The sequence below is a fragment of the Cupressus sempervirens genome, chromosome 11 (assembly GCF_028749045.1).
Source record: "Cupressus sempervirens isolate cs-2001-9-10 chromosome 11, ASM2874904v1, whole genome shotgun sequence".
Classification (NCBI taxonomy): Eukaryota; Viridiplantae; Streptophyta; class Pinopsida; order Cupressales; family Cupressaceae; genus Cupressus; species Cupressus sempervirens.
In genome coordinates, this window is record NC_143128.1 from 18810541 (window position 1) to 18882629 (window position 72089).

The following is a 72089-nucleotide window of genomic DNA, read 5'->3' on the forward strand; positions in this document are numbered from 1 at the left end:
TCATCTAGCCTTAGATGGCAAGACTCCTTTTGAGGCATGGTGCAGCAGAAAACCTATTGTGACACACTTCAGAGTCTTTGGTTGTCCTACATGGGCAAAGATATCTTCTAGGGGATGCAAGGCATAGTCATCTTGGCCTTGTACTTTCTTTGGTTATGAAGATGGTGTGAAGGCATATAGACTATTGGATTTTGAGACACATCATATTTTTTGTGGAGAAGGATGTACTCTTTGGGGAAAGTTCACCAAGCTTGTCCTCCAATCCTCTCCACACATCATATTGTGTGGGAATTGATAGTGACACTAGTGATAGTGCTTCAATAGATTTAGACACATGGGGTTCTATTGATAGTTGTAGTGAGAGGTCACCACATTAGTTCAATCCACATGCATACATAGCAATAATGATAGGTCCAACACAATAGGGTACATCTAGTCTTCTAGATCCAACTTCAATGACAAATTTGGGGGATAGTATTGATGATCTGCCTCTTCTTCTTGATGCAACAACACCTTCTTTAGTTGTCATGAGGGCTCCATCCGACCCTCTTGTTCATTCTCTACATGATCGATCCTCACAGGTTGAAGTGGTTGTGGATACTTATGATTAGTAGTTGTAGAAGGGTTCTTCATTAGTTAAGGAGATAGACAGTTCTTTGAGATAGGTTCTTCAGCCAATTGAGCAAGTTTCAAAGACATCACATATGCATGGGATTCTTTCCACACATAGCAGAAGTGTCTCATTTGTACCTTTGGCATTGTTTCTTCCTAAGGGGATGAACACCATTCTGCAATCTTGGATCAACTTCTTCATTGGAGTAATCACTAGTCAACATTCTTCTTTGTTAGGGGGGGGGAGGAACCTATCCTATCTCTCTTCCTCTTCTTATCATTCTCTTATGTATATATTGAATGTATGTCATAATGGGGGGGGGGGGTCTTGATTACTCCATCCATCCATACATCATTTTATCTCTCTTTTTGGGGGAGGGTTTTTCCCATGAGGTTTTCCCTCTTTCTCTGCTTTATGAGAGATTGCATTTTCATTATGTACATGGGTACCTAACATGGCCTAGTAGCTAGGAACCATCATGCATTGCATCCTAGATTTCAGAAGCTTAAGGGCATTACCCTAAGTTGCACTTAAGGCGGGGGGGGGTGTTGGTGTAAATAAGTATTTACTATTTACACTTAAGTTTACTTAGGTTAATGCATTATTTTATTATTTTTCATTATTTTATTACTTTATTTTGTGAGACTCTTAGGAGTTTGTGCACCTTTTTGAGTTGTCATGTTGACAACATAGAAGTACACAACTCTATTTCAGCACATGGTGTCTACAACACTGGAGTTTGCATTATTCACTGAGTTGTCATGTAGACAACACAATTATTTGCACTTCTAATTTAGCACATGTTGTCTACACCACTAATTTGCATGCTACACCATTGTAGGCTTATCCTCACATCATCGCACTTACATCCACGCTTAATGAAGGATAACCCATATCTAGTGGACATGTGCCTAGTTGTATGACTTATCATGATGCTAGCTTCTATGCATTCTAGAAGCTCTCTAGATGCCTTTATATACAGACACTCCTAGTGTACTCTTGACATGGCTAATATGGATGATATAGCATATTGAATGAATATATTGTCATTCTAATCATACTCTCTCTCTTGGTCTACTATTGTGCTTGTGTTTGAGTTCCTTGGTCTTGGGTGAATTCTTGCCTAAACCAAATTCTTACAAACATATCTAATTGAAAAATAAATTGTGCATTTTAGAGCACTGACCCACCTAGTGTTCTTTGTACTCCAACGATTAGAACAAGAACCATCCTTTACATATGATTCATTCTTCTATTTTTTCATTGCATGTACTTTTCCAATGCACTAAGAAAACTATTTTCCACCATAGGAAAATGCATTTCTCTTTAATATTTTTTATTTTTTTGGTATTTTTTATCTTTTGAAAAGTGTATACTCACATGGATTAGGAAAAAAAGGTCTAAAAATATTATATGTTAAGGGGATCATTAAGGGTTTCCATTATGGAGTCAATAACTGTTAGGCTCTTGAATCATACTTAGTAGTGACAATATGCAGGCTATTGTACTTAGGCTCAAAGTTTCTTTTCTTAATCTCAATCATGTTGATTTTTTTCAATTATATAAATATCAAATGACCAAATCACATACTTAAAAATTATGAGGACGAACCTTATCTTGATACTAATTCAACCTATTTTGATAAATATGAATTTTTTTTATAAACATGTTGACATTGTATAAGTGAGCCTTGCTATATGGTAATCTTCATTGCAAATGACGTCCTTTAGAGAGACTTGTACATATGGTAATTCCACCTCAAATGAAAATATATACTCAGTACAATAAATAAGTATGGGGTGGCATTAGTTAGGTATAGATATTGTTATGGCAAGTAGATGGGACAAGTTGAAGGTATAGGTGCTAGTAACAACTAGTTTCATTGAGAACTTTTTAATGATACGCATAACAATTTTGTTGGTTCCTCAACTTGGTTATTTCCTTGTTGGTAACATTTGGTGGATCAAAAATGTTGGACAGTAAATGTATCACATAGATCTTGTATGTGAATTATTTTTAAAGGAATTTAAGTGTCAGTACTAATGGTGGATAGGAATCCATAGTGAAAAATGATGTGGTATAGGATACATTCAATGACTTGGACTCCAATGGTAAGAGTGAGTATAATGGCTTAGTGACAAAAATAATTAATTTATGGTCGTTAAAGGATGGGAGATATATCTTCCAAATAAGGTTGAGGCCTCATGTGGAAAAGGGCCATGGTGTATTAATAGACTATAGATCTTGTACATGTGTGTGAATCAACTCTCCATATTGCTAACAAGACATGAATTTCTTAACAAAATCACAACAATAATGTTCTATAATGAGTCAATAATAATCCTCTTAATAGTTTATTTTCCAAGACATATTCACTTTTGTGAATGTTGTAAGACTTGACATGTACTTATTTCATTACAAGACTAGCCTTAGTGAAATATATACATTCAACAAGGACATCATGATAGCTATACAATATAGATTTCTTCAATAATGGTGTATTAGGAGAAATGATGTATGAAGTTTTTGAAATCATTGCAAGAAAGGTTAGGTAGAAGGGTACCATATTTACGATATGTATAAGTATTTTGCTATGACAAAGATTAAAGGCCAACAATATTGTACATCATCTTATTGTGTGATGTCTTGAAAGTGGGTTGACCTAACTACTCAACTAGAAATTCATTATGTGGATTATCAACATGAATATTAAGGAGGGACCTTTTTGTTTATATTTCATAATTCCTAGGAATCAACGAAAGGAAATGGAGTTGAAATTTCTTTAAGATCATATATCATTCTCTTTTAATACAATAACTTATCATCCTTAGTGTAACAATAATCATTAGATTATCTCATGATAAGTTGATATTCACCAGAGAATTGAAGTAAATATTGAGTCACATGACAAGACCATAATATTTAAAAAGGTTATTGATACATACAAAGGTTATCTTAATAGACATAGGAATGAAATCCCCTTGGGGGTGACAAGAAGGAATACATACCGCTGAACTATTTTGAGTGTAAGAACCATCAGAATATAACTTCCATGGGGATTTATATTGAATTGTATGTAACATAAAAATTAAGATGTTTGATGAATGTATTTGATTTGTGTATTTTGATAAATTATCCTTTAATTCTTGCTTGACATTGAAGAAACTTGAAGGGCCTTTAAGCATAACCCTTCAAAGGATCTCAAACTAGACCAACATAGCCATAAGAAGATGCAAGGGGTTACAATGACAATTTTAAGTCCATTATTAATATTATACTTGAAGGAATACTTTATATCAATGTTCATTCCTTTGATTTTTTTGTTGAAGAATTATTTTAATTAAGTGATTACTAAGTGCAAGTAAATTGACCAAATGAGGCATAGATAATAAATGAACATGTATAAAAAATATAAACATGAAAAAATAAGATATTAAACTAAGTGATAAATGTTATGATATGATAAAATGAAGCACACAACTTACCTTGCAAGCCAATAAAGAGAAAAAAAATCAAATCTACAAAGTTGTTGTAAAAAATTGTCAAAATATAAAATTGTTCTTGATGTAGGACTTGAACTATTATTTCCATATTTTGAGAAATTTGAGGCCTCTATATAGGGATGACTCAGAAGTCAAGGATGACATGGGTAAGGGATGAGGTCATCCCTTACTTTCTCTGTATCCTAAGATTTAGAGTCAAATATGTAACCTAAAACCCTAGTTTTAAATTCTAAATATTGATGCTTCAAAAACCTACAAATAAACACCTAAAAGCAAGGAAATATATTTATTGATTTTTTTGGGGGAGGGGGAGGGTCTAACCTTGGTAAAGAACTATTTAATGAATCAACCTTAAAATATTAAAGTATAAATAAGTGAGACAAATGCAAATATTTGTTAGCAAGAATGTTGATAGTAATCCTATGGGGGAGTATCCTAGCATTGTTAAAGACATGATTTAGAGGTTGTGTTTTGCATTCATAATATATATCTTTCATTAATTTTGATGGGGGAGATATGCATGAAAACATCTTTATATATTGATGTCAATGGGGCAAATAGTATCACATGGAAAACATCCTTGTATATTGACTAATGCTAATGGGGCAGAGATTGATATCCTTTGGGGGAGAAATGTTCCAAAGGGAGAGAGATTTGATTGATGAAGATGATTTGAAAATATTGATGAAGAGAATTTTAAAATATGTTGATGTATTAGGGAGATTAACACCTTTCTTATACATGATGGTTATAATATAGATGACATTCGTGGGCAACATGAATGGGTCAATAGTTGCAACAGAGAGTTTTGTTATTTATGGAACTTATATTTTTTTAATCTATGTTGCCATTAATTCCAAAGGGAGAGATTGCTATCATGAATATTGATGGTATTCCTATAGGGTACTATCCTAGCATTTCCAAAGACATGATTTAGAAGTTATGTGTTGCATTCATGACAGAGTTTGTCAATAATATCAACATATTGGTTATTCTATGAAAGAATAACAAACCAATAGATAGAGTTTGGCTTCATGAGGGTCAATGATAGATCCATAAATATTATGATGTATCCATAAATATTATGATGTATCATGTCTCCAAACATTCAACTAGGTCCAATAATAACAAATATTATATCCATGAATTAAGAATTGCTTTTAAATTCTTCGATGATATAACTTTTGAATGGTCCTTGAAAACTTGTTTGAATGGATGATGCCTTGAATGATTCTTTCTCTCAAATTGATGCTTAAGTATGATAATGGATGCATGTAGATATATTTCACACATAATGGATTACAAAATGAGAAGAGAAGGCCTTCTTTTAAAGCAATTTTGAAATAACATTTGAGAAGGCTCAACTTAGGAAGGAGGTAAATAATTTAAAAACCAAAATGGTCCCATAATCTGGGATAAATGCCTTAGGTAAGGGATGACCTCATCTCTTACCAAGGGTGAGGATGATTTCATCTCTTAATTGGGAATCAACGACCCTTACCCTAAGGAATATGAACCTCATGTGTGTACTAATATTTTAGAGATGGAAAGATAATGACCCAAAAAGGGGCAAAAATTCTAGAACATGAGCAATTATAGCATAAGTGAATTCATAGACCTAGAAGATAACAAAAGAGAGAGATAAAAGGTATTACAATGGAATTTCTTCCATTTTATAAATAGTATATATAGCCCTCACTTTAGTGGTAGTATGATCTAAACCCAAACTCATGGTAAAGTAGATCAAAAGTATAATATGATCTTGTCAAGACTAAGGAGACAAGGAAATAATCAATCCTGCAATAGACTTGAGTTCTCATCGAGTCCAAAATAGAGACAAAAGAGATATTGCTGACAAAAAAAGCCTAATTAAATCATCTAGTAAGATTTGTATCTCTCATTCTAAATCACACCAAAGGCATGTTGCAAAAAAAATGGAATCGACAGTCTAGCAATAATGTGTGGAGTTATAGTCAACCCATAAAGGATTATCCCTTAGAGACTCACATCATCAAAACTTAAATTCCAAAGATGATCAAGGCATAAGGATGTGTGTATCCTTAAGGGACGAAAAAATACATATGTAGGGGACCAAGCCTCAAGGATTTTCAGTAATCCAAGGAGGCACCTAAAAAGTGCAATGATAAGGATTTACAAGCTATCATTAATCCAATATGCATGGAGATTTTTCCTTATGGACTATTTAGTCTAATAAGGCATCCAACATATAAAATATCATAGTGTGAGTGTCAAAAATGTGAGCAGAGTGTACCCCCCCATGTTAAAACGATTATTATTTTCTCATTGAGAGAAATAACTTTAAAAGAGTTTACATGTGCATCTACTATATATGTTTCCACTATAAAATGCACCTAGTAAAGGACACATCAAGGGAAGTAAGCACATGAAAATAAGAGAGTACAAGAGGAATCTACCGACTATCAAGAGTATGAACATATGATAATAAATGAAAGATTGTGTCAAATATGGAACATCATCATTCCCAAAAGGAAGTATAACTAAAATACAATGGAGAAAAGACATGTAAGAGTTAAAAAGAAGAGTCCTTTTGGGCCAACACCATGGAGACCAAAATAAATGCAATGCTACCATGTTGAGATATCCCAAGAGGGCTACACAAGACACATTTAAAAACACTAACACATGTAACAAAATATATAAGAAAGTAGATACAAATAGAATAATTATCACAATATTTTTTATTCTTGTATCACTTTGCACCAATAGAGCGATAAGTATTGTCTATAGCAATCTAGACAAAACATCTAGAACAAGAAGCACATCACCAAGGAGGCACATTACAATAGGAAAATACATGAAGACCACTACACAAGAAGAGCTAATCAAGTGTATTTCCTACTACCCCTCTATTGTTCTATAAAATTTAGGAAGGTAGGAAAATCACAAGAGGAGTAACATCAAGCACAATGGAAGGAACAATAGCTAGGTCCAAATAAGGACCTTGTTGTGAACCTCAATCATTGTATTTGATACCTATGAGTGATTGATAATTATTGAGAAAAAATCCATGGTAAATCATTATCAAGATTAGTAACCTCAAATAAACCATTAGAATTACTAACATGCATATTATTATTAGTATCAATATTATCATCAATAATACCTTCTTCATCTAGACTTATCATAATAGAATCCAAGATAAGAATTTTATTATTATTATTAACAATTGTTTAATATATTTTTTGGAAGTAGAGTTAATATTATAATATTATAAAGTTTAAATCATGGTTCACCCATTTATATTGATTTACCTCCCCCTCTCATTATTACTTTATACCAACAACTAGTATCAAAGGCTAGGTCCTCAAGGAGATAAGCTAAACCACTCAAGACAAAGATATGTGAAACTAGTATGGACAAATTTAGGCATGAGAAATAACTTCAAAAATAGTCTAATATGATCCATAAATTGAAAGAGAAGTTGATAAAATCAATTTCCATAAGAAGAGATCTTAATGTAAAGATAAATGAAAGTAAGGACTACATGGACTAGTTTTTTTAAGGATCCATGTATGAAGAATCTAAGGAATCCATTGCAGAACTGGTGGATAAAAACTAGAAGCTGAAAGAAGAAGATAAAAAATCAAAGAGAGAACTTGAAGGACAAGAAATAAATGTGTGTGAATTCCTTGAAGAAAAAGAGTTGAAAAAAATGCAAGGAAAATGATTAAAGAAGTATTGAAGGAAAAAGAGGAAGAACTCAACAAGACAAGATAAGAGATGACATCCATACGAAGGTAAATGCAAGATGTTGTTGATCAAAACTAATAATATGTAAGCGAGAATGAAACACTAATGGAAGAAACTGATAAGATAAAGAATGAATTTAGACTAAATAGGCAAAATGAAAGTTCACAAAGGCTTATGAATAAATAAATAAATAGGGGAGACATAAGGTAGCAATAGGCATTGGGTATACTACACAAAACACATTTGAAGCTAGTGAATTATCAAAGTCTAAGGAAACCCAATAGGATCTGAAGGTATAATAAAAAAATACTGGTAAGAAACCATGAAAACCTACCTATTTTAATTGTGGTAAGGTTGTTCATATTGCCAATATTTGTAGGAGTAGATTAATAATTACTAAGCCTCAAATATTAAATGGTCATTTCTATAATTGTGGCAAGTTTAGTCATATCACTTATGAATATAGATCTAGTACAAGAAGTAGATCTAGAGGAAGTATATATTTGATGGTCATTATTATACATGCAAAAAGTATTATTATAAAGCTAAAGATTGAAGGTCTAAAGCATAGGTTCTGTAGTCCACGATCAAACTAGTGAATACATTTGGAAGGTGTTGGTGTAAATAAGTATTTACTTATTACACTTAAGTTTTACTTAGGTTAATGTATTATTTAATTATTTTGCATTATTTTATTATTATTTTAGGTGAGACACTTAGAAGTTTGTGAACTCTCATTGAGTTAAATGCAACTCTAATTATGCACATGGTGTCTACAACACAGGAGTATGCATCATTCACTGAGTTGTCATGATGACAACACAGTTTTCCGCACTCCTTATTTAGCACATGTTGTCTACTCCACAGATTTGTGTGCTACACCATTGTAGTCTTATCCTCACATCATCGCACTTAATTCTGTGCTTAATGGAGGATAATCCATATCTGGAGGACATGTGCCTGGTTGTATGACATGTCATGGTGCTGACTTCTATGCATTCTAAAAGCTCTCTTGAGGCCTTTATAATTAGGCACTCCTAGTGTACTCTTGTATCCAATTATTGAATGAATATCATCATTTTGATCATACTCTTCCTATTTTGGTCTACTGTGTGCTTGTGTTGAGTTCTTTTGTTCTTGGGTGAATTTTCGCCTAAGCCAAATTCTTACATGGTATCAGAGCTGAGGAGGATTCTCATCACGTAGCCGTTCGAGACCATTCATGTTTCAACACCTTGATTTCGAAAGATCCACAAAAATTGGGAGCATCTAGAGCTAGATTTGACCTCTTCGTTGCATCTGGAGTGCTGAATCGATGAAGATTAACTATAAACTCGCCTATATTGGGTGAAAGTTGATCGTGAGGCAAAAATTTTTTGAAAACTGGCACCTGAAGGCACTGATTTGCAATTTGGTATGACCATTTCAGATCTGTACATTTAATTCTCAGATCTATTTTTTTTCATCTGCATCTTTGCTATTTTTTTTTGGATCGCCATCATTTTCCAGAAATTTTTTGGCCATAGGGCCATAGGGGAGATTTTTTGCAGGTGAAGATTGAAGCTTGTTGGTGCAAATTTGATATTTGCATCACATTTCGAAGGTCCAAAAACCCCCAGATCAGATTTTGTTTCATCCAAATCAGACATTTGAGGCAAAATCTAGAGCCATTTGTTTTTTGGAGGTGTGACGGCGATTCAAAAAAAAAAAAATAGTAGCAACGATTTTCAAACAGCAATATCTTCCTCATACGAACTCCTTTTTGCAAGAAATTTTGTTTTGTTTTGGGGTAGGATCTCATGGTCTACACATTGGTGTAGGTGGTTTGAGATCTTTGTTTCAGAATTTTTCTGCAACTCCAAAATCTCAAATTTTGCCACTTAAAATGCTTGGTACGGACTCATCTGGACTCCAAATCAGGTTCCATTTTTTTTGAAAGTTCTTTTTTTTTTGTCTACTTTCCAGATCTGGCATCAGATTGTAGTGTTGTGTGGACAAAATTGTCACTTTCAGCATAGGGCCTTTCTTTTCTTTGTAATGCTTCAGTATTTTAGCACATTGTAAAGTTCCAAATTTGTACTCTATCTAGAGGTTGTAACAAGCAAAATCAGAAGTCCACAAAGGCCAAACTTGGCAAGTGGCCCATTGTAATCGCACTACTAATAAAGTTCCCACAACATCTATTTTGGGGGGATTTCTTGATTTAGTGAAAAAGGGGGGTGTTCTTGGTGTTGTGTTCTCTTTTTTTTGCATATTTCTTTTATTTTCTGCATTATGGGCAACTTTAAGTTTGCTAAATTAACTCCTCATAACTATGCTTCGTGGTCTATAAAATTTTGTATCACTTAATGCATAATGGAGTTTCACAATATGTAGATGGTACTCTTCCTAGACTAGCAGGTGATAATGTATTTACAAGTGAAATTTCAAATTGGGTAGCCATGGATAGGAAAGCCCTAGGTGATATATGTTTGGGGGTAGATGATAAAATCATGTATCAAATCAAGAAATGTACTACATCCAAGGAAGCTTGGGATACTCTCGAAAGCCTTTATGGTAAAGTGTCTGAAGAAGATGTGTTCAAAATAGAAGATGAGCTAGTTTCCTTAGATCCTAAGTCGTATGACTTAATACAAGACTTCATCATTAAGGTGAATGAATTAAGGACAAAGCTTACTAATTGTGGGAGTTCTATAAAAGATGACAGACTAATCTATCTCATCCATAAAAAAGCTGCCATCTGAACATTCCACATTTGTATCTTTTTTTAACACCTCAAAGACTACCTTAGGGTCTGCCTACAAGAAAGTCACTTTTGATGAATATGCAAAACTATTGGATGATGAAGAAAAGAAGTTGAAAACAATGGGGATTCTCAATTCACCTAAGTCCAAAGCATTGGTGGCCAATGAGGGTTCTCAACATTCAGGCCAACAATCTTCAAATAAAGGAAAGGGTAAGAAGAAATGGAAGAGTAAATCTGAGGATACAGAAAAGACAACAGCTCAATCCAATCAACAAGGCAAGTCCTGAAATTCCAACAAGAAAGGGGACAATAATAAGGAGAAGAAGAAGTGTGCTTATTGCAAGAAAACTAGTCATGAAGAGCATGAGTATTATCTTAAATAGATTGATGAATTGACCAACATCATGAAGAAACATAATGTTCCATTGCCTAATGCTTACAAGGAGAAGGGATCTTCTTTAGATTCAAAGGGCAAAGGGAAAACACTCATGGCTAATGCGAACTCTTCTAAGGAATGCATATTTGACTCAGGTGCCTCATATCACATGGGTTCTTCAAAGGAGGATTTTTCTTCATTGAATCACTCAAAGGTACCACACATCTTCGTGGGGAATGATAGAAAAATGGAAGTTGAAGGAAAAGGAAATGTGGAAATGGAAAATGGAGAGTTTCAAGAGGTTCTCTATGTTCCAAACCTAAGTTCAAATCTCCTATCAATCTACCAAATCACTCACCTTGGAGATGGACATAGAGTTGAGTTCCTTCCAGACTCAGTAAAAGTGCACAGTCTTAAAGATGATTCCTTGGTCGCAGTAGGGAAAGTGAATGATCACAAGAGGTTGTACTCTTTCTCACATTTTGTACCCAATTCTCCTTCAAAGGCCTTGTTAACTCAATCACATTCAAACATGTAATTATGGCATGAGTGGTATGGTCATCTTGACTATCGCTATCTTCGGCAACTTTGCACATACCATATGGTCAAAGGTCTACCTCAAATCAACTTTTCTAAGTGTAAATGTTCATCAAATTTAGTGGATATGCATCTAGAGGGGAAGTTACAAAGAGAGAAGTCTTCTAGAGCAACAAGTATTCTTCAAATGGTTCACATGGTATTAGTAGGTCCTTTTGCATTCAGCCAGGGTCGCTATATACTTACCTTAGTTGATGACTTTTCAAGGTTCACTTGGGTCTACTTTCTGCATAGTAAGGGTGAAGTTTTGGATGCATTTCTAGACTTCAAGGCTCATGTAGAACAGAAAACCAGAAAGGCCATCAAAGTACTCCGAATGCACAATGGAAACATGGATGTGAACAGAAGACTTGAGGATTTTTGCAGACATGAGGGAATTGATCTTCAGACTTCTTCAACATTTAGTCTGCATAAGACAGATGTTGCAGCATTGAGGATTCGAACTCTTAAGTCTATGGCAAGTTGCATGATTCAAGCCAAGTCTCTAGATCCATCATTAAAAGTCGAAGCAATCTCCAGTGCCATTCACATTCTTAATCATTCTCCTCATCTAGCCTTAGATGGAAAAACTCCTTTTGAGGCATGGTGCGGCAAAAAACCTATTGTGACACACTTCAGAGTCTTTGGTTGTCCAGTATGGGCAAATAGATCTTCCAGGGGTTGCAAGGCACAGTCATCTCGACCTTGTACCTTCATTAGTTATGAAGATGGTGTAAAGGAATATAGACTTCTAGATCTTGAGACACATCAAATTTTTCTAGAGAAGGATGTACATTTTGAGGAAAGTTCTCCAAGCTTATCCTCTACTCCTCTTCACAAATCATACAATGTGGATACTAATAGTGACACCAATTGTTCAAAGATCATAAATATCTTACAATTTTGTGCTTGTTATTTCAAATATATGTCCAATATCCATTGTCAATGAAATATATATAATTTGAATGTTTTCAATTAAGGAAAAAAATGGTTTTGAAGGGACCCCAAAACCGTTTACAACTTCATAAGAAGAAGATTTTCAACTAAGCATAAATAGCCATACTAACTGCCAAGAGATATACAACAACTTGAGAGAGGGGCCAAAAAGGAGCCCTACAAAATTGGACCAAAAGAGACTAGCAAAATAAAATAAAATGAGTGAACACTTAATTTACCCTGAGGGAAAGAAAACCCTCAACCAACTAAAACAAGGGAAACACTAGGATTTTCCTTTACCTCTCTTCTCACAGGAGTGAAGCTTCATGTCAAAATGAGGAGAGAACTTCTTATGATGTTTTCCAATATCTGGGATCCATCCCTTGTCAACCAATGAAAATGTCTCCCACAATTCCAAAATAAGAAAATCTATTGCAAAAGATCCACAAATAGAAACCTAGATGGAGCCAACAACAACATATCTAGCAGAAGAGGGATCAATAGTTGCTAAACCAACATTGGCAGAAAACCCATTTGATGTAGTAGATCCAACAATAGAAACGTGGACAAAACCAACAACTATAGGTCTAGCATAAGAGGGATCAGTGACAACATAACCAACACTGGAAGAAAACCCACATGACTTGCCTCTACCAACATAGGGAAACCCATAGGAGTAGTAGGGAAATTGGAGGAATCATCTGAAGACTAAACACTAGCAGTGACAATAAGACATCTAGGAGAATTTCAAGTAAACTTTGTAGGAACAGAACCAACACCAGTGCTAGCAGCAAAAAAAAACCACATCATTACCCACAATAACACAAGTAGCGTCAATCAAAACAAGATTACTAGGAGAAACATGCTCGACATTGGGACAAACATGTATTATCTTTTTAGAAATAGTATAATTTTTAGAACAAACCCCCTTCCACCAAGAATACAACTTTTTAGTCTTAGCCCTCTATAAACCATAGTGAGTTGCTAAATTCTTAGTGTTGCAACATTTTCTACATCTAAAGGGAGTCCCTTCATAGTCCAAAGTCTGAATCCAACTCCCACTAGGAAGCTCTACTTTGAACTTATTTGACAATCCCTTTAAAATATCCACCTCAAAAAGGATTCTTGCATATGTAGAATGTAAAGTATTTGATGAATCTTCATCAACCATCAAGAAATCATCAATAGCTTCACCAATAGCTTCTAATAGAGAATCAACCCAAAGATAAAGAGGAAGCTAAAGAAGCCTAACCCAAATTAGAAACTTGATAAAAAATTTAGACATGGGAAAAATTAGGATGCCATGGTTTCACCATCAACGAGTGATGTTGAGTCACCCAAGAAAAAAGAAGACCACAAAGGATCTTCTTTCAATCCTTGGTATCATGAAACTTAGCAATAAAAACCCTCTTGGTGATGGAAAGAATGTGGACAATAACTGGTAAAATGGGTTCCCACTTTGTGGAAATCCATGGATACAAATATGAAAGGCTTAGCCATAGGCCTTAAAAGTGACAAATCACAACATGATCTAAAAGAATGTTAGAAGCATCCACGATGTCATTCACTACGACCTCCTCTAAAAAAAAGAAAGAAAAGATTATAGACAGGAAAGTGATCCTTAACCTTTGAACCCGATCCACCCCTAGGAAGAGGAATCAAAGACTTTGCCGCAACCTTAGTAGCATATGACAAAGATCCACCTGGAACCCTAGTACCAACACTCACACCAGCCTCAACACTCATGCCAACACTTGACCTAGATGCACCAACGCCAACAAAGGTGCCAATAGTTAGAAAAACCCTAGTGTCATCACCTATGCCAATACCAATACCCGTACCAACACCTAAAATACCACACACCTAAAACACCACACTAGAGCCAACAACAACACTAGCAGACGGTTGAACCCTAGCCTCAATGCATGTGCTAGCACTAGCACCAATGCTAACACTGTACCAACACCCAAAAAAATTCCCTGATGCCAATAATGGCACCGAGAGTGGGAAAAACCCTAGTATTAGTGCCAACAACCACACTAATGCCAACCCCAAAACCTATGCTAGCCCCCAAATCAGCCACAGTAATGTCAACAATGTCACTAATAGAAAAAAAAACCCTAGCGCCAGTACCAATGCCAACACCAACACAAACACCAACTCTAGAACCCATCCTTCTAGAGTGTTAAAAAAATTACCAAAAACGAATTCAAAACTCACAAATCAAAAGTTTGTTACTTGTGCAAAAAATGTTTGGCAAAATGTCAAGCCATAAAAATATATATTAAGGATAAATAAATGATGATCTTACATGAATACTCAAAAACTTTATCAACCAACAAGATTACAAAATAACAATATAGACTACAAGAATGAATTAGGACACTACACAGATTGTCAATGAGATGAACCAATTCAATACAAAAACCCCTAAACATAATTGTCATTGCAATCACAACAATGGAAATGCATGAAGAAATATATGATATAATGGACTCTGTAAAGCATGACCATGACCGTCAATATATGATATGACATGAGTACCCTCATGTGTGCTAATGCATGCCAAAACTAATTGCAACAATTGATCAAAGCTTGCACAAAGTATATCGATGAAGAATGATTGTTGACCATGTGCAAATAATATTACTCTATGAATGAATACTAATTTGAATGTAATGAATACTAATTTGAATGTACCACCATCAAGAGTAATGTGTATTTGTGTCTTTATCATCAATGGAAAAAACCAAGAGGGAAATAAGAGTCTCCCAAAATCACTTGGTCCTAGGCCAAGTTGCCCAAACTGATACGGTTCTAACCAAAATTTGCAAATTTATACCAATCCTTTACCTACCTATTCAACCAATGCAATTGAACAAAAATATTCTCAACATTTTTTAATTAACCCATACCCAAAACTAATCCATAGCCTAAACCTTGCATTGCATTTGACTCTAAGAAGGTAAAGCACCTAATGGTCCCTTTTATATTGTTCTAAAAATTAACAAATTCCCTCTTGTGGAGTGCTTATTGAGCCTACTTGCACTGTGAATGTTATAACTAAGGAACGTCTTTACAAATGACATTTCCCTCAAGACCCTCATGCAAGATTAGTCATGGTAGTTAAGAATTCTAATGAGTTTTCTTGTCCCACCCACGGTTTCATTACATTTATCATTGAAGTTGGTAAGAAATCCTTAGGTGTCTCCTTTTTCCTCGTACCAACTTCTAACCATTTTAAGTTATACTTTCCCTTCATTGGATTATGTCTATGAAATATAGTGTCTCTCTTTTCCATATGTGTCTGGAATTCCCCCATGATAGTGAAATCATCAATGATTAATCATAGTCTCTATCCACCTTTAGCAAGTTCAGAGAACTTTGACCTTGGCTTCTTTTAGCCTAGCATACTACAACCATTACAACCTCACCAAGATCATCTCTTCCTATCCTACCAAAAACTTAAAGTCAAAAATACATGTGAATCAAGCAACCCTAAAGATGCCCCATCTCCTTATATTGGACATGAACTCCTTCCTACACCTTCAATTCCTGCTATTTATACTTCACACCCACCTCCTATAAGTGTTATGCATCCTCTATCTATCAACCTAGTGAGGTCCCTTCTATCATTCCTCCTAAGAGAAAAAAGGAGCCATTTTTTATTGTTTTAAAGCCATCCTTCATATAAAATAAAAGCAATTGCAAGTATTGTGCTTTTGATCTTTGGCATAGATGTCGTGCTTGGGACTATGAGATTTCTTTAAAACATATTTCCTTCCCAAAACACCTTCTAATGCCTTGATTCCCTTTGACCAACCTATTCATAGCCCAAGGGAGGATGTTAATCTAAAGAAAACTAAATTTAATAAGGATGATGATATTTCTATTTGTATCAATGATCCCATTGTGATTAATTTAGATGAAGGTGATGCTCTTGATTGTTGAAGATTGTAGAACTGTGATAGAGATCTTTATCTTTGATTTTATGAAATAGAAATATGTTTGTTATGGCCATTATGTTTAGCAAACATAAATATTTTGTGATAATATTGTTTTATGAAAGAACATGTGTCATGCGTCATGCAAAGAGGCATGCATTTGAAATATGAAGGGTCTTGCATCTGGTATTTGAAGAGACACTTGTGTATAAGACAAAGAGTCTAAATTCAATTCATTTATATTATTGCCCTATTTATTATAAATCAATCAAGTGAAAGTCTTGTACTAGAATATTGTTATATGAAGAAAAGAGATATTTTCTTGGTGTGGTTGTGTTTGTCCCTTCTTGTGTCTTTTGTATCTATCTTGTTCTTCCGTATTTCAATTTATCTTTATTTCTGAGAAAAAAGTTAACATAGTATAAGAGCCTAATTTAGATAACAACAATATAAGAGCCTAGTTAGATAACAACAATTAAGGAAGGTGATAAGTAGGAGATAATTTCCACAATGAGTCAAATTGTGATATTGCTATCAGGATTTAACTGTGTGACTTTGAGTCAAACTCATTGACCCATGTTCCTCCTTTTCGAATGTTCATAAGGAATTTCTATAACTTCCCAAGATGTGCATCACAACTCTAATATCACCATCCCCAATCGATCCCAAAGAGAATGATTCAAAAAAATAAGTTACGAGAAAAAAAGATCTCATGAGAGTCACATTTTGAATCATAGCATAAGATCATAAACATCAACACTCTACTCTCAAACGATAAAGACCTTCCGTAATTGTGATATTGCTATCAAGATTTAACTATGTGATTTTGAGTCAAACTCATTGACCCATGTTTCATGAGTAGTGATTCAACATGAATCCATGTCTCATGATAATAAATGGAACACTTAGCACTCATCGGATCTAGGTGATGCCCAAGCATAACCTAGAGATGTTGCTCAAGCATCACCTAGGTGATGCTCAAGCATAAATGGAACACTTAGATGGATTCGTGTTGAATCACTACTCATGAAACATGGGTCAATGAGTTTGACTCAAAATCACATAGTTAAATCCTCATAGCAATATCACAATTAAGAAAGGTCTTTATCATTTGAGAGTAGAGTGTTGATGTTTATGATCTTATGCTATGATTCAAAATGTGATTCTCATGAGATCTTTTTTTCTCGTAACTTATTTTTTTGAATCATTCTCTGTGGGATCGATTGGGGATGGTGATATTAGAGTTGTGATGCACATCTTGGGAAGTTACAGAAATTCCTTATGAACATTCGAAAAGGAGGATTTTGGTATCTAATGATTTGATCAGGTAGATGAACCGTGTGGAATATATATTGTGAGCACAACTCATTGCTAAGAATCAAGTGATGTACCATATGAATCTGAGTGGCAGACGTTCTTTTTATTCATGGTGTTCCCCTCATTCTACCGTCTCTTGCCATTCCTCGCACCTTTGCATTCGACCAAACTTTTCCATAACTGGTCTTCACTAAAAAATTATTTGATGTTCAATTCTCGTTATTGTGTTGTGCCTGCTAGGATGACTCACTGGCTAGGACTTGCTTGTAGAATATGAATCTCATCCTATAAAGGAATCCACATCTCTGTTCTTATAGCCTCTGCCAGTGCAACAAAAGCAAATGACCTGATAGGGTCTCGTTTCTAAGCATGCAGTTACTGCGATGAAAGCAATGGTTCTAGGCATCGAGTTCAATACTCATGTGGCTAATATCATTGGACAAATTAGTTCTTTTCTTTGTGATTTGCTATGTATTTTCAGTTGATCTGTTCTGTGCACGTGATTATTATTCAAAAGGAATTCATATAAGAACAACGCTGTACTTTTTTTTTAGTGGTGTAGGCTGTTGACTTTCAGTGTAGGTTTTAATGGATTATTGTCAACATTATTAGTGTATATTTTGTACGTCTTCATCGTTGTATGCATGCAGAGCTACACTATGTGTGTAGAGTGTGTGTAGAGTTTGTTGAAATGAAGATTTTGCATTGTCGTTTTCCATTATTTGCAAGTACTTTTGGATTTGACTATGTGAAGTTTTTTAGTATCGGTGTTTTATATCACACTCTATGATTCATTTCTCTTTATGCTCTCTTATGCGTCGTCTTATCATGATGATGGATCACAGAGTGTGATTTGAAACATCAATGGCTAAAAACTTTACATGATCAAATCTAAAAGTGCTTGCAAATAATTATCATGGATCGTGGAAATTGGATGATATCACCCATCACAGGCCTCCAATGGGTGTAGGTGTTAAGGGTGGAGTTTGACACGGATCAGGGGTCCAGGTTGACAATGCCCTCGATCTCTTTTTAGGATCAAGGGTCATGGCACCCACAACACCCAAAAACTTGCACCTTAATGTAGGAAGGCTTCAATTTTAGGTTTTAAGGTTGGTAGGTGTTAACTCAATGACTTCAAATCCCAAATCCTAAAAGCTTAAAGATGCAATAAAAATTAAGAGAAAACAAGAAAAGAAAAGGAAATAGATGCCTTGTTACTTAGGCATCTGTCTAAGTATCAAGAATTTCCTCCTAGAACATCGATTAGCAAGGTCCTTGAGCAAGAGAAATCACAAAAAAACAAGAAGTGAAAAGCCAAAAAAGGGGGTTCCCTGCTTGACTAATTGGTGACTTGGAGTATGAGTTATGAGGCATAGCAGTTCCACATTGGGACAATTCCTTGTAAGGTACCTTCAACAACAACAATAATAAAATCTACATTTGTTCAATCATTCTTGTTAGTTTATTTTTAAAAAGAGTGCTAAGACATTTTGACCTCTTGCAAAGAAGAATATTTAAATAGATTTTAATGTCATTTTTCTTGTAAGTACATTTTAATGCCTTCATACTCTAAGATAAGATCTTTGTTTCTTGGATCACTTGAGGCTAACAACTCTAGGTTTTCTTTAGATCTAATTTCCCTAAGGATTGGTCTTTGAGCTTTAGCTTCTAACCTAACATCAATTGTTTTATTTTGTCCTTTTGTTTTTGCACACCTTTAGCTTTCAAATTTACGAGGATGAATAAATGAGAGAAAGACTCAAACTTGAGAAGTTACACCCTTCTTGCACCAATTAGATTCAAATTAAATTCCTTTCTTTTGCCAATATAAGAGAGGCACTGACTCAAATAACTATAGAAGTTGGTGAACGTTCTTCCTAGTCATCATTAGTTTAACTCCTCAATGCCCTTGGATGAGGGTGATTTAATAACCTTCACAAATTCTCAATGAGCGCTATCATCTTCAACAACAACAATAATAAAAGCTACATTTTTTCTCATTCTTGTTAGTTTATTAAAAACAAAGAGTGCTACAACATTTTGACCTCTTGCAAAGAAGAATATTTAGATAGATTCTAATGTCATTTTTCTTATAAGTACTATATATAACCCCTTCATATTCTAAGATAATATATTTGTTTCTTGGATCACTTGGAGGCTAACAACTCTAGGTTTTCTTTAGATCTAATTTCCCTAAGAATTGGTTTTTGAGCTTTGGTTTCTAACCTAACATCAACTGTTTTCTTTTTTCCTTTTGTTTTTGCAAACCTTTAGGTTTCAAATTTATGAGGATGAATGAAAGAAGAGAGAAGTCTCTAGCTAGAGAAGCTACATCCTTCTTGCATCCATTAGACTTCAAATCAAATTCCTTTCTTTTGCCAATATAAGAGAGGTACCGACTCAAATAACTAAAGAAGTGGGTGAACATTCTTCCTAGTCAACATTAGTTTAGCTCCTCAACACTCTTGTATGAGGATGATAATAACCTTCACAAATTCTCAGTGAGCACTATCATCTTCACCTAAGCTCAATTCAAGAGTAATAGTTTTTTCTTTAACTAATCGACAAATAGCATCTTTTTGAATAAATTTAAGATTCATCTTCTTTTAAACCAAGAAATAGTTTTATAGATCAAATTCCTTTTTTTGGTAAAGGATAAATATGTACTAGATGTCCAAACCTGGAGCATGTTTGACAATATACAAAGTCATTCTCATATTGAATGATTAATATCTAACAACCAAGCTCGAAATCCAAAGGAATGCAAGTTGGTAGCACTTTGTTCATAAAAACACTTAAACCCACTTTACATCTATAAATTACATTATCCACCATTGAAAATTTCCCAAAAAGAAATTAGCAATTCAAAAAGTGCTCTCATTATCACAATGCAAGGGGGAATCTAGGGAGTCTAATCCATATTGGTGCCATATAACAAAGGTTAAAATTAGGGCCCAAACTTCATTTCCACTAGCAGAATGAAGGGCTAGATTTTCCCAAATAACAAGGCTTATTGATCAAAATCCTATTGCAATTTCTACCTTAGGGAAAAAGGTTAAAAGAAACAAACTATTTCTTAACTATATCAATATTGTAATAACGATTGAAATGTTTTCAGAAACAATTCACTCCGATGAGAGGCCTTGGCAATAGCTTTATCAACAATCTTCAAATGACATACTATTAGAGGAAAGACTAGCAATATCCCCACAATTATTGGATAGATAGTTAAAGCTTCGAAATTTCAAAAGATTAGCCATGATTTGGAATTCCAAACTTTCCTCAAAAAGAAAATTTCTTCCTAACATACCCATCTTTAAAAGCAAGATGCGGACTACATGGTAAAAGAAGCCTATTAGACTAGAAAATGATCCCTTTTTTTATGAATAGCCTCTTTTTTATTAATTAAAATTATTAAAATAACATATTCATTGAAAAAAAATCGGAGATACAAGATCACCCCACAAAAATTCATACGCACCAATATCAGAAAGCTAAACACTTTTTGTATAACCATCTATTACCAAAATAAATTCTCGTGCAAATTTCTCCTACACAGTTCAAATTCTCTTTATGATAATTCAGCTCTAACCTTATATATAAGATTTTATAATATATATGATAAATGTTACATCAACATAGATGGGAAACGGAATGGAAATGCCAAATAAAATATTCAACTGCAAAAATGAGGCTAATCCTTAACGTGTACACTTTAAAATTGAATTGAATTCTGTTTGGCTAGTGCTATTGCTACTTTTCCAAGCTTACATCGCTCGATCCTTGCTCTTAGAAGTATTCGTCTATAAATCGAATCAATTAGAAACATGATATTTGCCAGACCATATCATCAATTCAAAGAATGTTTCTGGATGTAAAACCTCTTACACATTCTGATCCAGAAGTATTCTTGAAATCGAATCAAATTCGATCATTCAAAACTGAACTGCTTTCTGAATACAGTTTCATAGTACATCACCATCTGGTTCTATGGCAGATCGCAGCCCAGAACGGGCCATCATTTGAGCATAGAACTCTGCATGTTCCTGTTAAAAAAGAAATCATAATCAGAGGATTGTAAAGAGAAAATAATACAAATTCCAGTTGAGAGTATTAATGTGCATATACAGAAGCTTCTGTGCAGTAAAAATTGAAGTGACAAGGCAAATCGTAATAAGAGAATCCCAATAGCGCACACATTCCCATATCACTAGCAGATGAAACCAGGTGGTATATCAGAAACTAGCCCCTTCGCATGTTGGGGTGTTCTAACGTTGAGATATCGGCCACTTCATATTACAGAGAATTTTTATTTTTTTATTTATTCACACTCTTCCTAGTTTTCCTTGTTTATGTAGACAGAGACTCAAAACTTGGATATCATATGAGATGATGAAGTGTAATGCTGCCAACATATGCCCCTTTTGAAGATTGATGTGAGGATTGCTCTTCCAACAACACATGATACATCACTATTAAGAAGCAAAGGGCAACATTTCAATTTGTTTCATTCAGAATTCTTCTTAAATGGGCCTTTCTGTTGGAATATAGAGTCTAAAGGTTAGATGAACTTTTACCTCTCATCTCTTAGTTGCATAAGTTTATATAAACAGTTGTGTACATGCTGTCGATTGTAGTATTGATCTAATACTATTAAAGACATTTCTCTAATTTGAAAATAGATGTAGCCAAGTTTGGTGACTGTGTGCAAAAAGAGAGGTAAAAATTTATTAAGATAGAAAGGAATACAACAAGGAGAGCTCAACAAGGAGCTCGATCCTGAGCAACAAGATCATCAAATTCTTGCACCATCTCAAAGGACAGTTGCCCCCTATCCCTAATATTCCAACCCGGATCATGACTAGAAGCCCATTTGGCTAAACAATCAACAGTTCTATTCCATTCACGAGGAATATACATGAACCTAATGAACTGAAAAGAGGAAGAGAAGAAAAGAATCTGCTTAACAACAGTGGCCAGCTGCCAACTAACATCCACAAGCTCTTGCGAAGAAAGCATGTTCACCACCACCTGGGAATCCGACTCACAAATAATCTTACTCCATCCCCGCAAGCAACACTGTTCCACAGCATATAAAATAGCCTGAGCTTCCATGAGATTGTTAGTATAATCACCCTTATGAACTGAGAAGAAAAATTTAACATCCCCAGAACTACAACGAGCCACTCCGCCAATACCAGCCGGACCAAGATTCCCGCGGGAAGAACCATCAGTGTTAATTTTCAGAACTCCACAAGGAGGAGGAGTCCAGTGCCCATCCCGGTTAACCCAACCCTTCCTCTGATGGTGAAGCTGCCTGGACATAGAAAGAAACCTATGAGCTGCAACCCCATCCTGCAAATGAAAATTGAGGCGATTATAGATAGCAAGATCAACCGGATCCATAACCCCATCAAGCTCACACTTCACAAGAATAGTTTCCTGAAGAGAATGTGATATTTTCCACCAAAGATGCAAAACACCAAGCCGAACATCTTGGAATATGCGACGATTCCTCTCCAACCAGATATGCCAAAGCATGAAAGATGGGCCAGCAATCCAAGTAGCATGGAGAGAAGAAGACTTGGAGGGAGCACTACCCAAGCGGGCCCAGAACTCAGGCAAAGAGGAAGCATGCCGACAAGAGCAACCCCAAGCGCTCCACCAAAGGTGCCATATCTGAGTAGAATAGGAGCAATGGAAGAACAGATGGGAGACAGACTCCTCGCCATTACCACACAAAACACAATAAGAGGGGCCCTGAAATCCACGTTTACAAAGATTATCCCAAGTAAGACAACGGTTGTGAGCCACTAGCCACATGAAAAAATTGCACTTGGACCAAGAAACTTTATTCCAAACTTGCTTCCACCAAGGGACCTCAGCATCCCCAAATAATTGTCTAGTTATCTCCTGATACCCAGCAGAGACATGATATTTACCAGACAAAGTACCGCCCCAAGCCAAAACATTTGGACCAAGCAAAGAAGAACACTCTCTAGAGGCCAAAATTTGAGAAAGCTCCTGACGATCCATGTCTGTACCTCCAGGAGGCCAATCAAAGGAATGCTTCCATCTATAACCAACAACAGTCCCAATTGATAAGGAGTCTTGTAATGAGCCACTTTATCCCATCCAGCGGCAAGAAAAGAGTCACAAAGAGGCTGAAGATAAGGGTATATGGATAAAATGGAAGGGAATCCATCCCAAGCATCAGACCAAAACAAAGCCTGAGAACCTCCTTTACATATCCAGAACAGACCCCTCTTCACCAACATCGCACCTGTCTTCAAAGTATGCCAAACCATTGAGCCACGACCTTCAAGAGGAAGTGTAGAAACAAAGCAAGGATCAGCACCATGAAAATATTTATGAGTGATAATACAAGCCCAAAGTTGATGTTGTCCAGAGCACCATCGCCAATAAAGTTTAGCAGCCAAAGCTTGACTACTCAATAGAGTAGATCGAAAACCAAGACCACCCTCCTTTTTAGTGAAATAACCCCGACAGGTTATTGCCTCTTTAAACACCAAAATCTTAAACTTCAAGAGTTTGACATTTCGTCAAACAGTTAGCCAACAAGCTCTGATTTCACTGTAATGGCTTTTATACCACTGTAAGAGTCCTGCTGGCTCTCACTCTAGAGAGGTGTTGGATGAATGCTTTTTCATTTATTATTTGTATACAAGTACTTAAACAAATAACATGTAAATTAAGCAAACTGAGATCAATCCTTGAATTGCAATTATTGGTTATTACAACTATAGCTTATAACAAATAGCTAACTAGGCACCTGAAACGTTCATTGGTATTTGAGTTCCATGCCAACTCCGATTGTGGCAACCAAGGTTGCTAGCAGATGTCGGTGCTGGTAGTATGAGCCTAAATGCTAGACGTCTAGCCAAATTTGCACACCAAACTGGAAATGCTGACCCCCTGAATATGATAGTCTGAGCTAACTCTTCATCCGTAGTCTGGTCGATACTTCGTCTAGCTGTCTCAAGTATGAGACGAAATAACTCCCCCATGCCTTGATTGTTAATTTCGGGTCGGAAAGCCAAGTTACTGGTTCATGAGTGCTAGCAATGGAACAAATTATCTTCAAAGGAATCTCATGACTGGTGCGTGAGTTTGAACTATCATTTGTTCTGCCGGTAACAAGTTCCGACTTCGTCCTATTGCTATTGCCGTAGATTCAAAACTATACACTGGACATTATTTACTCCATATTTCGTCGCAGCTGCCGATGTATTGAAATCGCGATGTAATTGATATTTGTTTAGATGGTGCCCTCACTGCCCAGACGCCCCTGCAGTTGGGCCCGACTGTGGATCTTTTATGATGTTATCACTGTCTGACGTTTTGCCAAGGTTCGGATGGGAATGTCTGAACAATGTACATGCAATGCGCTGCTCGCGTGACACAGCTTGCCTGAAGTTATGTGTCCCTTCCTGCGATCTGCACTTAGTTAGCTGCGGAAGAGCAGTTTCTGAACAAAGTCGGGAACGGGGTCTGGACTAGCTGCCGGCCCATACAAATGCACCCCGACCCCCAATATAGTTATGTAGTAATTTAAAACTAGCTCTGGCCCGAAAATTTTCCCAAGTCCTGTGATATTCACTAATCCTTAAACAATGACGAAAAATGCATGAGGATTGTGAGTCATCGATACCACACCAAGACCGCGCCTTCCAGCCCGACTGCAGATTCCATACAAACCGTAATGAAATTCAATATATACTGTCGTCCTCCTGCTTTAAATCGGCAGTCTAGTCTATGCGATTTAATGTATCAAACGCCACCTTTAATTAAATTGCCTTCGGCTTGTCTTTAAGGCACAACACCCTTGTTGATATCCGCTAGCTATTGATCAAGCATGAAAGTCGTCTTCCGTTCTTTGATCCTTAAATGCCTATGCAATTTCTGATGTCGTCGGTAATGTATGAAACCCGCACATCAATGATAAGTATTAGAATCTGCTGGAGGGTGCTCGGCTTTTGAATTCGCTGAAAGGGTTTTTTAGGAAAATCGTAAGAGATGAGAAATCATACATATATTTCCAATCGTTGCTAATACGGATGGATTTTCTTCCTCAATCTTGGCTGACAAAGAACAAAGGCGATTCTATACTGCAGCTATCTCTATTCTACAAATAATTCACACAATGTTCCTCCCACGTTGGCCCTTGGCCACAGATTCTGCCCCGATGAAATGACTGTAACGTCACCTCCAATCTGCAATAATTCAGATGATATTTCACACCCTCAAAATTGCGCACCTATTGAGAGTTATCGTTCTCAATGGCCAACTGTGACAATTGCGAAAACCCTAGGTTCCACAATGCACCTGTGATTGAATCACAATCTAAAACCAAAAGGTAGATAAACAACTGCTTGATTCGAATGGAGCCCCGGGGTGCCTATTTATTCTTTTCTCTCCATCCTCTCCAGAGACTTCTAGAACATTTTTGATCTTATCCCTCAAGTGACTTTATTAAATATTTTTATAATCCAAGTCACTTTATTAAATATAAAGTTATCTTTTAATATTTATTCATTTAATTAAAATAATTAATTAGTCGTCCTTAAAATATTCATTATTTTGGACAACCAGATTAATTAAATTAATTAAATTGAACTGTCACCAAAAATTGGGGACATGACAGTCCACCCTTCCTGAAATTGCTTGTCCCCAAGCGATGGCTGAACCATAAACCAATCAGTATGCCTGGGTCCCAAATGTAAATCTGTATGTCATCCCAATCTTCGTCATACTCCCGTGGAGAAATCATCAATACCCGTATCTGAGAAACTGTACTCAACATCCAAACAACTGACAACTCTGATGAAATCATCTGAAAACCAACTGTAGATGTCAGTATAAGAAACCATTCTGCGGAACTCAAGCCAACTGAAACATCAATTCTATCAAAACTCAAGTCCCTGTCTAATTGACACCTGCACCCAACTGCACTATATATATGATAACAGCCATAGGTACTTGAATCACTGCCATCAAATCCAATCTCTGAAAAACTGCTCCGGGTGTGTCGATGCTGCAAGCTAAGTAACTTGCTACTACCAATTTTATTTTCAAAAGATGGTGCCAATCTATCCCTTAATGGATGGTAAGAAACTGGAGCCAATCTACATCTGCGTGAAATAAAATCTTCTATTTCTGTGTCAAAAGAAAAATGACAAGCATACCCTACCGCATAACGCCGATAAGGACCTCCAACCTCTGCTGCTGGCTCATCTTCACTAAATTGGGAATCAACAGATGGCTCCATTTTCTGACTCCGAGTGACTGTAGGCTGGATAGGATCCCATGCATTCTGCTCAACAAACCCTTCCTCGAGATCCCTGTGAGGTAGCATAGTAGCAAGGACCCCTATAATCTTCTCAACCAATCTGCAAATAACACTAGTATCTTGGATGAGAACACCTTCTGTCACTTTATGCGAGTCCAAATGAACACATGCACTATCCATCAAATACTCCATGAACGGTTCAGTAAAAATTATATGAGGAAACATTAACATACTCCCCTTTACACCACAACTGGTCCTCCTGTAAGGGTGGCATATTCAACTGTACCACACTATCAACTATCTAAGAAGAATCAATCTGGAAACTAGACTCTACCGGTATCCCGAACTCATTAGAACCAGCTACTACCAAATCCTGAATATGTGTGTCAGCCTCAACAATATGCTCCTTAGTAGCAACTGTGGAAGTGTACTTACCATCGTCCACCTCAATAGTCAAATGAACTGGGTCTGGGGCTGGTCTTGACCGCAAATGCTCCAACTCCACGGTCACCTCCTTCAATTGAAACTGCGACTTCTGTAGATCCCGCCGTGTATCCTCTAAAGCCTCAGTAGTCGCTATGAGCTCCTGGGAAAGCTCACTCACCTCCTCTTCACGATCCAAGAGTGCCTCATAGGCTGTACTCCCCCACTCAACCAGGTGATCACGGTCGGCTACCAATCGTAAGTAATCCTGCTTCAAAATCCGAACAGCTTCACGCAAGGCATGAATCTCTGCCAAAGAAAAGTAACCACCGTTGGACTCATCCATCATAGAAGTACCCCAACCAGTGACGGCCAACAACTGATGAGCAGTATCAAAATGCTCACAAGCGATAACAATGTCTTGCTCACTAACTTTCAACTGGCTAGTCACACGATGGCTCTGGCTGGACTGTCTCCTACAAGCCTCTTCTAGTGCTTGGTCTAAAGGAGTATCCTCATTATTATCATCCATATCTCGCGAATCATCTCCAAGGTCCATATCAATATCCAGAGTGTCAAAACCTGTAGTACTGCTGTCTAATTCCTCTGTACCCAAAGAATTTGTCAAAGAAGCTGAATCTTCAAAATTGTCCATTTCATCCTCCTGGATATCATCAAGGCCAAAAAGATCCTGGGACTCATCTGGACACGCTGCCAAATATGAAAAATCTTCAACACTTTTCAGCAAGAATGGTCGACTGGAAATATGAACCAAACCCAACAACGGTGTATAAAGACTAATACCAACATCGGACAAACTGCTGGCACAAGGAAAGACAACACCGTGTATTCTGCTAATCAAATCCATGATAGCATCCAAGCAATTATTGCTACCATTAAAACATCTCCAGTTAATTGAATCCCAAATGTTGCTGAAACATTCTCGAGTCCATATCCGTAAACAAGAAACAACTGGTAACTCAAGCAGACTCCTTACCTGAGTAATGTGACCAATACCAACTAACTTCACATACCTGTCTGCCATTGTCCTTGTATCCTAGATGTGAATGCAAGATGAACTCGTAACATTATCAGCTACCACATATGATCCGTCAAATGTAGAAAGCTGAGTGTTAGATGTGCCAGATGAAATTAAACTTAGCTCCATGCCATGCTCATTCGCATGTCTCTCCCAGTCCTGTAAAGCCAAAGTTGCTCGGGTGTCCTCAAGCTCGCGAGAAAGCTTGACAACCTCCTCCTCCTTCCTCCTCAAGGCATCTGAATAGTCTTTGGCAAGGCTTAGAAGATGGTCACGATCTGATAGAAGATGTAAATAGCTCAACTTCGTCGTTCCCCTTCCTTCACCAATTGCATGTAAGTCACAACAAGAAGATTTTGCCTGAACTCCCTTATGTCTTCCTTGTAACTGAATCATCTGGATGTGCTCTTCTAACATCTCCCGCATCCTGTCATGATGAGATAAAGAAGCCACAATACTATCTTTGCTTACCTTCAGCTGGCTGGACAAATCATGTGAAGTACTACCAGTTTCATCCTTATGTGACAAAGCATCTAACTGAGCCTGGTACTCTCTCTTAGCAAAATCATGGATACTCAGTGTTTGCTCATCTCTACCTAGTATCTTACCATCAACATCCTCATCATCATCTGAACTCGCCTCACTGTAATCATTGCCTGTCGGAACCAAACTACCCTGAGTACCTGAAACATCACCCTTGGGAAACCCGTATTCAATTGTCTCAACTTGAGTATCAAGTTTACAGTTACTATCCATCAGCGTAATATCCTTCACCACTTCTTCCTGTGACCGAACTGAAACCTCTGATCAGTTGCACACTTGTTTCTCGAACTCCTCATTAAGGTTCCTAGTAACATCGCCCACTGTATCAGCTAGTGCTTTGCGAGAAGATTTGACAAAACGGAATCCAGTTGATTTATTCACCTTAGCTGGGTCAGACAGCCTGTCAATCATACGGTGGTGCTTAACCAACAGTTCAGACATGTTATGTCTGATTTTTCTGAGCTCATCCTGAATGCCTGAATAGTCCTCCTTTCCACAATTCCGACTCTGAATACTATGTCTATTACTTGTCCAAGATTGTGTCCTCGGAGACTTTGTGCTGTACCTGTCCATCTTGGTTGAAGTAGAGTGTTGATCACTCATGTAATTCGGTTCTCACCCCACAGGATGGCAAGAAAACCGCTCTGATACCACTGAAATAACCCCAACAGGTTATTGCCTCTTTAAACACCAAAATCTTAAACTTCAAGAGTTTGACATTTCGTCAAACAATTAGCCAACAAGCTCTGATTTCACTGTAATGGCTTTTATACCACTGTAAGAGTCCTGCTGGCTCTCACTCTAGAGAGGTGTTGGATGAATGCTTTTTCATTTATTATTTGTATACAAGTACTTAAACAAATAACATGTAAATTAAGCAAACTGAGATCAATCCTTGAATTGCAATTATTGGTTATTACAACTATAGCTTATAACAAATAGCTAACTAGGCACCTGAAACGTTCGTTGGTATTTGAGTTCCATGCCAACTCCGATTGTGGCAACCAAGGTTGCTAGCAGATGTCGGTGCTGGTAGTATGAGCCTAAATGCTAGACGTCTAGCCAAATTTGCACACCAAACTGGAAATGCTGACCCCCTGAATATGATAGTCTGAGCTAACTCTTCATCCGTAGTCTGGTCGATACTTCGTCTAGCTGTCTCAAGTATGAGACGGAATAACTCCCCCGTGCCTTGATTGTTAATTTCGGGTCAGAAAGCCAAGTTACTGGTTCATGAGTGCTAGCAATGGAACAAATTATCTTCAAAGGAATCCCATGACTGGTGCGTGAGTTCGAACTATCATTTGTTCTGCCGGTAACAAGTTCCGACTTCGTCCTATTGCTATTGCCGTAGATTCAAAACTATACACTGGACATTATTTACTCCATATTTCGTCACGGCTGCCGATGTATTGAAATCGCGATGTAATTGATATTTGTTTAGATGGTGCCCTCACTGCCCAGACGCTCCTGCAGTTGGGCCCGACTGTGGATCTTTTATGATGTTATCACTGTCTGACGTTTTGCCAAGGTTTGGATGCGGATGTCTGAACAATGTACATGCAATGCGCTGCTCGCGTGACAGAGCTTGCCTGAAGTTATGTGTCCCTTCCTGCGATCTGCACTTAGTTAGCTGCGGAAGAGCAGTTTCTGAACAGAGTCGGGAACGGGGTCTGGACTAGCTGCCGGCCCATACAAATGCACCTCGACCCCCAATATAGTTATGTAGTAATTTAACCCTAGCTCTGGCCCGAAAATTTTCCCAAGTCCTGTGATATTCACTAATCCTTAAACAATGACGAAAAATGCATGAGGATTGTGAGTCATCGATACCACACCAAGACCGCGCCTTCCTGCCCGACTGCAGATTCCATACAAACCGTAATGAAATTCAATATATACTGTCGTCCTCCTGCTTTAAATCGGCAGTCTAGTCTATGCGATTTAATGTATCAAACGCCACCTTTAATTAAATTGCCTTCGGCTTGTCTTTGAGGCACAACACCCTTGTTGATATCCGTTGGCTATTGATCAAGCATGAAAGTCGTCTTCCGTTCTTTGATCCTTAAATGCCTATGCAATTTCTGATGTCGTCGGTAATGTATGAAACTCGCACATCGATGATAAGTATTAGAATCTGCTGGAGGGTGCTCGGCTTTTGAATTCGCTGAAAGGGTTTTTTAGGAAAATCGTAAGAGATGAGAAATCATACATATATTTCCAATCGTTGCTAATACAGATGGATTTTCTTCCTCAATCTTGGCTGACAAAGAACAAAGGCGATTCTATACTGCAGCTATCTCTATTCTACAAATAATTCACACAATGTTCCTCCCACGTTGGCCCTTGGCCACAGATTCTGCCCCGATGAAATGACTGTAACGTCACCTCCAATCTGCAATAATTCAGATGATATTTCACACCCTCAAAATTGCGCACCTATTGAGAGTTATCGTTCTCAATGGCCAACTGTGACAATTGCGAAAACCCTAGGTTCCACAATGCACCTGTGATTGAATCACAATCTGAAACCAAAAGGTAGATAAACAACTGCTTGATTCGAATGGAGCCCCGGGGTGCCTATTTATTCTTTTCTCTCCATCCTCTCCAGAGACTTCTAGAACATTTTTGATCTTATCCCTCAAGTGACTTTATTAAATATTTTTATAATCCAAGTCACTTTATTAAATATAAAGTTATCTTTTAATATTTATTCATTTAATTAAAATAATTAATTAGTCGTCCTTAAAATATTCATTATTTTGGACAACCAGATTAATTAAATTAATTAAATTGAACTGTCACCAAAAATTGGGGACATGACATTTAGGCCTACAAACAGTTGCCCAATTAACCAAGCTCCATTTAGTACTACGCAAATTACCACTCCAAAGGAATTGTCGAGAAAGAGCATCAAATTCCTTGAGAAAGTAAATAGGTGCAGCATGAACCATGCTTCTATAAGTAGGAAGAGCTTGGATAACAGCTTGAAGAAGAGTAACCCGGGCAGCAATAGAAAGCCATCTATGAGTCCAATGATTTACCTTATCCTGAAGCTTGGTAATCAAATTTTGCCAGAAGAGACGTGGCTGCCTGGAAATAGCAATAGGAATGCCAAGATAAGTCAAAGGAAGTGAACCTATCTGAAACCGTAGGATACCAACAATCCTGTGTTGAATAGAATCAGGAGAGTTAAAAAAGTAAATGAAAGATTTGTGCTCATTAACTTTCTGGCCTGAAGCTGCCAAATAAACGTCCAAAGCATGTCGAAAGGCTTCAGCTTCCTTGATCCTAGCAAGACCGGCAAGAGTAGAATCATCAACAAATTGAAGATGGGAAAGAGAAGGTAAGCCATTACCCCACCGCCAGCCTTGAATAGAATTCTGGGACACCTGATGCTTAATGAATCTGCCCAAGCCTTCAGCCATGATGATGAATAGATATGGGGAGAGAGGGTCACCCTGGCGGAGGCCTCTAGAAGCACCAAATAGTTGTGAAGGTTGACCATTAATAAGAACAGAAAAAGAGGCAGAAGTAACACAACTCATAATCCAACTCACCCAGTTAGAGCTAAATCCAAAAGAAAGAAGAATACTCCTTAGGAAGCTCCATTTAACTCTATCGTAGGCCTTAGCCATATCCAGCTTAACAAACATGGCTCTCTCCCTTGAAGTAGCCATAGAGTGAATAGCCTCAGTAGCAATAACCACCCCATCCAAAATTTGTCTGCCAGCAACAAAACCACCTTGTTCTTCTGAGATAATAATGGGAAGCCACCTTTTCAGTCTCTCAGCAATCAGCTTAGTAATAACTTTGTAAACCACATTACATAAGGCAATTGGTCTAAAAAACTCCAATTGATTAGCACCCTCTCTCTTAGGAATAAGAGTCAAGAATGTAGAGTTCAAAGCTCGAAGCATCTGCTTGCTAGCATAGGATTCTTTAACCACCTCCCACAAATCATGATTAATGATGTCCCAAAATTCCTGAAAGAATTCAACTGGAAAGCCATCAGGACCATGGGTCTTCCCCTTAGGCATGCCAAAGACCACCTCCTCCAGCTCTTCCAAAGAGATAGGATGCATGAGATAATCATTCATTTCCTGAGTGATAAGGGAAGGAATACAGGACAAAATAATATTTTCTTCATTATCAGCAGGAGGAGAGTCCTCAGAGAAGAGGGTAGAGAAGTATGAAATAGCCTCCTGGAACAAAGCTGGCAAGGAATTCAGTTGGATACCTTGAGAATTAACCAAAGAAGAGATAGTGCTCTGATTCCGGCGAGATTGCACTGTTTTATGGAAAAAGGTAGTGTTTCGATCACCTTCCTGGAGCCAATCAACTCGAGCCTTTTGCTTCCAAAAAATTTCCTCTCGAAGTTCCCATTCTTCTAGAGCTCTAGAAGCAAGGGATTCAGCCTGGCCAAGATCCTCTGAGAAACCTCGATCTCTAATCTCCCTTGTGATGACATCAAGATTTTCTTGAGCAAGCCTCTTCATAAAGTGAAGGTTCCCAAAGCATTCCCTATTCCATATCTTGAGCTTCCTTTTAACATATTGAAGCCTTTTAGAAAATGAGAACATTGCAGTACCATATGCAGGAGCACCATCTTTCCACCAACAAAAAACAAAATCATGAAGAGAGGAGTCACAAAGCAACATCAACTGGAACTTAAAAGGAGGATGCTTCGGAATATAAGCCCCTATAGCGGAAAATTTGATTGGCCAATGATCTAAACCCCTCCAATCAAGGATTTCTGAAGAGATAGTAAGGGTGCCACTAAGCCAGAAGCAAGAAACAAGAAATCTATCCAGACGTTCTGAGATAGTAGCAACACCAGTCCTGCGATTATTCCAGGTATAGAGGCCATTAGAAGGCTTAACATCAGAGAGATGCAAAAGAGATATGTGTTGCCGAAGAAGAGCAGAAGAAGGCCCCAATCTAGCCAAACCACCATGCTTCTCTTCCAGACTTAAAACTGAATTGAAGTCCCCTGTTAACACCCAAGGATGATAAGGATGACAATTTCTAACATATTGAATATGTTCCCAAAGTTCCTCCTTTCCCACAAGATCAACAGGTGCATACACATTAGTAACCATGATTACCTCTCCTGAGTCTAGAGCAGAAGCTACCATAGAGAGAGCTGAGCGAGAAGACATCCAGCCAAGAGGAGAAATTTTTTGAGGATCCCAAAATATAGCTAAACCACCAGCACTGCCTGTTGCCCCAACACACTGGCATTGGCCACGAGACCAAATACTAGAGGCATGTTGGACCATAGACTCCACAGAGAGCTTAGTCTCTTGGATACAAAAAACATCAGGACTATGATCAACCACCAAGTTATGAATAGCCTATTGTCTAGGGATGCTATTCAACCCCCTTACATTCCATGAGAGAATAATCATCATTGGGTAGAATTGGGAAAATGAGAATCCAAAGGTTTCACTGAACCAGACTCAATCAATATATCTCCTGTGAGTTTAATCTTCTCTTGGTCTGTTTTGCGCCCACTCCTTAAAGGGGGAGTAGAAGAAGCCCACTTAAAGGGTCGAGGCAGCAACCCCAAGGGCAGAGGAGATCCCTTGCCCTTACCTGATGGTAGCACATCCTTAACCAAGTCAGCCAAAACAACATCATTATCTTCCAACACTGCAGGAGTCACCAGAGCCTCTGTCACAGGAGCTACAGGAACCTCACAGTTCTGATATACTACAACTTGAGATGCCCCACAAGCATCATTAGGAACAGATCTCTCATCTGGGCAAACTGGATCAAAAGAGATAGGAGGAATACCCTCCTCTAGAACCATACTATCCAGCACCTCAAAGCGGTTAAAACCTGAATCAGATAATCTTTCTTTCAAAGGCCTCTTTTGACTACGTCCCTTAGCTCGAGGGCGAACAGGGGTAAATCCATCCTTATCCTGCATTTGAGCCTTACCCTTACCTGTAGCATCTTGTGGATTCATCCCCTTGGTAGTATTAATCATTTGAGATTGTCCTTTCCCTGTAGTATCTGCCAAACCACCAGCATTGCCAGCTGTAGAACGATCCACTCCTTTGAAACTCGAGTTATGGGGGCACTGCCGCAGTAAATGACCATACTCATGACAAATCCGGTAACGGAAAGGGAGGGATTCATAATCTAACTGCTGCACCCAAGAAGAATCCCCCAGACAAATTTTCAAAGAATCTTGTAATGGGTTATTCAAATTAATTTCAACACAAATTCTAGCATAAGAAATAACCTTTTTATCGAGGGATTGATGTGCGATCGCAGCCGGCTTCCCCAACAAAGCAGCAATTTGTCGAAGGATGTCTTCACGCCAAAATTCCAAGGGAAGACGAGGCAAGCGAACCCAAACTGGCACTGTTGAAGGGAGATCCTCAGCAGAATTAAAACCTGAATGCCAAGGTTTGACAAATAACCCCACATGGTTGTAGAAATAAGGGCCTCCTTCAAAAACACGATCACGATCAGACATGCAAGAGAATACAACAAAAAAATAACTATTCCCTGCCAACATAATCTCCATATCGCCTTCCACCTGCCCAGAGCGGCGGATCCATGCCTCAAGAGCGGATAGGGAAATCCGGATTCCAAGAAATTTGCATATCAAAGCATGCTTGGTCCAATAATCAATGTCCTCCATTACAGCCGTTGGAGGAATAACCAGAACAGGGCGATCATGGCTACGCGGAAAACAACCATTAACATTTTTCAGCTTGGAGCTCTCCCCTGAATAAAACGATTCAGATCGCATTGCATGCATAGTTGGAGAAGAACCTGTTCTCACCAACGGAGAAGAAATCCCAGGCCCTGCCATGCAAACAATAGAACCCCAATACAAAATTGGCTGCAGAAGATCTCCAAAAACACCGACACAAATTATGTCCAGTAGCTAGCAATCCAAACAGAACAGAAAAATAGTAAAGAAAAATAGTAAAGATCAAACACCAAGAACAAGCTAGGGGAAAAACCCTAGCCCAGCCGGCAGCCAACGCTTCTCCACATCTTCCAGCCAACGCTCATTCTCCCGCTCATCAACTTTGATACCAAGGGCATAGGTTTGTGTGTGAGTGTTCACCAAGTTTGGTGACTGATTATAATTTGTTGTGTTGTGTATTTTTCATCTTTATTTTCTTATGATTGTTTCGTATATGTTCATTAGTTTTATCTGTTCATTATTCAATAACTGGTATCAGAGCTTATTTGGAGTCGACAAGCATATATGGAAGATTGTGATGTTTTTGTTTGAGCTAGAATAAAAATCACAGCAAATGTTTGGAAGCTCGATATGAGAGTATCATTTCATACTACTACATATAAGAAGTTTTTCAAAACTTTTCGAAGTGGTAATTTTGATAATACTTTTTAATCAAATAATAAATCTCTTAATATTATTAGAAAAGGAAATGTTTTGATAAAACTAACAGATGGAAATAGTTGACTGCTACGAGATGTTCAATATATCTCTCAATTGAAAAAAATTCAATTTTAATTGGACAACTAACCTCTCAAGAATGAAACGGCAGGTTTGAATCAAATAACTGAAAGTTGAGGAAAGGAATTTGAGTGATTGCAAAAGAAAGTAACTGCAAGAAATTCAATTTTAGTTGGACAATTGACCTCTCAAAGAATGTAATGGCAGATTTGAATCAAATAACTGAAAGTTGAGGAAAGGAATTTTAGAGATTGCAAAAGAAAGCAAATTGAATAATTTATATATGTTAAAGAGTGACAATTAAGGGAAAGCAATGATAGCAATTCTTAATAGCAGCTCTAAGCTTTGGCTCAAAATTTCTGAAAAAATCACCTCAGCAAGAAATAAGAAAGGAGCAAAATAAACATATGGGAAGAAATTGGAAAGTAGACATTAGAAATTATGATTTTGAAAATTTAGATTGTAATTTTACATATAAGTAAAAGGAGTGGAGTAGTGTCTAGTGAAAAGACATTGTTGTTGTTGAATGTAAAATTTCACCGATAGAAATAAATAAAGCTCTTGATAGGTACTTCATCATCAAAATTGATGAAATGGAAATAGATGAAGCAGATTGTTTGGATCAGGGCAGCGATTGGCCAAAAGCTTGGAGCTTCTATGGAAAATGACAAGGTAAAAACGGGCTTGGACGCAAAGGAAGATGAGGCCACCAAAGATGAGCTTAGCATGTTGCATGTTGCGTAACATGAGCTGGCAAGAAGGCTCAGGACTTGGGAAGGATGGAACTGGCATTGTGGGGCCTGTAGAAGCACAAGTTACAGAAGAGGAGGCTGGTCGTGCTATTCAAATATAATAGACAGTTGATCTTCAATTTGAGAGTCATGCTGAAGAAGCTAATAATTGGATGGTTTAAACATCATATATATTAAGACTTGATTCTTAAGTTAAAAGTGTTAAATAGTCAAAATTGACTTATTTTTCTAAACTTAATTTCTTCCTTAATATATGATGTTTAAGAATGACGACTACTGATAAATTTTGTTTGAATATTAGCTATTCAAAGGACCAACCTTCGCAAGGCTATGTATTGACACTGTATTGAATGGCCTTTTAGACTTTGCAAAAAAGTTTTTTTTGATATTAAGATTAAACCAACAGATGATCTTACTCTAGTGGAAACAAGGATGTCAGGTTCTATGCTCGCAAAGACTTATCAGGCAGCCCAATTACAAATTTCTATTTAGACCCATATTTGAGGACCTCAGAAAAACGAGGCGGTGCATCGATGAATGAAGTTTTAGGCCGAAGTCGCATCATTGTACAAGATGGCAGTTTACGAAGGTTACCAATAGCACACATGGTTTGCAATCAAACTCCGTCTATTAAAGATGATTAGAGCCTAATGACTTTGAGAGAAGTTGAGATTGTATTTCATGAATTTGAGCGTGCTCTACAACACACGTCTTCCAGACAAGTTTAAGAGTTAGTAGCAAGCATTCGAAACGTAGAGAAGTGGACTAAAGGAGCGAGTCATTGTATTGTGTTCAATTGTTTTTTGTGGGTGGAGGAATGTATTTGGTATTTCGTTTGCGTTTGTAGAAGATGTTCGTCTGTCCTTGAATAAAACTTTATTAAGTTAAAATTTAATTTTCTCTGGGTCTAGTTATAATGTAATATTAAATGTAAAATTATAGGGAATATCATTATTTTTAATTAGATAAATTAAATTTCAAGTGGGAGATTGTAAGAATAGAAATCACCTCTCTTCCATCTTCCATCTTTTCATTTAGTAGCTGTATAAAATCATATAAATAATTGTACATGTCATAGATTGTAAACTGGTGTAGCGCTAATAAAAATATTTCACTTTTGAAAATGGATGTAATCAGATATGATGAACCACTAGAATTTGTTGTGTTATATTTTGTATTTCTATTTTTGTATTATTGTTTCATATATGTTTATTAGTTTATCTTTGCATTTGTAACCCAGCACTTTGGTCTATTGGTAGAGTTGAAAGGTTCTTAATGAGCTCACTAGAAATCAAGGTTCACTAAGTGTAAGCCTATGATGTTGAAATAAGAGATGAAGTCAGAATCATGCACTAGACAAATTCAACACAATGAATTCCCCTCAATCCATAGCTCTTAGCTGAAGAAATACAGACTAAAAGTCCGTACTCCTACATCCAATAACTAAAATAATTTTATAAATGAGCTTCATTTAAAAACCATCTATGAAAAAAAAGTAAAATCCACTCATAAAATCATTTCCTACAGAAATGCAACAAAACATAATGCCATTTCAAATACCTTAACAGCAACAGTCACAAGGCTCTCTCCTATTTTTCTTGATTCATGAAAACATTTCTTTGCTTCCTCAGCAGTAACCGTTGGCACTACTTTGGGCAAAACTGCAGCCACTGCATGGTAATACAAATTAAATTTCATATCCTTAATTGAGAAAAAGAATGTCCATGCAAATAAAAAGAGTCAATAAAACAAAATCATTATTCAAAAAAATCTAATTACAGTCTCTTCAACAGCTATAAGATAAATTTTAAGAATACAGCTGTTAATTTGTCTTCATATAAATGGTAATGTTTTACTTTTTTCAATTTTCAAAAAACTGAAGATAAATATTCAACTAGTTTAGATATTTATTTTAAGAAGCTTTGGAGATAATTGTGTCTATTCTTGCATTAATGTTTTATATTATATTCTGTGATCTATCATTAGCATAATAGAATTACAGAATATAATCTGAAGTATTAAGAAAAAAAAATATACAATTAAATTTAAAAATTCTCAAAATAACTTATTATTATAAATAATAGAAATTGAACTTAGTTTGATCCATATATGCATATAACAGAAACTAGCAGGTCAGCTAAATCTAATGCTGTGATCCTGCTAAAAAAGAAAACCACTAATTCATTGTCATGATTGCTATATAGTGACTCTTAAAAGAAATTAGGAAGATGCATTTATATTGGAAAAAGATGAACATCGAACTTCAAGGATCGTCCCTCAATCATCACATAGCAAGAATGAACCTTAAATGCATGCCCGAGGCATGGATTAACATGCATGGCTTCTTCGAAGACTTGCTCGAAACATCCATGATCAGGATAATAAAATTTTATTTTACGGCTTCATTGTTTTGAGTGATCATAGTTGGAATAACTTGTCCCAGAAGAACATCAGAATCATTAAAAAATGCAAAGAAAGAAAAAAGAACCCAAATTGGGAGATAGAAAAATCCTGATAAACATTTTGGTGCACACATAAGCAAGCTTGATTTTGGTCTTTATAGTTTTCTTCAAATCAAATTTATTGAAACCAGGTGCACTAAGCTTTTACTTGAATAAGTTCTTCATTTATAGAAAACACAATACAACCAAAAAAATGTAGAGTTCCTTCGAACATCCTTAAAGTGGATTTTTTAAAAGATAAGCCTCAAAATTCATATAGACTTGAAATAAATGAGAACATTTTACTTTCCTTGTTTTTCAGTATGTCGTTCATGATCAAGCAAAAGGACCTTGTATCTCTCGCCTCCTCCAGAACCCCTAGTGTCGCTTACTCTTCCGCTTTGTCCACCTGAAGGTATTACAACACATCAATACCATATGGAGAAACCAAATCCTTCAAAAAGCCGTACTGATTTTTAATTTAAAACAAGTGCCGTGAGGTCACAGGTTCGAATCCAGAGGATGGAATCTAGAGATGGTAATGCTGAAGACTTTACTTGAAAAGAAAGGGAAAAGGAAAGAAAAACCCTTGGAATAGAGAAGGAAATTCCCATCCACCACAAGTAATGTCTAGCCTGATCAGCATCCAAACAACTCCCACCACCTATACAATGCATATGTGTAGGGCAATGGGAGATTGCTTGTCAAGATTTGATTTCTTCGAAACCTAGCAGTAGGAATTTGAGCAAAATGAAAAGAAACTCAATTGCGGGCTTCTAAAATATGGTTCTCCGATGCCAATTTAGCACCTAGCTAGGCCATGACGTAAATTTGATAAAACAAATAAATCGGTACTAGTTTTCATTGTTACTGATTGACCATAAATAATTACAGACAACACTTCACAGCACTTAGATTGGAATTTCTGGATTTGACGGAAAAATACTACAGGTCAAATCTTCACGCTAGAGGAATCTTATGTGTCTGATTTCACAGCAATACAAAACGTGATCTCTAAACCCTTCCATTAAGTCCTGCGGCGTCTAATTCAACTACCATAAAGCATTTGAAAAACAAAAATTTCTTCAAGGAAAAAACTTACCTGCGTCAGGTTCAAGTAATGGAACAGGAGCAGGGATTAGCGGGAAAACTATGTCCCTTTCAAGTAAACCAGCTCCTCCGCCTCCTCTGTCCTCACCCTCTTCAAGCCTTATACTCATACTTACATGCGAATATACTTGCCCCCTATTACGACCAAATTTTATCTTCCGCTTATTTAAGCTCGGAATTGAAGATTTCAAGGACTTGTGGCAGTGAGCTGAGGTCTGGGGATTTACAATTGAGAAGTTCGATTGTATACAGAACGAGGCAAATGCTGCCATTGTTTTTTAACGAAGGTTTAAGACGTTTCCAATGATTCCGTTTTTTAGCAGCTGTATGTTTGAAAAAGTGGGTGTGTGAAATTTAGAGAACCTGCGCGCGATATGTTTGACAAAATGTCTACTGAAGGCGGAGAAAACTTGAAGGCGATAAGTTGGGTTAAATGTGTGCCAGAAATTTAGAGAGATCGATCTGCGTGGCAAAACGCTTACGAGAAACAAAATATTTTATGTACCTTTTTTTGAAAAAATATTATGTGGTTTGTATAAGACTATGGCTATAGTCTACACTCTAGAAGCCTCCAAAACATATTAGGTGAACTATGGTCGTTTGTTAGAAATTTTGCTAGAATCTTCTCTTTATCTTTGGGATGCACTATAAATTAAGGGCTGCTTAAACTTATTTTTAAATCCTGGGGTGATCTTTGTTTCGATCTTCTTTTTTTTTTTGAATATGTAATTTTATTGTATTTATTTTAATATAAGGAAGGGATTATTCATCAACAAAAGGGCTGATTAAACTTATTTTTAAAGCCAAAGATGAAGATATTGTGAATGGATGGAGATCCATAACTCTTCTCAATACTTCTTACAAAATTATTGCTAAAGCCTTAGTATGAAGAATTAAGTATATTGTCCAAGATATTGTTCACCCAAAACAAATTGGGTTTCTAAGAGGGATATTTATTCTAGATAACCTTGTCCTTGCTTGGGAGACAACCAAATGGGCCTAGCAATCTACTCAAGATGCTCTCATTATCAAGTTGGAATTTGACAAAGCCTATGATCATATTCATTGGTCCTTTATTCTTAAAATATTATCTTGGCTTGGCTTTGGCTTTAATGCTAGAGTGCTTGTTAATGGTCATCTATCCCTTCCTTTTCACTTGCAAAAATTCATCTGTCAAGGCTGTCCCTTTGCCCCGTTTTTATATGTTCTTGTTGTTGATGCACTTGGATATCTTTTCTAGCATGCTCAACAATAAAATTATTCGTGGCATTACACTTCCTAGAAATGCAATTGCTCTCAATTCTAATTTTGTTGATGATAGCATGATATCCATTCAGAATTCAACAAAAGAAGTGGCTAATACACTTGATGTTTTGGACCTATTTTGTGTTGTGTTAGGTTCTAAGCTTGCTATGCATAAAATAGAGTTCATCATGACATGATCACAATCTCAGCTACCTTGGATCCCAAGTGAATGGAGAGAGATAAAGCATGGTGTCATTACAAGATACCTTGGGATACCTTTTGGCATTTGAGTTTCCCTCAAAGATATGTGGCAATGGTTCCTTGATAAAATTAAAAAGAAAGTTATCAATTGGACTAATTAGGGTTCTTTCCATGGTTGGTAGAATTCAAGTTACTAACAAGGTCCTTATTGCTAGTCATGTTTATATTTTTTTCTTGCTGGTTGTCGTCTAAAGCTTGCTACAATCAACTGACTCAACTAATTAGGAACTTTATATGATCTAATTGTTGACATTAAGGTCAATATATCTATCAGTAACTCAACACTTAGTCAAGTGGTTACATTGCTACCGGGCTCTACAGTTGCTACCGAGCCTATCATTTATCCAGTAGTGTTAACTAAGTGTCTTAGTTGCTACTAAGCCAAACAAATAGTTTGCAGTTCGTGCTAAGCTACACAGTATCTATCGAGCATCAAAAATAGTTTGTAGTATAGCCCGAGTGTAGCAGTGTTTACCGAGCTATTCAATGGAAATGATGGAGACTCTAGTATTAACTAAGCTTTGGTGTGTTAACCAAGTTCTACAGTGTCTATCGAGCTCGCAGTGTTAACTATGTGAATCTAGTGTTGATCAAGTCATGCAATGTTAACCAACTAATTCAGCAACTACTGAGTTTCTCATTGTTCATCGAGTCACACAGTGTTGACTAAGTTTGAGCTACTTGGAAGTGATTAGTATGGGTTGAGCTTCCAGTTCAAGTGAGTGTTGAGTTTGATCTACTTGGAAGTGATTAGTATGGGTCAAGCTTCAAGTTCAACTAAGTGCCAAAGATTGTCGAGTGTTGACAGTGTTTGTCATGTATCAGAACATCACCGAGTTTGTCTTCAAAAACTGAGTTACAATAGTTGGGTCGACTTTGTGAATTATGATTAAATTTGTATTGTAGCTAACTCTAGTAAGTTATTATTTGGATTGGTATATATGTAATGCATTGTATTATATCTAAACATGTCATTGAAGAAAATTATGAAGTACATCAGTACGAATTGAAGAAGGCTACAGGTAGTATAAGGGACAACAGAGATTTATCTACCATAGTCAGGTGATCGTTCAATACAAGGAATCTCATTTAGCAAATTAGAGTTGTAGATCAAAGATCAGCCATCGATTCATCTTAACAAGGTAGACTTAACAGTCTTTTTCTAAATCTCTTAACTGAGTGCATACTTCATTGTATGTTTGTAAATTCTTTAACAAGGTGGACCTCACAGTCCTTATTGCTCTTAACAAGGCATATCACCACAAGTGGTCAATTGTAAGCCTTAACAAGTTAACTTTATATTGCGGTACTAAAGCTTGTGGGTATCATCCCCACCCTAGTTTTACTTTTTATTTGGAAGGTTTCTAGTTCACCATATCTTGTGTCAAAGTGTTATGAATGTTTTATTGCTTTCATTTTTTCATGCATGCAATTAGATCAAAATATTATATGAAGGATTAATTAGTGAATTAAGATAAAGTTTTATTGGTTCCTGATTCACCCCTCCCCTCTCAGTAACCTTGCCTACCTTATATTTCCAACACTATGTGGGGGAATAAGAAAGGCATTTCAATTACTTCTTGGATCCATTGCACTCAACCAAGGATAAAGGAGGATTGGGTATCATAGATCCATACATCCAAGGTGTTTGCCTCACTAGTAAATGGATTGTTAGGGCCATAGATGGTGATGCCCCATGGAAACATTTAATTCATCATCATATATAAATTGCTAAAACTAGACAATCTTGGGATTTGGTCAATTGGAATGATAAACTTCTACTTGCCTCATACTTTAAATTGCATGGTCCAACCCCCCTTAATTCTATTTGAAAAGCTTAGTAAATAACCTCAAAAAGTTGTCCTAGTATAATAAATCCTTGAGTCATGGCTTAAGTTTTGCTTCCTCCTCCATTTGGTGGAACTGCCTCATTTAGCTTAATAATACCCCTCTTGCTACATACAAACATCTTAATTGCAAATGACTATTTAATAAAGCCATTCAGGTTTTCTAAAACCTTTGGGATCATGTTGCCTTTAATTGGACAACATACATCTCAGCTCAAGTTGTCCCCTCCAGATGAGCTTCCTATCAATCGAATCCAAAGTTTGTTTACTCCCAAGTTGTATTTTTTCTTGTCCACTGCTTGCCATGACAACTTCCTTTTCTGATTGTCATTTTGTGTTATTCAAGCATAGTTAATGTTCTTGAGGCAAATCTTATTGTTGTTGGAGGCAAGATGGATAAAAATATTGATCTGTTCAAAACTTATGCACTTTGATGTTGAGTTGCGTGATTAGAGAGCCAACTCAACATATATACAATTTTCCTCTTAATTTTGGCTCACTTTAGATTACTTCGAAGAGACTATACAAAGCTTTTGCAACTAGAAGTACTTATTTTCATGAGGTTGGATAACCTTTGAGGGCAATGTTGATTTTAAGTTTGTTTACATGAAATGTAAAGATGTAACAATAGTCTAATGTTCCTTTGTGCAGGTTGTTTGCTACTTTGAACTATTTATATTTTATTTTAGTTATTCTTTTTCTAATAATAAAGAAGAAGGAAGAGATGTATATTAGATTCAATTGTTATTATGATTTTTGCAATATAGCTATTGATTTATAGTTTTTATTTCAAACAAAATAGTGGGAAATGGATATAGGTACATTTATGATCGAGATGTAATATAAATATTAGCATATTTATCTTATAGGAATAAAATATGGCAAGACAGCTTTGATTGTCTCATCACTTGACTTTATAAGCTCCAATTATTTAGGACACTCAATGACACTTCAAAAATTTTGTTTACTTGGCCAAATACTTCTCAACCTAAGTCATTATGATTTGATGTTATATTTATTAGCAATTTGGCTAGGTTAAGATATTTAATGATTATCATTTATGGAAACATATCAATTTTGTGAAGAGCACAGATTATGAAGATTAATTTATGATAGTTGTACTTCAAAATTTTTCTAAGTATCACTTAGTTTATTTGGCAAAATAGATAAAGTTTTGATTGGCAAGCTTCACAAGCTTATCATAGACATGTGCAAAGTTAGGTATAGATACCTAACACTATGATGATGAAATATAAAAGAATGGAGGATTGTACTAACTATACAAACAGAGTTATGGTCAGTTTACCAGTTACAACAATATACAAGCATAACAGAGCAAGACAGAGAAATGGGTATTTTGGGTTAAGGATTTTTTTTAACGAAATAATTACTTAACTAATTAGGGATGACATCCTAGATGTTAACCCTGAGTTAGTGAAAGTTAATTTTATGTTTTGTCAAGTGTATAAAGGCATGAAGTCCGACAAGGTGGATAATTCTAAATTAGCAAGGTATAAAGGAAAGATTGTGAATGCGAAGTTGGAGAGAAGAGAAGTAATGTAATGTGAAATTGATGAAATGCTATGTGATGCAAATTCTGATGTATGATCAGAGGGATGCAAATTTTGTGATGAGCAACAAAGACATTATTAGATATTGAAGATATCAATAGTAGTGTAAAGAGGTTTTTGTATTTATCTCTTTGTCTTGAAGAACTACATTGTATATTGAATGTTTGGGAAGTGGGTTCATCTTGCATACATTTTGTATTTATATATTACAACTCCTAACATGTTTGAGGCTTCTAACAAGGCCTAAGTCCTCTAACAAGGACCAAGACACTATACAGATGTAATAGACTCCTAAAAAGGTCAATATCTTTCACAAGACACTTTTGATTAGCAGATCATTTTGTGGGTGCCATCCCCACTAAGGTTTTCCCTTGGCCAAGTTTCCCCAGTTAAAAAAAAGTGGTGTTATGAGTTCTCTTATTGCATGGTTATGTTTACTATTCAACATAGCTAGTTTTCTTTCATATACAAATTATAAGATTATTAATAATATCCAATTTTGGGCTAAGGTTTATAAAATATTGATCCATGCACACCCCCCCCCCTCCCCCTCAATATTCCCTATTTCTAACAATTGGTATTAGAGCAAAGTTACTCAAAAGAGGCTTAACAGCTTGAGTAAGATCCATATGGATATGGAACTATTATAAAAGAATCTCTTGAGCATATTGGCATTCTTACTAAAGAAAGAGATGCTTTGAAAGTAAGATATGAGGATGCAAAGGACTACATTGGAAAGCTGAAAGATAAGATTGACTATCTCAAATCCAAGAAAGATCCTAAATATCAAATCAAGGAAAGTGATGAAGTCCGTAGATTAAAGAAAAAAAATGAGATCTTGAAGCATGAACTAAAGATTATTGATCTAAAATTGAGCTTGAAGAAAGATGATAACAAAGTTGAATTAGATCTCAGATTTGAAAATGAAAGTTTGACTAACCTTACAAAAGTTACATCTAAACTTGAATCTACTAAGTTGTAGTATGCAAAAATTGAGAAGTACAATATTATTGTGAAATGATACTTAACCCAGTCTAAGCAACAACTTGAGAAGCTATATTCTAGTAGTGAGAAGATTGATGAGTAAATGTCTTTCTAGAGACCCTCTTATGAGAAGACTGGTCATGGATATTTCATTGGAGAAAAGTTAGCGAAGAAATATGAAGCTAGAAAGGAACCTAATTCTAAAATTCAACAGCCTGTGCAAAATGAAGAATATCTTAATAAGATTGAGTCAATTAATCAATCTAATAATGCACCAAAAGAACTTGAGCAAGTCAAGCAACTCAAACAATTTGATTAACCTAAGAAATATGAGCAAGTTGAATCACCTAAAGAAGTGAGATATGAATTCAAAGGTAGATGTTATGCATGTAATGAGATTGGTCATATGAAAAGAGACTACACAAGTAAATTATTTAAGCCAGTTACTGATTTTTATTGTTATAATTGTCACGGATTTGGTCATAGAGCAATTAATTGTAAGAAACCTAATTTTGGTAATAGTATCAATAGTAAAACATTTAGAGGAAATAACCTTGTAGGAAGAAGATCTGGAGAAGGAAACAATGAAATGAGAAGAAATATTGTATGTTACAAATGCAACAACTTTGGACATAATGCTAGAAATTGTAGAGCACCTATAAACCATCTAGTACCTAGATTTGGAAACAATGCACCAGTATGCCAATTGTGTAACAACTTTGGTCATATAGTGAGATTTTGTAGAATGGATAGGAGACACAATGCAAGGAATCCAAACTTCAAAATGAGTATAAGCAGGAATGCTAGAAGGACTGACAGCAGTAGTGATAGCCATAAAAATAACATAAAAGAACATGTAGAAGAAATCAAAGAGGTATTTGTCAAATCTAAAGATCTATCTAATTCACATGTAGTGAGGAACACTCAAATGAAGCATTTAGAAGCAGATTGAAGTCAACAATTGTATTTTATTCATCTTATTTGAATTAAGTACTTTTTATAAGAGATCAAGCATCAAAAAGGTAGAAATGGTAACAGAGAGTGAGTTAAGGTATGTGATGTCAATATGAGGTAGATCACAATAAGTTGAATCCATGGTTAAGTGCATAGATGATTTGGAAATCATATCTGAGTGCACAAAGGAAATAAAGTTACCTGGTAATTAGAGACAACTTTTTGTTAATCGTGTACTTACATAATTAATGCAGTGATGAATTGAAAATAATTTAAGGGTTAAAATTGAGTTTTTGAGTACCATTTGATTTTGAAAGAGTTAATGAAGAGCTTTGAAGTGTGTGTGAAGAAAATTTGAAAGAATTTTCTAGTGCAAGTAGAAGGAAACCCTAGTTATGCACAAATGATGTATTTATCATGTGTGCAGTTGTTATTTGAAGCATTAATCTTAAAAATGGAAAATCCTATAGTTTGTGATGTGAGTGAAAGACCTAGAGATAAGTTTAAGAGTCACCCATATGTTTCTTTGGAGGATTATCCCCTAGGAGCATTTTCACAAGTTTCATGCAATATTTTACATGTTGAAGACATTAGAGCCTATATCCACTACCAGTTTGAAAGTATTTGAGATAGTGGTATTCACAAGGACCTAGACATAGTTTGCAATAGTGATTTGTCTTTGAAAAAAGGGTTTGAACATTTGAGTTGTCTGAAACTAGTTAAGCACATTTTTATATGGACTTCAATAACTATGAGTGGATCAAGATTATCTTGAGCAGAATTCATGAGGACATGTTTTGGATAGGAGATATTCCAGTCATGATTGACAATGAAATTATTCACAAAATTACTAGCCTTATTAATGAAGGTTACAATCCAGTCAATGAGAAGAATGTAAAGAAATTAGTTGAGATTAACCTTAAGACAAAATCTGATGATAGAAACATGAGACTTGACCTGATAACTAAAACTGATGTGAGACTTATCAACAAGATTATTGGTTATAAGATGAATTATAGTTCTAGATTAAACTCGGTGGCTGTTAGATTCATCCTTGCAACATACCTAATTATTGATAAGAGAGAGATGGTCAATATCAGAGAGAAGGTCAATATGTGTGAGATTAGAAGGCAACAATTGTTGGACAACATTGAAAAAGTAAAAAAGACAAAGAATGCAATGCTTATATTTGAATCACTATTGACACATTTATTTTTCCAACTAATCAGAAGTTTCCCAGGTATGCCTAGCCATGAATTGGACAATGACAAGTACACAATGAGTATGGTAACACACTATTAGAGAAGGCAATCTGAAGACAAAATGATTGATGACATAACAAGAATGATGAAAAGTTTTCAGTCAGCCATGAAACATAGATTCAAAATCCCACCATCTTTGTTTGAGAAATACAAAGATGACATTTTCTTTATGGTAGAGACAAATGTTACATGTATGGAAGCAATTGAAACTAGAGTCAAGTTTATTGATCTTATGGGATATAAGATGACTGAAAAATTGATTGAAGGATATGAAAAGATTACTCTAGAGTCTAACAGAGATAAAGAGTGTCCTAGGTGGGGCACTATGAAGAAAAAATGAAGGAAGTTCACAATAAAATTCACAACAAAGATATTAAGAAGAAAGTGGAAAAGAAAATAGATGCAATTCTAAAAGAGTTTGGAATGACAAGACAAGTGTATAAGGAAGCAATGAGTATTGCTATGTAAATGAGAGCAAACAGACAAACTGAAGTGTTAATGCAAAAACCATTAGAAGTTGAAGTTGGAACATCCCAAGGTGTTACTATAGAAGGACCATCAACCATTGTACCCTATGCAACAGTATCTCAAGTATAACCTGCAAATGTACCACCTGTATAGAAGGATAAAGAGAAAGAGGAAGTCAACATTACAAAGGTACAAATAGTTACCTAGCCTAGCACTAGGAGGTATGTGAGGTTAAATAGGAGCAAATTGATTCCCCCACAAAGAAAAGGATTAAAAAAAGAAGAAACTGAGGTAAAAAAAGTAAAGAAGGTAGTGGAAGAAGTAAATAAACCATTTGGTAGGAAACCTTAGAAGCCAAAGTTTGAAACTTTGAATGTTCAAATTATTGACATCAACAATTTTGCATAGTTGAACAAAATGTATGATTTGTACAATAATATAGATAGGTTACAATTAGAAAATGCAATTGTTAGACACATTATTTTGGCAAATAAAAGTTTTTAGGATATACCAAAGGATTTGTATGAGAGGTTAATAAATAGAAAGAGGGGAGTAGTGGATAAGGATAAGGGGATTAGAGAAAATCAGATTAGAAAGCTATGTGAGGTAAATAACAATGATGAACTTGAGGGAATAATGAAGGGTATTAAGCCCTTGCTAAGGAATACAAGAAGAGAAATTCTACTAATGGGTGGAAACTATGAAGAGGTGAATAATAAAATTGAACAAGCAATGCTTGAGTATATGACCTCCACACCCAACATTGTACAAGCAAGAATTTAGGGGGAGCAATACCTATGGCAATAGAAAAGACACCATCACAAAGCCTATATTAGTATCAGCAGTATTACCAGAGATATTTGCAATATCTACAACAATTATTGTGATAGAGATTGGAAAAGATACAACATGATAGAGAAAACTCCACAAGTAACCATTGGTACTAATACCATGCATGTGGACAATAAAAAAATAGTCTTGATGTGGAAGAAGATCATTTTAAGGATTATGGACCATCAATTATTGATAATTTGGTCAAATACACTAGCTTAAAGGATGGAGATGAAGATAAGGGGAAGAAAAAGAGAGAGGAGGAAGAAAGAAAGAAAGAAAGAAAGAAAGAAGAAGAGAAAGAAAAAGAAAATAATTTAGAAAAAGAGAGGAAGAAAAAGTTGGAAGAGGAAGACAAAAGGAGAAAGGAAGAAAAAAAAAAGAGGAACTAAAGAAGAAGGAAGAAGAACAGAAAAACAAAGAAGAAGATAGAAAGACAGTAGAAGCAAAGAGATTGGAAGACGAGGAGAGGAAGAAAAAGGAGGAGGAAGAAAAGAAGGAAAGTGTACCTACTTCTTTTAGGACTCCCCTTGTACTAGCAGCCTTAACATGATTTGATGACGATGAGAAGACTGAACTAATCTCATCAATCAGTGGTATAATTGAGAAGAACAGAAAAGTTAAGAGTCTGCAGAACACGGTGATGGAGGTAATAGATAGATTGTAGAACACTATATTAGTGAAGATGAGTGGACCAGACCTAGAGGATAGAGAAAAAGTTGTTTTTCAATCTTTTGATGTCAATTTTACACATTTATCTAATATAGCAATAGTCAAGGCACAAACTCTACATGATACAAATATATTCAGAAAAATCTATGAAAACATCAAGAATGATCTAACGAACCTTGATGAAAAGATTAAGGAACTAAGACATTATATGACACAAGGTAAGATAGTCTATGGGAAGTGTGTTGGTGCACACACAAAAATAAAGGATATCTCAAATGAGTTGAACAACAAAATCAGAGAATTGGATGCAATGATGAATAATATGCAAGATCCCTCAGTCAAGATTGCATATCTTGAAAACAAAGTCAACAAAGTGAATGATGATATTAGACTGTTAGAGCTACAAAAGAAAATGAAGCTGAAGAGATTTTCATTATGAAGGGAACACCTTGCATTAATGATTGACCTTTTATAGAGATAATTAGATGAATGCTTGTTAGTAAAGGTATCTTATGACAAGTTTGTGAACACAGACCTAGAGGTGGTAGAGATAGCATTCTATGCTTTGTGTGCAATTCTAAATGTTGCAAATGTAGTGAAGGATAAATGGGATATGGAGTTAACCATGTTGAAGTAGAACTTTGATGATTGCCCTTACAGATCACTAGCTAGCAGTAGCCATGAAAGTAATGCAACACAAATTTTGACTTGTATATAAGTTTTGACACCTTTTTCATTTTTATGTCAAAGGGGGAGAAGAGTAAGGAAAATTGTATAGATATATATGTAAAAGAGAAAGTAAATATAGAAGTTAAGTATCATAGTCAAAGGGGGATTTATAATGTAATTAGGAGATATAAGGAAAGATGGTTCAAATGTAATGATCCACAATCTTGGAAAAGGCCAATTTTTAAAAATTATATTTTTGAGACTTAGCCAATTTTCCCATATGTTGCCATCAATGCCAAAGGGGAAGATTGTTGGAAATTTAGCTATGTTAAAATATTTAATGTTGTCATTTATGGAAACATATAATTTGTGTGAAGAGGGTAGATCATGAAGATTAAGTTATGATAGTTGTACTTAGAAAATTGTATAAGTGTCACTTAGCTTATCTAGCATAACAAATAAAGTTTTGATTCAAAAACTTCACATGATTATCATGGACACATGTGAATACCTAACACTATAACTATGACATATGCGAGAGTGCAGGATTGTATAGACTATACATACAAAGTTATGGTCAATTTACAAGTTACAACAATATATAGGCAGAATAGAGAAAGAAAGAGAAATGGGTATTTTGGGTTAAGGAATTATTTTGTTAATGAAATAAATTACCTAACTAATTAAACATACTAGATGTTAACCCTAAGTGATTAAAAGTTAATTTAATGTTTTGTAAAGTGTATAAAGGCATGAAGGTTGACTAGGCAGATAATTGTAAATTAGCAAGGTATAAAGGAGAGAAGTAATGTAATGCAAAATTGATGTAATGCTATGTGATGCATTTTTTGATGTATGACTAGAGGAATGCAAATTTTTTGATGTGAAACAAAGGAAATATCAGATATTGAAGATATCAACAATAGTGTAAAGAGGTTATTGTATCTATCTCTTTTTATTGAAGAACTACATTGTATATTGCATGTCTGGGTAGTGGACTCATCTTGCATACATTTTGTATTTGTATAATACAACCCCTAGCAGGGTTTAGGCTTCTAGCAAGGCCTAAGTCCTCTAGCAAGGATTGAGACACTATACCTAGATGTAATAGACCCCTAATAGGGTCAATATCTTTCACAAAAAGCTTTTGATTAGTGGATCATTTTGTGGGTACCATCCCCATCGGGCTTTTCCTAGTTAACAAAAGATGGTGTTATGAGTTATGTTATTGCACGGTTATGTTTATTGTTCAACATAGTTAGTTTTCTTTCATATGCAAGTTATAAGATCGTTAATAAATCCAGTTCTGGGCTTAAGTTTGTAAAATATTGATTCATCTCCTTCCTCCCTTGTCCTCTCATTATTTCCTATTCCTAACAATATATATATATATATATATATATATATATATATATATATATATATATATATATATAACTGGTTCAAGAGCTCAATTGGGAAAGAACCATAAAGAAAATCCAACATCGTTGCAATATGTACTTAAGTGACTAACATCGATATTTACAATCTTAATATATTGATGAACAAAACTAGTACCATCAAAATTCAAAATTTGTCAAATTTTACATTTTCATCACACAACAGGCATTGAGGACTCGAATTCAATCAAGATTTTTAACAATTTAAATAACATGCCTGAAGTATGGAAAAATAACCCAAAGAAATAGAAAGAAACCTCTATTCTATCTTTATTCCATATCCTCGCTTGAGGTACCCACAATAGGAGTGGATGCCAAACTATGATTTACAGAGAAGCCCAATCCAAAATTTGAACATATTAAAGGAGCAACCTCCCATCCTGAACTTGAGCCCTCAGCTGCAACATTTGAAATGCTAGTGGAAGATGGTGCACCCAAAACATTTGCTTTAGTGACAACTGAATGAGGGGGCCAAGTAGTTTCTTATGGGACATGGTGGATAGAACCAAGAGCATTGAAAGTCAGAATCGACCATACACCTGGTTCACTAACTGACTGAGTTGGGGTAGCCAAAGGTGTCTTTAGATGGACAAATTTTGCTCCTGCTTCAGAAATTGGTATACCCAAAATGTCAATAAAAGAAAATCCAACTTTCTTCACCTCCTCTATCAGTTGATAACCCAAAGCTCGTGCCGTGAATTGCAAGGTCTTAGTCAGGAACTAAGGATTGTGCTTTTCAAAGGACTTCTGCAGTGCTTCAAATGTCATCATAGCCTCATGATTCTTCATGAGTATGGTTCTTGAAAATATTCCACCTACCAAAGCATTTCTAGACCATAAATCATAGTTCTGCATTACTCGTTTCAATTTATTTTTAGCCCAGTATTCCAATCAGACCACCTTGATAGCAATAAATTCCAATCTCAACATTGATTATAAGAGATCCATGGCATTAGATAGGAATATGGAAACCAAAGTAGAAAGGAATTACACATTTCTTGCAGATACAAAAAAGAGATCCTCCCTAATTATGGCTTGAATTGCACGACAAATGTTGTAGGAGTGCACAATGAACATATTGTCCAGGAATGCATCATCTAGAGGATGAGAAAGTGCATCTTAATCCAATGCTGGTTGAAGCTTGATTCTGAAGTTTTTGGGGAGAATGCTACAATGAATTTGGTGACAAGAATCACATTTCATGCATGAGTCATGTGAGAGCGACATTTTGGAGGCAATTTAGAAGACACACACAAATAGCCGAGAAGATGAAGACTTGAAGAGAGGTCCATTCATTAAATCAGAGGCCAATTGCAATTTGTGAAGGGAAAAGTACAAAATTGATGCCCCCAAAATTGATGAATGAGAAAATTGTTCTACTGCCATATGTATTGAATTTAATCCTACCATGTACAAAGTACCGCACTTCCAAAAAGAAGTGAGATCATATTCAAGTGACATCAACCAACAAGATTCTTCTCAGTGAAGAAGATTTAGCACAATTTTACCATAATCTCACACATGGGAACTTGATTTATAAAGGCACCAATTAATGTTCGATGCCCAATTTGGATAATGCTCACTAACCATCGAGTGATGTCAGAATACCCATGAGTGCTTGATTATAACTATGGTCAAGTAGCTCGGCATGAGTCTCTTCCTTCTTAACTTGGCAATCGCTTGGATAACTCGGTCAGTATACCTATGAGTTCTTATTAATAATTTTGACCGAGTAGCTTTGCACTAGTCTCTTCCTTCTTAACTCAGCAATCATTAACTGAGTAACTCGGTGGGCTTTGAGAGACTCAATCAAAACTAAACTTGAGCTAGCTCAGAAACCACAATGCTTCTCTAGTATTTTGGCTTGCTCGGTACATGTATCATTCTCACTTGCTCGGCACATGCAACATTCTAGCTTACTTAGCACATATGGCATACTGGCTTGCTTGGCATCAACTATGACTCGACACTTATAGATCACTTGGCACATGTGACATGCTCAGCACTTGAAGTCATTGGCTTGCTCTGCATCAACTATGCTTGCTCAACATCAACTATGACTTGGCACATATAGATCACTCAACACATGTAACATGGTCAACACCTGAAGTCACTGGGTTGCTCGGCATCAATTGTGACTCAGCACATAGAGATCAATCAACACATGTAACACGTTCAGCACCTGAAGTCACTAGCTTGCTCAACATTAACTATGACTCGGCACATATAGATCACTCAGCACGTGTAACACACTCGACACCTGAAGTCACTTGGCACCTATAAGAATTCTAGCTTTACACATACATTGTACTCAACTTCTATAGGTCAGTTGCCATTATTTTCTACAAATCTTTATAATGCTCCATGAATGCAAAAGGGTTTAATGTAAAATTTGTAATCCCATTACATCAACCATGCTTGGTCAATACTTCATGGGGTCAGTAGAACAACTAGCTTTAAGCCAAGTCACACCAAAACACTCGGTCAACTCAAACATGGAGTTAATCAATCAGTTTAGAACCGAGTAATACAATAAACAATGGAACCGAACATGTTCTAACAACACTACATGGAGATCTTTTTCTCATGTTGGATTAAGGTAAATAAAGAAGGGAAATTGGTAGGAATAAAATCTATAATTACCTTTGTATCCTTCAAGTCACAACCAATATTAGATAAATTATCTGCAATCCAGTTTCCCTCTCTTAGGGTATGAGAGAAGGACACCACTTCCAACTTATCATTCATTTCCCAAACTTTTTCTAGAATATAATCAAATTTCTAGTTCTATGAATCTTTCTTGACACATGAATTAATGACCACTGAAGAATCCCCCTCAATGTGAATATTAGCTATGCTAAGTCGAGATGCCAATTCTAAACCAAGTAAGAGTGTCATGGCTTTAGCTTTATTATTTGTACCAATCGATAATTTTTTAGCCAACATACCCAACACCTATCCATTATGATCTCTTATACACACTCTAGCTCTTGATTCACCAGGATTGCCTCTCGAACAACCATCAAAATTTAACTTACAAATTCCCCTAGCAGGGGGAATCCATTTAACCATCTTTATGTTAAGCTTCTTAGAAGGACCTCCCAAAGTAATTAGTTGATAAGATGGAGAGGGTAAGGAAGCCCATCTATTAGCCAAAGCAATATCCCACCCTATGATAATAAGATGCTCAGAAGTTCTTCTGATATAGGCTAGAACAACTTCCCCAACTGCAACTTCTAATGCTGATAGCACAGATTCAAATGTGGAGGGTTGACTTTGAAAAATCCTTTTGTTCCTTTCCCACCAAATAGCTCAAATAACTATTGATGGGATACACATCTAGATACAAGAGTAAACAGAATGATTAATCGAGGTTGACCAATCATGAAACAAATCCCATAATGTGTTAGGGAGGGGCCTGTTGTAATTTAATTTTTGAAGAATGAAGATCTAGCATTGATGTGCCAATTTACACTAAACAAAGAGGTGATCAATATTCTTCACTTCTTCAATGCATATGACACATTGCATATTGTGAACAATGTTCAATTTTGATAGCTTGTCACTTGTCAAGATTTTTTTTTCAAAGCTAACCAAGAAAAGTTACCTGCCTTTGGTAAAACTACTAGGTTCCAAAAAAATTTGAGAGCCCAAAATGATTTATATCCAATTTCTATGTTCTTGGCAACAAGGTAACCTAATTTAATTGAGTATCTACCCTCTTGGTGTGGAGCCGAGATCAGTCTATCTGGGTGACTAGATACTAAAATAGTCCTTGATTTACATATGTTAACAAATTATTTTTTGTTCTGATAAGGAATTAGTAACTAATCTGAGTTTTTCCAAGTAATCCTACTTGACAAGGGATCAACAAGCTGGAAGTAATCAACAACATAGGGTCCCCATTCATCACAAAAAATTGTAATCCAGTTATCAAAAGATGGGGAGTTACATAGTGGAGGAAGGCCATTCCATGAATCTTGCCTAAAAAGTGCCTTGGAACCATTGTTAATTTTCCAAGTCAAATATCTAGCAACTAAATATTTGGATTCCACCAAGAAGTTCCAAACAGCTGACCCTTTAGGAAAATGCTCCATAGTAAATTTTTTGGAGGAATCAAGAGAATTTAAATATTTTCTCTGGAAAATCTTACACCATTTAGCCTCAAGTTTCTCATACAAATACCAAACTAATTTTCCTCCAAAAGCCATATTTCTTAAAGCTAGATTAGGAAGATTAATCCCACCTTGATACTTCTCTAGAGACACTTCCTTTAAAGAGATGAGAGGGATTTTGCTAATACTTGTTTTATTATCTAACCATAAAAAACCTTGAATGATGCTTTCGATCTACTTAATAATATGCTTAGGTGAGCTGATAGTATAGAGAAGTAATAATTTGGGATAACTGATAAGACATACTTGACTAGGAGAATTTTTCCAGATAGAGAGAGCCATCTTACCTTCCAAGCCATAGCTTTGGCTTTAATTATGTCAACTATATTTTTCTAGTAAGAAGCTTTATTACTGCCCATGAAAACAGGAACACCCAAGTATGTAGATGGTAACTTATCCTCCTCAAACTGAAGATTTTTTTTAATCCTTTGTTCAATAGGGGGAGTTGTATTGAAAAGGAAGGTTCTAGATATAACCATGCTGCTCTTCTGACCTAAAAATAGTGAATATTGATCAAGTAAATACTTAATATGCTTAGCCTCATTAATGTTTGTAGAACCAAACAATAAAGTGTCATCTGCAAAGAGAGAATGTGTGACTACTAGATCGTTTACTCCAAATTGGATGCCTTTCCAAAGTTCCAACCTTTGAGATTGAATAATGGCCCTACTAAAAGCTTTTGCCATCAGAATAAATAGGGCAAGAGAGAGAGGATCACCTTGTCTGATACCTTGAGAAGATTTGAAGAACCCCTTGGAGGAGCCATTAATAAGAACTAAAAAAGTAACCCCCAAGATATAGGCTTTGATCCATTTGCTCCAAGATTTATTGAATCCAAATTTCTCCAAAACTTTGATAAAAAAGGACCAATTAACTCTATCATACACCTTCATCATGTCAAGTTTGATGATGAAGGCATGGATTTGGTTTTCTTTGATATGATGAAGAGTTTCATGAGCAACAATTGCCCCTTTACGAGGCAACAAGACTTGCAATCTAGAATAAATTGCTCATATTACATAATGAAATTGGTTTGAAATTAGCAAAAGTCTGGGGATTGCCAGATTTGGGGATGATAGCAATATTAGTAGTATTAAAATTCCTACACATATAACCCTTACGACGGGAGGATTCAAGGGCCATAAGTAAATCCCAACCCAAAACATCCCAACATTTTTGAAAGAAGAGAGCTCTAAAACCATCAGGACCAGAAGCTTTGTCTGGGGGCAAGGATTGAACAATTTTTTGAATTTCCTCTTGAGTGAAGGGTTTCATTAGAGCATAATTATCTTGGTTTGAAATAATTCTTGGGACCACCTCTAAGAAAGAGTTAAGTTGATAATTGTTAATATCCATTTTCTCTATTGGATCAAGAAGTTCTTTAAAGAATCTAATCCCTTCCTTTTTAATACTTGCCTCATCTGATAATACATTGCCCGTATGTTGTTCCTTGATTGAAAAAATGGATTTATTTGCCTTTTTTTGGCTTGCTGAAGCAAGAAAGAATTTTGTGTTACAATCACCATCACTTAGCCATAATTCTCTAGATTGTTGCCACCAATATTCTTCCTCACTGTGACACAGCTCCACCCAAAGAAGTTGCTTCTCTTTCTTATGAGAATATGAAATAGAATTCAAACTAGAACTAATGATTTCTTCATTAATTTCTTGGAGTTCTTATTGCACCTTCTTTTTTTCTTCAAATATATTTTTAAAGACTTGTTTGTTCCATACTGTAATTTTACCTTTAAAATATTGGAGTTTCTTATAGAACCAAAACATACTATTACCTTTTTCCTGTGGAGCACCGACCCACCATTTTCTGATTAATGGGAGAAACATTAGATGTTTGAACCACATACTTTTAAATTTAAATGAATATTTATAACTTGAAGACTGTTGGTCCACTTTATTATCTAAAGAAAATGAAATAGGGAAGTGGTCCGAACCTGGGAAAGGGAGAATTTTTGCGAAAAATAAGATAGGTGATATTTTCCATGCTTGTGAAACTAAAAATCTGTCAAGTTCTTTTGCAATTTGCAGGAAACCATCCCTTCTATTGTGCCAAGTGAAGCATCCATTAGACGTTTCAATTTCAAACAAATCATTGATAGTGATGAAGTAATCCAAATAATCCATTATTTTTGGAGATGGAAAAATTCCTCCCTATTTCTTTTTTATTATTTCGAATTGCATTGAAATCACTAGCTATGATACAATTTTGGTATGGAAATGATCTAATTTTAGTTGAAATGACATTCCATATTTTGTCCTTATCTGAAATACTAGAAGGACCATAAATATTAAAGATAACCATCAAAGTTTCAAAATGCTAGAACTTAAGACATTGCCAACCCAATTCTTGCTCTATTAGGCTACCAGTAAGAACTTGCGAATTCCATAAAGTGGTCAAGCCTCCCGAAGCCCTAGCACTAGGATAATGTACATAATTCCAACGTTTCCATTTAGCAATTGACTCCTCATATTTTTCATCTAATGATTTTGTCTCCTGTAATAATATAATGTCACCTCTCGACTCATTAAGTAGATTTTTAATCCTACTTCTTTTGTCAAGGACATTTATTCCCCTGACATTCTATGTAATGATCTTCATCCTTCCACCAGAAGGCCCTTGGTCCTTCTAGTGACTCATTTCACTAATTATAATTTCTCTTCCAAAGAGGATTGAATGCCTGCTACAATTTCTTCTTTAGCTTTTGTGCTTTTACTCTTTTTGCCCCGAGTCTTTGGAGTGGAGGATATCCCAATGAGATCTCCAGGTGAATTCATGATCGAAAGGGTCTGAGAGAAATCAAAAGTGGTCCCACACCCAATGTTTCCATTGTTTAGTTATTTAGGTTGGATGTCTTTTAGTTGGCTTTGGTCTTCTTCAAAATTTTCTCTTGAAATTTGGGATATATCTTCTTGAATAACTTCATTTGCAATTAAATGAAATTGTTTTGATAACACAAATGCTAAGATCTCATTTGCTAATTGATTTAGCTTAGCTTCCTCATTACTGCCCATCCTAAGGCCTTGTATAGTCTATTTACAAGTCGAAACAAACATCTCCAATGAGGACTGATTAAACATAACATGATGAGTGACTAAATTTGCTAAAGACCAAGATTATTTGTTCCAGTCAGGCATCACAAAATCATGGAAATCCAGTTGCCTACAAATAGTTTGACGAAAAGAGATATTGTGGTTTTTTTGAGTGTATGCCATAAAAAAAAATTGATTTTTAAAACTTATTGATAGCAAATACATTGGAAACTATCTCGTAAAATGGCATTTTACAAGGCCCCTTCTTTCCATTTTATTGAGACCGTCTTGTGAAGTGATAGAAATATGAGATTCTAGTCTAGAACTAAACTGATACAGAGATTGATTATTTCCCTTAGTTTCCAAAATTGAACGGAGGATCTAATTTTTATTCTCAATTTCTATATTTGAGAGGAGAATTTGATCCTGTAACGACTCATTTGGAAAATCCAAGCTTTAATTACAAGTTTGAAGAAGATATGTACTACTATCATCTATCTACCTAAATTTGCAATTGTGAGGCGATGATGAATGGTCCTCACATACCATAATTTGATCTTGGTCAACATCTTGGTAGTCAACATTAAAATGGCCTAAAACCAAAGAATGTTTGTCAACTACCTCTGGCTCTTGAATATGAATAATTTGCTTCCAATCCCCCCATTTAGAATGACAAATTATCTACTGTGGAAATGGTTTTAGACTACTCAAAAGTAAGCACACCCTAACTAGAATAAAAAGTTGTTCAAATAGGATGAGATCATGTCTGATAAAGATGCCCACCTTGTTTTCTATTCATTTAAAATTTTTAGTATCTCTATATTCAAGTGGCAAATCTAGTAATTCCATCCAGTAGGGAAAAAAGTGACATCACTTGATTTAGGGGAAAATTTTGGGGAGAATGGGCAAGTAGAGATGCCAAAACCTTTACAAAACCATCCTTTATATTTGTGTACACAATCCCTAGACTAGACTGAAGAAAAGATAACAGAAAAATAGTTAAAAGCTTCATCATGGAAAAGTACCTCTTTCGTGCCTAGACAGTTATTGTGGATCCATTGTTGTATGATCAATTTGCTAAGATTGTGAGATTGGATGTGTACCCTAAGTGGTATCTTTCTCAAAAATTGAACATGTGGGGATATCAACCTTTCTGTAATAGTGATCTCCATTATTGCCTGATCTTGAAACCTAGTGTCTGCATGAGCGATATCTTCATGAGCAATACTATCTGAATGCTTCTTCCTCCAAATCCTTTTAGATTTACCAACATAAGTGTCAATTGTTGGAGGTTTTAGTTTGATGGGAGCTCTTCTAACCTTTCTAGAAGTCAATTGTCTTTGCATCCCTCGTACCGAACTCTCTCCCTTCTCCCATGTTCTCTTACCTGACTGGGGAGTGGAGCTAAAAACAACAGAGGAGTGCACCTATGGATTTACCATAGCATCTCACTTGTTCGATAATATGGGTGTTGTATTTTTCTTTGAAGAAAAACCTTTACCTAGTTGAATGGGGATCTTACCATCCAAAACCTTGTGTTCAACAACCGAATCCCACAGAGGGCCATTGAATGGCGTCTCTTTTTCACAGATGTCAAAAGGCACCTTCTGCATAGGTTTGGTATTGATATGAAACCTAGGGTTTAGGAAAAAGGGTTTTGTCGGCTAAATAATAGCTCTTTTATGGAAGATTTCATCCCTAGATTTTTGAAAACCACGATCTGCTATACCTAACTGACTGTACAATTGAATTTTTTTAGGAAATCTTCCTATCTTCCATTGTCGGCCTCCTTGGTTGATCCATCATCCTTCATCCACATAACCTACTTGATTGCCTGCAAGTCACATTGATTGCCAACCTTCCTAACATTCCTCCATGTTTTTTCTGCCATTTCCAAACTCCCTACTTTGCTGCCAATTCCTACCATTGCCAAGTTCCTATCCGTGCTACCATTTCCTGCCATTTCTAAGCTCCCTATCACACTCCATCCTTCTTGAAGTTGAGGAAGCCAATATTTATTTCTTACAATATTAGAAATGTTAATTGTTACTTTATAATTTATTTTGACTTACTATGAACTTATTCTATGGTATTATCATATTCTCATCATGATTTAGTTTATTCAATTACATGCATTGTGATGATAAATGATGTAAATTGATATGAAATATGATGTTGTTCAATTTTATTAGGATTTTATGGACTAACTTACTGATGATAAATCGAGTGGTTTATTGGATTCCTGAGATGAATATGAGAGTATAGTTTAGGTAAATGAGGTTAGCTCCTTGGTAATGGTTGGTACAATAATCTAGTTTTCACATACTGTCAAAATATATAGTCCACCAATATAACTAATAGGGGGGCAAGGGTGAATTAGTTATCCAAATAATATCACAATTATCATCTTTAAACAAACTTAACCATATGAGTAATATAATTAGAAACCATAACAAGATACTCATACACAATAACACTAGATATGTTAACTAAGGAAACTCTTGATCAAAGGGAAAACCCCAGTGGGGATGGTACCCACAAGATGATGTACTAATATAAATATTCCTTGTTAGAGGGTGGACCCTATCAGGAATCTATTACAACATTCAGTACATATCAGTCCCTATTAGGAGACTTTGAATCCCTATTAGGAGATTCCAACCATGTTAGGAGTTGTGGAAGATAGAGCTTTGGATGCACTACCCAAATAGCTTCAAGGGCAAGACCAATAAACCCACTATCCAAATGATCTCTACATTATTCCTTGTAGAATAATAGAATTAAAATGTACTTCCTTCCTCTTCCTCTATCCTATCAACCAGACTTTTGTTCCTTATATATTTTGTAACCAGATCATAAAAATCACATCCAATAATCCCTTGGATTGCTTACTCACATTCACCAAACACTCTGCTCCTTTTCACACTTCACACTTCATCTCATGGATGCTTCTTACAAACAAGGAAAACATATTTCCTTTATACCATATCTTCAAAATAATTCCTTGAGTCAGCCTTGAGGCTTTCCCAATTAATTATAATAAGATAATGAATTAATTACAATTACAATAGTACTATCAACTCACAGTCTATACAAAACTTCACACATGTAATACTAGGGCTTGCGCACTTTCTTACCTCACCAATAGACTGTCCTCTATCACTAGCTAACCAAACATCCCTTCATTATCTCAAATATAAGATAGTGAAAAAACATTGGGAACTGCTTTCTTAATACTCTGTTTCTATACCGCTCTTTGTAAAATAAGGTACAACTTTTGTACATCTTCAACTTACCTGTTGTGTATTAAACCACGTCATCAGGACACTGTCATAAACATGTCCATGATTGTGCATCACTAGACAAGAAAAATCTTGTTCGTATAACTACAATCTCTCTTTATTACTTTTCCAGTTCTTTATAGACTTACTACTATGTTGACATTAATGAAAAACGCAGTCATGAATGCAACATGTCAATACTTTCCAATGCTTAGGATACTCCACTAAATTAGTATCATCAACATTCATGCTAACAATCTCCCCCTTTGGGATTGATGGCAAAATAGATGAAAAACATCTAAGTTTGAAGAAAACCAAAATAATACTCTATTGTTTTTGTTGTTGTTCTCATCTTCTCAAATCCTCTTCATTAATCAAATTTGAGATCCTCTTGAACATTGGACTCTTCTTCTTCTTCTTCTTTAGGATCAAAAACAATTGTTCACATTAAACAACTCATAATACATACGTCCCCCATAGAGATATTCCTCCTTCTTTACTTGAATCTTTCTAAATCTCCCTAATAAGGTAGATATTTCCATGCATTCTACCCATACATACTTAGGAGATGTTTTTCATGCATATTCTCTCTCCCATTGACATCAATGCCAAAGTCCTCACTATGTCAATTTACTACTCCAAGTCTTAAACTAGTTCAAGTGTCCAAAGACACTATTCAAAACCAAATACCAAGAGTCCTCAATGACTTAGCTCATCACAAATACTCCCCCATACGAGAAGCATTAGCATTCAGTCCAGTCTAACAATATTTCTCTATACCACTAGATTGATGCACTTGATTCATCATCTACTCATAAGTAGACAAGGGCATAACCCCAAGCATACCTCCCAAGTACTCAAATGTATCTTTAGGTAAGGGATTCATAAACATATTTGCAATCTTATTTTATTACTCACATATTCTATTTTGATCTCTTTTTATGTTTCTCTCTCTCAACACATGATATATATATATATATATATATATATATATATATATATGCTTAGTCTTAGAATGCAATACAGGATTCTTAAACATATTCATTGTACTTGTGTTATCACAGTAAATGATAATAGGTTCTACAACCTCAATTCCAATATCCTCCAACATCTATTTAACCCATAGCACAAGATTACAATTAATAGATACTACAACATACTCTACCTCAATTGTACTCTGAGAAATACAATCTTGTTTCTTTCTTAGCCAGGAAACCAATCTTCCTCCAAGGAAAAATGCTCCACCGTTGGTGCTCTTTCTGTCATCAATACTGCCTTCCCAATCTGCATTAGTATATGCACATAGAGTGAAATAACTTGATATATCATACCAAATTCCATAGTCATATGTTCCTTTCAAGTATATGAATATCCTCTTTATTGTTGCATAATGATTTTCCTTAGGCTCAACTTGAAATCTAGCTTTAATCCCAACTGCATTTTCTATGTTTGGTCTGGTGTAAGTCATATATTACAAACCTCCAATCATGGACCTATACTTCTTCTACTCAACTCTGGGTGTCTCTGTAGACACCTAAATTTGATTACACTGCTTTGGTAATCTAATTTAGCCATCTTTAAAGGCATCATTAATTAAATTCTTATTTAATTAATCCTTTGCCATCCCTAGTTGATTAATTTAATTAATCATCTATAGCCCTAATTGATAAATCAAATAATCTATTATTTATCAATTAAATCCTATTCTTCTATCTAATTCCAAAAATCCCCATTTATTAAATAAATCTATTTGATAAATGAAATCCTCAAATTCAAAAACCCCTAACCTATCTCTAATCCTCCATTTAGCCTAATCCACCCCATCCACCCATACTAACCAAGCTTAGCCACTAACTCACCCACCCTCATTAATGCCATCCACTTGCACATCTCTAACATCCCTAATCTAATCCTAAACCCAAGCCTAATCCACCCCCTAATGTTGTCAAATTCCTTAAACAAGTTTAAGACTTTCCTAATCCAAACCAAAGTCTCCCCTTAAAAAGCCCAACCACTAAGTCATGAGTGCTCTTACAAAACATAAAAGACTCTTACAAGCCCTCTCATGACTCTTACACCCATCTTCCACACTCTTCCCTCTTCCACACTCATTCCTCTTACATCCCTCTTACATACTCAACCCCACTCATCATGCCTTTAACCAACCGTTTACCCTACCCTCTCACACTCATCCTCCTTGTGACAAGTGTCACCTTCCCATTGGTGCTAAACATGTACAATCCATGTGCTCTCCTTTGAGTGCATCCTAGCCCTCCTTAAGCCTTCATCCATCCTTGCATCTAAGCCCTCCATCCCTCTACCCCTTAGCCTATAAATTGAATCCCATCCCAAGCCATTTCATCAACAATCTTGGAGCTAAAGTTACCATGCTATTTTGAGAACCAAAGCCATACTCATACCCTTATAATGCCAAATTGAGAGCTCACAAAGCTACCAATTTGCTATTATCCATCTCCACCATTGAAGCAACTTTGAGCATTTGAGCATACACCCACATCAAAGGACACATCTACAAAATCAAGGAAGCATGGAGTGTTTCCTTTTTTGGGTTTGCATTCCTTAATTGTTTCTTTTGTCTAATCTCATATGTGAATATAGTTTTAGTTTGTGAATGTTTGCTTTAATGTTAATGTTCTTTGCACACTAAGATTCTTGTTCTACAGTCTCATCCTTTCTAGATAACTTGTGATTGGTTATTAGGTGTACCAACAGGCTTACAACTTTCCAATCTAAATCTCTTCAAAAAATCCTTCAAGTATTTAGCTTGCAAAATGAAAATTGCATCACTATTCTACACAATCTATAATCCTAGGAAAAATTTCATTCACTAATACATTTGGTAGTGTTTTGCGACATTAATGTGTATTTGGCATTTTTTTTTGTCTTATAACCCGACGACATCACAATTGCGATGTTAACGTCACAATTGTGACGTTGTCGGGTTATAAGACAAAAAAAAAAGGCGTGTTGCTCACAATGTTTAAGAGAGCACCCAATGAATCAGATCTCCCAGAGCGAAAAAAACCCCTTAGGGCTAGACTCTGAGCACAGCTTATCTACCCATGATTGACTCCAAGAATGAAAGATGGTACTGTTCGAACTGCTCTTGATATCGGATGTGGGGTGCGTAACATTCTCTCTTGTTTATCTAGCTATATACTTGTGGAAATAGAGCATAACTAGTTTTATAGATGGCTTTGGTTAAATTTCATAGCATCAATATACATATGAGCCATAAAGGGCCAGTACACACCATCATGATTAGGGTACTAAAGATCAAGCAACCACAACTCATTTTAAACTCCCATCAAGGCAGTAATTTTCTGAGGAATAACAAGCATTTGATCAATGCATCGAGCACCAACTTCCATGTTTCCGAGTGTTTGGTGAGGAACCATTTATGTTGTGTGTGATATTATTTACTTTTCACCAAGATTATCTTCATCAATAGGAATCATCCATGCCATGAGTACTCAACATGACTATATAGATGTATTGATATGTGTGTAACTTGTAAGATTTTAAATTAGTTACCCTTCCTTTCAATGTGGTCTAAGTCTAACAACAGAAAGATGAATGACAATGCTTCAGGAATTAACTCTTTAGCTCTTTCTTGTATCAATAGTTTGGATTTTATAGATGTAAATCTTGAAGCATACTAACTGATTTGCACTGACTAAGGAACATCATATCTACAACTGGAAACATGTTTTATAGCTAAGGATTAGTTTTTGGTTAGAAAGATAATTTCTTTCAGGTTGTGATAGTGTATTTCAATACACATTCAAATTTACAATAACAGAAAGAACTATGCTTCTATTGCCAAACAAAGTACAGCTGCAGATTCACATTACAAGCTATTTTAGAAATAATCGAGTCACATTTATATAGTTAATGTGGATTTTCAAGCTGTAAGGAAACTCAGGTGCGAAAACAGCTTCCTACACTAATCTCATAAGGAAACTATGATGCAAATCCTATTAAAATCTTCTTCACTTACAGATTCAATATCATGTAAACAAAAATATTGTAGCCAACCATGCATACAGAAAATAGACAGAGAAAGGAACACATAACAAAAGGATTTTCTGGTGGGGAAAAACCTTTCGATAAAACAACCCCACCCCTTTAGAACCTGCACAATGTATTATCTTCAACACAAGGTTACAATACACTTGCAATGCAAGTTCAACATCAACAATAGAAGACTCTAGTAGCTACTCATAGTACCAAAAATACACCTTTTTTTGGTATCGCATCTCTTTGCAACCCTAAAAATGCTTATAACATGTGCTTCACTTTAGGGCTACTCCCAAAAGGTAAACCGTATTAGGGTTTTACCATTCTTCGAGAGAATAGGAACCCCAAAAAAATTTTCGGGGCGGTGCCCCAAACCCCACTATTGGGGTAGAGTGTACAGTACTCAAATATCTTAGTTGACCCATGTCTTCACCTATCATTGAATCTTCCTAACATAGCTCTTACGTCTCATAGGAATCCATCATAACCGTTTTAGTCATGATCTCCTTACACACAATTCAAGATGTCAACACATCAACATTATTTGCAAGAAATACATTTTACAAAACAAATAATAAGAATAGGAATTATACAAGGTTGAGACACCTTATTCCTAACACAAGCACCATATGTGTGTTAGTAATTTTACGAGAGCATAAAAACTAGGATCTGCACGCCCAGAAGTAGCCCCATCAACCAAGAAAGATCTTTTTTTTGCTCACTGTGAAGATGCTAGAGCAACTATAAGATAAGCTCCTAATAGTTTACAGAGTAAGGATTTCACAATGGAAACATTGCTCAGAAGATTAGAATCAAAAGAATTAGATATGGGATAGTCTAGAGAACTCTACTCATGTCCTCCACCTCACTAGGAGATTTTGGACAATCATCTACAAATAACTTTGTTCCCATAGGAATAGGAACACCTAGTGGTCTATAATCTGCCATGATGAACCTGTCCAACACAGGCTTCACATACTTATTTTGACTCAACCAAAGTTTTCTGTTAGACTTGTCTCTACTGATTTCCATACCCAAGATGTACCTAGCTGCCCCAAGATCTTTCATCTCAAACTGTGCTGACAACTGATATTTAAAATCAGAAATCATACCCTTACCCTTCCCAAACAGAAACATATCATCAACATATAATGCAATAATAAGAAGGCGATCATTTTCAATTCTGAAATAAATACAATGATCTGATTTCGATCTTACAAATTCAATTGATAACACAAAGGCATCAAACTTAAGGTACCACATCCTAGGAGATTGCTTCAAATAATATAGAGATTTCTTTAATCTAAAAACTAAGGATTCTTTACCTTTAACAATGTAGTGCTCAGGCTATGACATATAAATCTCTTCCTCAAAATCACCATGAAGCAAAGTTGTCTTCACATCCATCTGTTCTATCTCTAAATCATATGATGCAGCAAGAGATAACAGAAATCTAATGGATGTCAACTTTGGAACAGGAGATAATATTTCACCATAATCTATTCCCTCTACCTGTGAATACCCCTTTGCAACCAATCTAGCTTTGTACCTTTCAACACTGCCATCTGCACAAAATTTCTTCTTGAACACCCATTTACAACCAATAGATTTTCTCCCTTTAGGCAAAGGTACAAGGTCCCATGTTTTTTTTTTTCTCTAATGAAGCCATCTCATCATCCATAGCCTCAATCTAGGAACCTGCATCTTCCATGCCCAAAGCCTCTTTCATAGATCTAGGCTCATCAATGTTAGTAATCAAGGCAAAAGCACAACTGGAATCTAACATAGAATAACCAAACCTTTCTGGTTGCTTTCTTTCTCTAGTGGATCTCCTCAAGGGCTGAGGTTGAGGTTGTTCTTCCTCTTCTTCTAAACTATCAGAGCTTCAAGGGCTCTCCTCATCATTAGACCCAACATGGTCTCTTTGTTCAGTCTTCTCAGGGGTAGGAGGCAAGTGAACAACATCTTTTTCCTTTTCTTTTTCATCTGGTTATAGCACAATAGGAGAAGATGTTAGCTCTCTAAAAATAACATTTATACTATACAAAACCTTACTAGTCACAGGATCCCAAAGCTTGTATCCTTTCACACCAGCACTGTACCCAATGAAAATACATTTAACAACTTTGTTTTCCAACTTAGATATTTTCTTCATTGGAACATGTGCATAAGCTTCACAACCAAAAATATGAAGATTTCTAATTGAAGGCTTCTTACCAGACCACACCTCCATGGGTGTCTTACCAACAAGGGCTGATGTAGGAGATCTGTTAACTAGATAACAAGCAATGGCCACAGCTTCGGCCCAAAACCTTTATTCTAAACCAGCTCCACTAAGCATACTCCTAGCCTTCTCCATCAGTGTCCTATTCATTCTCTCTGCAACTCCATTTTGTTGTGGGGTATACGGAGTTGTCTTATGCCTCTCGATACCTTGTTCTTTACAGAACTATTCGAACTCTGCTGAGAGAAACTCACCACCATTGTCAGTTCTTAGACACTTAATCTTCTTACTAGTCTGATTCTCTACAAGGGCTTTAAATTCCTAGAATTGACTAAAGACTTGTGTCTTACTTTTAAGGAAATAAATCCATGTCCTTCTATTGTAATCATCTATGAACGATACAAAAAATACAGACTTGGAGATTGAAGGAACTTTTATAGGACCAAATACATCAGAATGAATAAGATCCAAAACATCAGAAGATTTTTGAGAACTAGAGTAAAATTGAACACGATTTTGTTTACCATATACACACTATTCACAGAAGTCAAACTCGAGATTGCAATCATTTAACCCCTCAATGAGATTTTTATTTTTTAGGGTTCTGAGACCCTTCTCACCAATGTGACCAAATCTCAAATGCCACAACATTGTCTTTTCTATAGGAAGCTTTCCTTCCAAAGTGTTTGCACCGTTAGGTACACTTGTTGCACTACCATCTTAACCACTAACCACAATCTTCTTTACTGCTCGTTCAGATGGTGGGGATGAAGTGATAGCTACTCTCTTCTTTGAAACAGAAGAACTATTACACTGAGAAATGTGTGCATCAAGCTAAAACAAAGTACCTCTCCTAGTACCCTTAGCAAGCACCATAGCTCCTCTCATCATCTTACATCCATCTTTAGAAAAAACAACTTGCACACCTACATCATTCAACATACTTATAGATAATAGGTTTCGTGCCAAACCTAGAATGCGAATAACTCCATTGATTCCCTTTACTCATCCATCAGGAAATTTGATAGTGACCCTTCCATGTCCAACTATCTTTAGGTGAGAATCATCACCCAAGTACACCTTTCCACCATCAAACTCTTCATATTTTGAGAACTAGTTTTGATGAGAGGTCATGTGAAAAGATGCACCCGAGTCAACCAACCACACATCATTAGATGCATGGGTTGCCAAAGCTACGATGAATGCATCACCATCTTCTTGAGATTTTTCATAACCAAAATCTGAGGCTTTCTTCTTCTTCTTAGGCTCTTTACAGTCTTTACGAAAGTGCCCAATCTTATCATAGTTCCAACATTTTGCCTTGGACTTATTGGAAGTATTTGACTTCCCACTGGATTTGGATCTATCCTTATTGTCATTTTTCTTTCCTCTTTCCGTGGATCTCCCACGAACAACAAGGGCTTCTTTTTTCGAAACAGAAGCCTTTCTCTGCATCTCCTCTGATAGCAGCAAAGACATCGCATCATCCATTTTGAAGGTGACTAATGTTCTTCTGAGATCCATCACAAGATGGTCCCATGAATCTAGTAAAGAACACAAAAGTGTTTAGCAACGATCCTCCTCCTCTAACTTGACACCAGCTGATGTCAACTATGCAGCCAGCAGATTAAATGCATTTAAATGATCTATTAAGGATCCACCTTCCTCCATTCACAGAGAATACAACTTCTTCCTCAGGAACAACTTGTTCACCAAAGATTTGGCCTAATACACGGCCCCAAGTCTCTCCCACAGACTATATGCGATTTTCTCATCTAGAACATTCAGAAGGACTGCATCGGTTAAAAAGAGTCTTATGAGACCCTTAGCTTTACGGTCTTTGATATCCCAATCTGCTTGAGCTATAGTTGTTGGTCTTGTAGCGTTTGTAGTCACTTCTCATAGGTCATGATCTTCCAACATGTCTTCCATCTTGAGATTCCACAACTCGAAATTAGTGCCATTAAATTTCTCCACCTCCATTCTTCCAGATGATAACTCGCCATCTCAATCTACAAATAAGATTCAGGATGCTCTGCACAAGACTCCCACTCAACTTGAGATTAGCTCAAAAAACCCTACCCAACAACTAGGATCAAAATTTGATCAAGCTTTGATACCACTTGTAAGGAAACTCAGGTGCGGAAATAGCTTCCTACACTAATCTCATAAGGAAACTATGATGCAAATCCTATTAAAATCTTCTTCACTTACATATTCAATATCATGTAAACAACAATATTGTAGCCAACCATGCATACAAAAAATAGACAGAGAAAGGAACACATAACACAAGGATTTTTCGA

The 72089-nt window shown here is 36.0% G+C and overlaps 1 protein-coding gene across 1 annotated transcript; it reads right to left on the minus strand.

The window, feature by feature from the left end:
• Window positions 1-21441: 21441 nt before the first annotated feature.
• On the minus strand, window positions 21442-41285 carry LOC149528021 (ATP-dependent Clp protease adapter protein CLPS2, chloroplastic-like). Its single transcript, XM_089808999.1, has 4 exons — window positions 40807-41285; window positions 40015-40113; window positions 38824-38933; window positions 21442-21792 (listed from the first exon to the last, which is right to left on the minus strand). The coding sequence occupies exons 1-4, from the start codon at window positions 41084-41086 to the stop codon at window positions 21712-21714; spliced, it is 570 nt and encodes a 189-aa protein (XP_089665125.1). The 5' UTR covers window positions 41087-41285; the 3' UTR covers window positions 21442-21711.
• Window positions 41286-72089: the final 30804 nt, after the last annotated feature.

Bases quoted from the DNA above. Each gene is read 5' to 3' on its own strand.
- LOC149528021 (XM_089808999.1), bottom strand. From the start codon at position 41,086: ATGGCAGCATTTGCCTCGTTCTGTATACAATCGAACTTCTCAATTGTA. The intron at 38,934-40,014 runs GAAAGTAAAATG...ATTACCATGCAG, and splicing joins ACGACATACTGAAAAACAAG to TGGCTGCAGTTTTGCCCAAA. The intron at 21,793-38,823 runs GTATTTGAAATG...CTTTTTTAACAG, and splicing joins TTGTGACTGTTGCTGTTAAG to GAACATGCAGAGTTCTATGC.